We start from the raw sequence: 72,089 nt of genomic DNA, 5'->3' as shown, positions 1-72,089 counted from the left end.
GGTATCCAGATGGTCACAGTTCCCAAAGCCCTGTACCCTTACAGAGTCGTAACTGACAAACCCCACAGCACCATACAGAGCAAAAATATTGTTTCTGATCTTTCAAATGCCTGGTTATCACATTACATCTAATTGATGATCATAAATATTGATTTGGGGCACAAAGGACAGGCTTTGACTAGTGAACATTGATATACTGCTTCTGCTTTCTTAACCTCAGCAGTTAACATATTGCAGCAATTGTTGTATGAATGTTGAATAATTACAGGCCTTTTGGATCTGTGCCAATGCAGCACAGTAATCTACATGAACCAATTTTGTACCTCCTTCCATTATTTTATTTCATTTTAATTAGCACAGACCAAAAGATCTTCTCCAGTTTATTGCTAGGCACAGTGGGCACTGAGTGGGTGCAAGCCTACAAAGTCAAATCTGTCCCTGCTATCTTGTGGTGCGGACTGATTATGGAGGAAGGTACCCATCTGGCTATCTCTTGATCTGCTTCCCCCTTGTCGAAGTATCTTTATCCCATAGCAATATAAGTATATAACCTGGAGGCAACATCCAAGATCTTGGCATTGTGTTTATTGAGTTGTGTATTGAGAAATCACAAAGAGCACCTGGATGTTGTTTTGGCTGTTCACGTTGTTCAGTCTTTCCAACAAACTGCTACCCTTTCAGAAAAATGTATTATGGATCTGGCCGCCTGTAGTTGTTAAAAATAATGTGGCACCTTTACAGTAGTGTTTTAGCCTGCTGTCCTAGCTAAATCCCCAGTGAGATAATTACACTCTCCTACTTTGGATAGCTTTTCCACCCCTAAAGTTTCTTTATTTCTTCTCATAAACCGTTGTGGAGAACTGCAGTGATGGTAAGGAGCCTGGCAGATGTCGCACACAATGTATTACCCATAAAAATGCTGTCAGCCTCTTTGGTTTGAGGTAAATGATGTACTCCTAAATTTACAGCTTATGTGCTGAAATATTGAGTGTGTGCATAAAATGTGTCTCAACACAGACAAAAATATTACACTATCAAGAAGTTTCTCTAATATAAAAGGGGAAAAGCCCTAGAGAATCTCTCCCAGGCAAAGGAAAAAAAAACAAAATCCCCAGGATTACTTTGCTAGACAAAAATCAGTAAAAATATGGAAAATCTCAGGAAAACCTCTTCTTCTGCTCAGAAAAGCCTTTCCTAGACAAGTAAAATAAAAACCAACCAACCAACCAAACAAACAAAAATAGTTTATTTTGAACAAAGAAAAATACTTCTTGACAAAGTTATTGTTAATAAAGCCTTAGTTAGCTTCCAAGGTGAAATTTTTATGGCCATTAGAATTCATATAGCTAACAGGCAAAGAGGGAGTTCCTATTGCTCCATAGAGTTATGCTCATTAACATACAAAGTAGATCCAGATTGTTGTTAATTGTCAGGTAAATTTATTCTTTTATGCTTCCAGGAAAAGAAAAAGAAAAAAAGAAAAAAAAAAAAGGAAAATATTTGACAAGAAATGCTTTGCTAATGTATTTAAGAAATCTTTTCTTTTCCTCCTTCATATGTGAAAACTGCTGAACTCTATTCAGAAATTTCGTAAAAAGATTTCAAGGTGACTTCCTACTGCAGGATGATACAGTGCACTCTTGTGTGTAAAGCAAAAGAGGTAGGAATAAAAAGGCAGCTATAGCACAGAAATATTGCTGCTGGTTGCACATCTGAAGGGAAAAAAAACTTGTGGTGGAAAAACAACTTTTATGTAATAGGAAGTTACTGCAGCAAAGAGTGGCATGACAGTGTCAAACATGGCAAAGAAGTTAGGCTGCACAGTACAGGTGCTTTTAAGATGCTTTTAAGAGCTTAGATACTTCTTATCACCCACTGTTAACAATTCTCAGTGGAAATACATACTTTTTAGAACTAAGAGTAAAGCTTTTACTAGGAAAGTTTTCTCATTTTTATACTACCTGTTTGTTCTGGAAAAATAACATCTTTGAAGCTAGCTGCAGAATTCCTTAAAAAAAAAAAAAAAAAAAAAATTAAGAGCCTAGAAATATTTAGACACACACAAGTCTATGGGGTCAAATGGAATCCACCCAAGGGTACTGAGGGAGCTGGCAGGAATGCTCACGAGGCCACTTTCCATCATTTATCAGCGCTCTTGGTCCCAGCTGACTGGAAGTTAGCAAATGTGGTGCCCATATACAAGAAGGGCCAGAAGGAGTATCTGGGGAACTACAGGCCCATCAGTCTGACCTTGGTGCTGTGGAAGGTTAGGGAGCAGATCATCTTGAGTGCCATCACATGGCACATACAGGACAACCAGGCAATCAGGCCCAGTCAGTGTGAGTTTATGAAAAGGAGGTCATTCCTGACTAACTTGATCTCCTTCTATGACAAGGTGACCCACTTAGTGGATGAAGGAAAGGCTGTGTCTGTTGTGTAGTGGAATTTTGTAAAGCCTTTGACACTGTTTCCCATGGCATTCTGCTGGAGAAACTGGCTGCTCATGGCTTGGACAGGCATACTCTTCACTGGGTAAAAAACTGGCTGGATGGCCGGGCCTAAAGGGTTGTGACGAACAAAGTTAAATCCAGTTGGCGGCCGGTCACAAGTGGTGTTCCCCAGGCCTCAGTATTGGGGCCAGTTCTGTTTAACATCTTAATCAATGATCTGGATGAGGGGATCAAATGTACTGGCAGCAAGTTTGCAGATGACACCAAGTTGGGCAGTAGTGTTGATCTGCTTGAGGGTAGGAAGGCTCTACAGAGGGATCTGGACAGGGTGGGTCAATGCGTTGAGGCCAATTGTATGAGGTTCAACAAGGCCAAGTGCTGGGTCCTGCACTTCGGTCACAGCAACCCCATGCAGCGCTACAGGCTTGGGGAAGCATGGCTGGAAAGCTGCCTGGTGGAAAAGGACCTGGGGGTGTTGGTCAACAGCCGCCTGAATATGAGCCAGCACTGTGCCCAGGTGGCCAAGAAGGCCCATGGCATCCTGGCCTGTATCAGAAACAGTGTGGCCAGCAGGAGCAGGGAGGTGATCATCCCACTGTACTCAGCACTGGTGAGGCCGCACCTCGAATACTGCGTTCAGTTTTGGGCCCCTCACTACAAGAAAGACATTGAGGTGCTGGAGAATGTCCAGAGAAAGGCAATGAAGCTGCTGAAGGGTCTAGAGAACATGTCTTATGAAGGGTGGCTGAGGAAACTGGGGTTGTTTAGTCTGGAGAAGAGGAGGCTGAGGGGAGACCTTATCGCTTCCTACAACTACCCGAAAGGAGGTTGTTGCAAGGTGGGTGTTGGTCTTTTCTATCAAGTAACTAGTGATAGGATGGGAGGAAATGGCCTCAAGTTGAGGCAGGGGAGGTTTAGACTGAATATTAGAAAAAATTTCTTCACTGAAAGGGTTGTCAGGCATTGGAATAGGCTGCCCAGGGAAGTGGTTGAGTCACCAAACGTGGAGGTATTTACAAGACATGTAGATGCGGCACTTAGTGGAGGACTTGGCAGTATTAGGTTAGGGGTTGGACTGATGATCTTAAAGGTCTTTTTCCAACCTAAACAATTCAATCATTCTATTATTCTGTGCTTCTATGTATGTAAAGTGTATGTATGTAAAATTATGTATAAGGAAATATTTTACATGTAGTGGATGAAGAACACGACAACACACTTTAATGACTTAATTTGTCTTAATTGTACATGATACATATACTACCCTGCTGCATGTGGCATTAACATTGTTAAAAATTTTATATAGTATTTGGTGTTTTTTAATAAAAGATGATCTCTTGGATTGATGTTGCCCTTTGAAAACCTCAACATTATTAAAAAAGAACAAAACAGCCCTGTTAAGACTCTAGACATCGAAGCTTTCTAAAAAAAAATGTGAAAGTAGAAGGTTTCAAACAGTGGAAATACAAGAAAAAAATGCCCAATTATATTTTGTAGTCAAATGTCATGATTTCTGGACATACATGATTCATGATTTTATGAGTACTTAGCACTAGAAATAACCACTAGCATGAGAAATGGGAAGTTTTTTACTTTAGTGTCCAGAGAAATGTTCAACTAACATTAGCAGTAGCATATGTTAATATTTGCAAACAATTAAAAAAGGATATTTATTTTTTTAAATCGCACATCTTGCTGCTAACTTAAGTTTTATGGCAAAAGGTTCTGACTTGGCTGGTTTTCAAGGATGAAAGACATGGAACTTAAGGCTTCCTTGCCCTGCCTTCTATTTTTTCTGTTTTAACCTAAATTAGAACTGTAAGACGGGGCAGAAGCAGCTGATCATTGAAACCAGCTCCATGCCTGCATGGGCAACCATGTTGTAGGTCACGAAAAACCCCAGGGCCCCACTCTCAAAATGTCATCCCAGTACTCTGCAGTGTATAATATAACATGCATGCATAATAATTAAACATATAATTTCATATAATCATAGATTACATATTATTTTCACATATAATGAAAGTACAATATATAATAACTATACACATAATATAATGCATACTAATCTCATAATAAGCCATGAAAATGAGAAAATGTTGAAAACAACCTATGTTTGTGGTAAACAGACACTGAGAAATGTCAAGCCATATGGTTATTTTGCATGCTTTTAGAACAATTTTACTGTCAAATGTGCTCAATTTACTTTCAAGATAAAAGTTTCTCATAGGCGAGAATTCAAATGGTGCTTTGCAAACAGGGTGGAAAGCAAACGTTAAAGTTGGAGCTGATATCTACATATGGCACCCATTGCTCTGTTGTGCACCCAGCAGCTACACTACCTCACCAGAGGTAAAAAATGAGACATTTTGAGGGTCGTTGGATACAGAGATTCTTCACAAAGCCTGAGAACTTTGTTATTTAACAGATGGCGTGTCTCATAACTGGGGCATCAAGAGGCTCTTCTTTTTTTAAAAGGAACCACTGAAACATCTTATCTGGATGAATTAAACCTGGAAAACTGCTGAAAATCCCCCAAATGAGAGTCCCTCTGGTTCTCACTACAAGCTTATTTGCCAGTAAGGTGGAAAGCACAGCTGTAGGAAAGTAGTTCGCATTGTAAAGGACATGTTTAGATATATGTTTTTTGTTTTGCTCTAGCTCTTTACAGAGGTTTGGGCTTTTCTTTTATTACCTGGAGGGTCAGCTTGGAAGTCAGATATTGTATCTCTTCTTATTTAACTTATGTTTCTCTGTTTAGTTTTATTACTGGTTTTGCTATTTGTTAGGCAGGAATTTAACAATTCAACAACTACTGATCTCACTAAATTCTGGATATGATACTTCAGTAGCATACTTTGAAAAGTCTCTGTTATTCAGTTATAAACATAAAATTAGCAAAATAATTTTTAAAAATTACTCATTCAAATATCAAGCGTTCATGCATAGACCCATCAGATGGCAATTTTCTTTTATTCTCGATCTCTTCCTCAAAGTAAAGATTCAATGGCAATTAAACAATTTGTACTTTCAGTGTATTTTATGTCAGAATTGGCAATCGCAGCTCTAACTGAAAACCGATGAAATAATTTGGATTTCTTTGTCCATAGTAGCCTTCATACTTTTAAGGCTTTTCAGCTTAGTTTAACTGACCAGATTAGGAGTCGTATGACTCCACCTAATCCTGTGATGTATACCCTATGCACATGAGATTTCAGTCATAAGGGACATAGCCCTATACCTGAAAAGGAGCAGGAAAAGCAGAGTAGTTTGGTAATTGCTCGCTTCAGCACCTGGAAAAAAAAAAAAAAAGCTAATCTATCATATCAAGGACATGGACATGGACATGGACATATAGCTACGCCCAACTAGCAGATAAACTGGGATATGTATTTTTCCTAAAGTGTTGTTGTGGTTTAACCCCAGCCAGCAACTAAGCACCTTGCAGCCGCTCACTCACTCCTCCCCTGCCCCCCAGTGGGATGGGGAAGAAAATAGGGAAAAGAAGTAAAACTCCTGGGTTGAGATAAGAACGGTTTAATAGAACAGAGAAGAAGAAACTAATAATGATAATGAGAACACTAATAAAATGACAACAGCAGTAATAAAAGGATTGGAATGTACAAATGATGCGCAGGGCAATTGCTCACCACCCGCGAACCGACACCCAGCCAGTCCCCGAGAGGCGATTCCCCACCCCCACTTCCCAGTTCCTAGACTAGATGGGACGTCCCATGGTATGGAATACACCGTTGGCCAGTTTGGGTCAGGTGCCCTGGCTGTGTCCGGTGCCAACTTCTTGTGCCCTGGCTGGGCATGAGAAGCTGAAAAATCCTTGACTTTCGTCTAAACACTACTGAGCAACAACTGAAAACATCAGTGTGTTCTCAACATTCTTCACATACTGAACTCAAAACATAGCACTGTACCAGCTACTAGGAAGACAGTTAACTCTATCCCAGCTGAAACCAGGACAAGCATACAGAGATTTCCATGTAGCCTTTCTCAAGAGAAGGAAGGCTGCCTGCAACAGCAGGTTGACATCAAACAGACATATAGATCTTAACATTTGTTTTACAAAGTTACTAAAAATACCAAAATAATGAGGAAAAAAAGTTTAAAAAGCTATTTTTCAACAACAGATACTAGAGCAATGCAATACAGACTGCACTAAATAATGCAAAACTTTCACACTAATAAATCTGGACAGATTAACAGTAGTCAAGAAATATCCTTAGAGCTAAAGGGAACAGCAAGATAGGAATAAAGGGTGACTGATTTAAAACAGAAATAATATTTATAGGTTACAGTGATTTTTACAGAGATATTTCAGAAATTATGTACACTCAACTGATATTGAAAACATGCAACATTGATGAAATTCAGTTATATATTGGTAAGTTTGTGTGGACAGGTACATAATATCTTTTATATACAAAAAAGTTATAAAAGCTTTAAAGCTGAAGAGCTAAATATCCAAAAGTTTTTCCATAGAAATCTTAATTTTTCTTTTCTTTTTTTTTTTTTTTTCCCATTTGCATTCACTTCATTAGCTTCTAGTTCTTCAGCATTCTTGGATGATTATTTTCCCCATAAATTTAATATTTACTATTCACCTTAGTTCTTTTTATTAATTATCTGATAATGAAGCTCTTATATGAGTCATCTATGACAATTACCTATGTACACACACAGAATTTTTTTACCATAACAATATAATTTAATTCCCAGTATATGGAAGGTATGATCATACCACTTGAAAACATGAATGGCAAAGTAGGGCTTATCTGCTGGCAGCACACTCCCCTAAGAAAGGAACTGTAACCCAGTGCCCTGGGAGCAAGAAATCCATCCAGAATCTGTTAACAGTGCAGGAAGCTCTGAAGTGGAATGACTATAACTTCAGCTTTCCCTCACAGGGGCTGCTGACTTGGAGGAATGGGTAAACATTGACTGGCCATAACAATATTTTAGAGTACAAAGTCTAAAAAAAGCAAAAATTGTCAGTGTTTTACCAGAAGCCTTTGAACTTACTGTAGCCAATGCAGGTGCTTGTGACACCTGTGATTTAGAAATGCATTAATAATGGTGGACAGAATTAATATCACCTTGCCTTGAACCCACATATAAGCACGCTAAAATAGCGTAGCCGTAACGTAAGCAGTACAAAAATATTTCATAATAGCATTTTATGCAGGCTTGCGAGCATTGTGACTGCTAAAGGGACAAAGACGTGTGTAGTTGTGTGTGGGAGGCACCCAGGAAGACAAGAAGTTGTAAGATAGAGAGCAAGATAGATGCAAGGAACTGTAAGTCAGCAAAACCAAAGGGAAAAGCAGCACCAGGAACAGCAAAAATCCTTACTCTGGAACGGAGAAAATAGAATAAGAACACTAGGAGTATCATGGAAAACTGGAGATGAAGAGAGCCAGCTGGACCAACTTTCATAGCTAAACCGTCCAGGACCACTGCCATTACTGCTAACTACCAGAATTATACTCACAGATAGTTCAGGATATGATTGCTAAAGATTAACAGTTCTGTAGATGCAGTGATGATTAATAATGTGTCAAGAACTGACCATTAGCAGGAAAAGTATTGCTAATAATTTCCCGCTAATAAATTAATTTAGTGAATGCTTGTTTTAAAGTTTGAAGGTGGCCTGAATTATCAGTCTTCTAAACTCTCCTATCACAATAATCTTTAATTCTTTATCTGATATATTGTCATGGTTTAATCCCAACAAGCAACTAAACTGCACGCAGCCACTCAATGACTTCCCCCCCACCCGCCCAGTGGGATGGGGGAGAGAATTGGAAGGAGAAAGGTAAAACTCATGGGTTGAGATAAGAACGGTTTAATAGAACAGAGAAGAAGAAACTAATAATGATAATGAGAACACTAATAAAATGACAACAGCAATAACAAAAGGATTGGAATGTACAAATGATGGGCAGGGCAATTGCTCACCACCCGCCAACCGACACCCAGCCAGTCCCCGAGAGGCGATTCCCCACCCCCACTTCCCAGTTCCTATACTAGGTGGGACGTCCCGTGGTATGGAATACACCGTTGGCCAGTTTGGGTCAGCTGCCCTGGCTGTGTCCTGTGCCAACTTCTTGTGCCCCTCCAGCTTTCTCACTGGCTGGGCATGAGAAGCTGAAAAATCCTTGACTTTAGACTAAACACTACTGAGCAACACCTGAAAACATCAGTGTTATCAACATTCTTGGCATACTGAACTCAAAACATAGCACTGTACCAGCTACTAGGAAGACAATTAACTCTATCCCAGCTGAAACCAGGACATATACATTCTATATAGAGATGTATAAGTACACATACACACACATACTCACTTGCAATGAATGAGTATGCACCAGCTATGGAGCAAATGAGCCCCGGAAAGGTTTTCTGAATGGAAAAGGCAATTTCACCATGGGGAGAGAGTTTCAGAGAGCTACTTAGTGTACCTGCTAAGGATGGGACTCTCCACAATGATTATTTGCCTTCTAAATACAATTTGGTGATGAATCATATGCGGAGCATGACTACTGTTTTAGGCTAGGAATTTTTTTGATTACTTTCTTTCCTAAGACAATACAATCATTAAAGCTTGTTCATGAAAAAAAAACCCCAAAACTAAAGGAACATTTCAAATATATTAGGTGATGCTTGTAGCTTCAACCTAAAAATCACCACTTCTGCTACGTGTTCTCTGGATATCAGATCTATGCATACAACTGAGGGAAAACACAGGGCTGAAGCTTGACAATTTTGAGGGTATCCAGCCAGCAGACCCCTCAGCAGCACTGCCAGGGAAAAGATAAGAAAAGCTGAGAGTGGTGATCTGGTGTTATTTCCTCTTTTTCTTTCCTTCTTTATGAAGATTTTTCCAATAATAAATATACTCTAATGCAATAAATATATGAAATTATTTCATGAATATGTGAGCATGTGAAATTTTGAGCATATGGTTTATTAAAAAACTTTTTTTTTTTTGCATTAACTTAGGAGCATTCCACCAATTTATTTCTAATTTCTGTCCCCAAATACTCTTTCCAGTATTATCTTTTAGCATGCTTTATTCACATATTAAATAAGACAGAATAAACTACTAAAAATAAATTAAACAAACTTCTTAAATATCAATAGATAGAGTTTTAATTTAAAATCTGAAGCTACATAATGAAAAAAATATAAAGTTGGGGGGGGGTTAGTTTGGGAGGGCTTGGGGGTAGGGTGGATTTTTAGATAAGAACAAAATCTGGAGTGGTATATCCAAAACAGCCTTCAACTCTGGCATCCTAAGGTTTTTGTGGTATGAAGTCAGACTTAAATTTCACAGCTAGGTCTTCTCTATATAATTGGCCAATCCCAAGTCTGAATCCTAAGAAATGTCTTTGTTTCTGTTTTGAAAGACAGTAAAAGGAAGGAAAGAGTTGAAACCTGGAGCTGAATTTTATAGTTTAGACTTACGTGTAAATTAGACCTAGCTGGCTTTTTACTTGAGACTCACAAAAGATGATCATTTCCTCTAATTTAATCCATAAAGGGTGGAGTCCTATTCTATAGACACAATAGTTAGACAATTCACACACTAATTGGTGTAGGAAGAATAAAGGCCTGATTCACACTCACAAAACATGGGTTTTAATTGTTCAATTTACAAAACTTCCTCTAGGTAGTAACAGTATAGTTATCTCTCTTTTTTTTTTTTTTTTTTTTTTTTTTTTTTTTTTTTTTTTTTTTTTTTTTTTTTTTTTTTTTTTTTTTTTTTTTTTTTTTTTTTTTTTTCCCTAAAGGCCAGATAGTGAATATCACAGGTTCACTGATAAAAATCCTGCACAGTTAAAAGACAGTCTCCAGCCTCAGGCACCAAAATTTCATGGGAGTTCAGATCCGCTGCTTGGGAAGGACTCTGTAACAAATTTGTGTGCGGTGGTGCAGCTACAACACCAAGATGTGTTGCCTATGCATAAATAAATAGGGAGTTGAAAATAGTACTGCTTTTATTCAGCTGTCCCTAGTATTTAACTGTAGCAGGTTAGATTTTCATCACTGGCCTAACACAGCTGCAACTGAATTAATAATAAAACGTTCCTGCACATGGAAAATCTCCCTTTCTAGGTCAGTATTTCTGCATTTGTACCCATCCAGAGTCAAGGTGTTGTCCTTCTTTGTGCCTTTATATGCACCCTCATTATGTAATGCTTACCTAAGGAAAACTGATATCTGCAGAAATAATAATAAAAAAGGACAATTTTTACTCTTACCCATACATAGCTATCAAGGACCAGTCAGACCTTTCTCCCCAGTCCTGTCCCTAGGGTAATGCAGAAGTTATATTTCAGGCAGCAGTAACAGCATCCTCACTGTAGGCCAAGTAGTATGTAATGTACACCAGGGAGACATGCTATACAAATCTTTCAGGATTCCCACTGAAATGTTTCTTTGGCTTCTGCAGTTTTTGACAACATTAGGAAGATATTTTATCTAAAGGAAAATAAATTATTTGCAGATTATGTTTGTTTTGTTCTATATGGGTTTAAGGAGGCAAATATCAAGAGAGGACCTTTATTTTTGTGCATCAAAGTACTATGAAGAAAAAAACCAACAACTAGGATCTAGCATTTGAGAATATGCTACTGTAACCTACAGGTATCTTATTCACTGAAAGTTATAAATGAGGTAAATAGTAATTCAGGCAGGGGTGTGGAGAGTATGGGAGAGTAGTCTGAATGTAAAGCATACCTTTGTCTAAGTAATAAACAATATTTTTAAAATCCTTAAAATACTGAGCATTTCTTACACTGGATTTCACCCAGTGAAGTGTGATAACAGCTTTCGTCTTGGCAACAGAGAGGAAAACAGTGATATGCAGTTATTTTCTCAGGTCAGGAATATAGAGAGCAATTTCTGATTTTGATTACCTTTTTTCTCTTGAAAGACAAGATGATCAGTTTCAGGAGCCTATTTTTCTGTTTCTAATTCTTTTCCACATGATGAAACATCTGATTTTGTTGCCTCACTCTTCTGTTTCCAAGACAAAAATATTGTATATTGCATGTATATAATGTATATTATATGTATATTAATTAGTAGAGCAAAATGGAACTGTCATCAGATAGAGTCACAAGCCAGTCTTTGAGATAATAGTTTACATATTTGGAGCTTGATTCTGATCATGATTTGTGTCTCAAATAAAATCAAAGGTCTCTTCTATGCAAGTAGTGTGATGTCAATAAAAGGATAAAATATTGTCTTACAGGCTATTCTCTCAAACATACTATGATGGATTAAAATGTGGTCCTGTTCCTCTGACTCCTGTGGTTTTCTAGTTTCTTTGACTACAGGCCTGGATACCATGCTAAAATCTAAAGGAAGAAGAGCCAGAAGCAGAAGCACTCGTGCAATCTGCTTTGCTTCACCTGAGCATGGCAGGGGGGAATGAGTAACTCATTGCATGAGACCAGTCCACATCTACATTCTGAGACAGCCAAGTTAAAGGTTACCTGGTACCAAAGCAATTGATATTTTTTCCAGTTTCCATATTTTAGGGTCAAAAGAAGATTTTGAAATGCATTGAAAAGTGGAGATGCTTTGAAAACACTCAGAAAGACGCATGATGGACTCCGAGCATTGGGTCATGAAATTGTTATCAATTAATATGTATAACATGATTGAAATAACCAGGGAGCTGCTAAAGTCCTGTGTACAGCCCCCATCAGTGAATATTTAAAATAGGGAAACAATAACTAGACATGATTTATGGTTTAGGAACTAACTACTAGACAATGGGGTTTTATGTTTACGTCAGAAAAAGTAATGGATTGTAGTCTGGTCAATAAACCCTGAAGAATTGCTTGGAAGTGCCAAGATTAGGGAGGAAGTAGGCAAAAGGTAATTCCTACAGGGGGAGATTGTGACCACCAACTCATTGACCACTACTCAAATGATACCACCTACACAAAAGATGACAATGAAGGAAGAAGATAGAGTCTGCACGTTAATTACATGAGGAGTGAAGAAGAAAGAACCAATCAATAAGGAAACTAACAATGAATATGTTTTAGTTACATGTATAAATGTGAGAATTTTTGAGACAAGGATGTGCTGTCTTGGGACAGGCACCCGTTCATGTGCATCAATGAAATTAATTTGAAAATACCTAGACTTTGTGTATTATTGGCTTGCACACCAGGCAAACGGATCCCGTTTGTGGGACAACAAAACCACAACCTTAAGCATAACTTCCGGAGTTATTAATGGAGGGAGCTGAGAAATTTGTTTAAACTAATTTAAATTCATTTCCAAGAAAGCAATTTGCAAAGCTGGGTAAAAAATTCTACTAAATTTGCATCTTAAATCCATCTGCAGAATATGCTTCTATAAGTCCATCCTACAAACACGTTATTATAATACCATTTTAGAGCTCTGCTGAAGAACAGATTTGGACTTCAGAATTGGACCCACTCTAGACAAAGCACTTTTTTCAGTACTAAGCCCTAAAGACTTCTATTTCTATAGACAGCAACTGGTCACAATTTTGTGCTACAGATATTAATACACTTCTAAAGAGTAAATCTAATTTCCTTTTCAGTAAGAAAGGAAAAGCTCCATTGCAATAAAGTGGCCCCTTCACTATTTTTGACAAGGGTAATCCTTGATCCAGAGCTCTAATATGGCATTGGTATTGACCTTGGTACACGTGCAACTGTGGCCTCAGTAAGCTTCAAAATTCACATATAGGATTTGCTGAGTTATTGCAGGGAAAAGCAATGTTTGATCTTCTTCACTGTCTTTGAAGGAATTACAGTGATTATATCGTGCCTGGTGGTAATATACCAGAGAAAAGCAGAAGACTGAGAAGCTTAACTTGCTACCACCTGTAAAGTTAAAAGTCTTCAGGGCTTACAACTTTAAACTAATATTTCAAAAGGGTTAAAACCAAGCTGTGACAATTCAATCAAGACCAGGAAAGACTGTGAACATACCATTGGAGCAAGATTCTCTTTTCTTTTAAGATAAATATAAGAAACCATGAATGAACAACAAATCCACAATGTCTAATTGAATATAAGGGCAGCTATTAGCTTTAAAAAATCATAATTTACCTTTAATTACCAAATTAATTTACTCTGCAATTATGCTCAAGAAAGTATGGATTGTATTTGCTCCCCAGAAAAGTGAGTTTCTGGAAAATTAATATTTCTAATATTTGATAATGTACTAGAAATTCTTAACATAACAATGTTAACTTATTTTCTGTTAAGAATATTGTTTTGATTGCAGTTGTGTCCCTTTCTCAATCCTGTCTTCTCTCTCATCTTCCATATATAAACTCTTTTGCCTGTCATACATACTGTTGCAGAATCACATTCCTAATAAATATATATTCCTAAACATTCTACTTGGTTGCTGGAGACAGTAGGTTGAAGATAACCAGAGGAATAGTGCGGGAAGTGCTTAGTACCTCAGACATATTCAGGAACCAAAGATTGCCCTGCTTTAATTCTTCACTCTGCAGTAACAGCTTCCAGCGGAAATTTTGAGAAACTGTTTCAACAGAGATGAGGCATCTGCAGATTTTCCAATGTTTCTTCAGGAATTTTGCTATCCTCCTTGTTTTAGGGTGGTTTTGAGGATTCCCAAGAAGGCAAACACACACACACACTGACTATAAGGGGAAAAAACAAGCATTTATTAACTACAGATGTGCGCTATGCTAAGAGTATCTTGTAAAGCAAATTAACATACCAACTGGAGGACTGTGAGGAAGATGGACCATCCGTACATTCTTGAGCCTTCTTGCGCCGCAAGCTCAGCCCAGCAACCGGTAGGTGCCAGCTTTATGTGGGCATCCCCACAGAGGCAGTGGTGGCCTCGCCGTACACCATCCCGATGCTCTTTGGAAAAATCCCAGTATTTATACATTTGCAGAGGAACGGGTTTCAGCACACGTGGCCAGTGGGTGCCGAAACACGCCTTGATTGTAACATAGGGAGCCTATGACACATGCGCTCGCTGGCCAGGCGCGGTGCTCAAGTCATAGCCACCCTGTCTATTGGTTCATGGGCTTTGCACATGGGGCATATTGTCATCATCCAGCAGTCACGCGCCCATCATGCACACAGCTGTGCTCTGCAACAGCCTGCTGCCTGTCCTTCCCCAGTATTGCTCAGCTCTCTTATCTCCGTGGTCAGCATTCCAAGCAATGGGCAACAAACCATCCATTTTCTCTGCTGACTGCATTTTCCTCAGCTATCTACTTCTCCCAGTGTTCATCCACGGACCAAAATCCCACCTTGTAAACCGTCCGTATACACTCCTATACTAAATATTACAGATTACACTTACGTACTAGCTATTACAAACTCCCCAAGAGGGGAATAGTGATGCAAAATGAAGATTTGAACGCGGCGTAACAGTCAGCAGCATTCAGTCAGTGGCGAGGCCAGCAGAGGCAACAGTAAGTCGGCGGCTAAGCGCTAGACTGAGGCAGACAGGGAGGTTCCTGAGGCCCAGGACTGCCGGGGCAGAGCAGAGGGACCCAGCCAGAGTCGGCGGCTCTCACGAGAGAGGCTGACACGGCGTGGGCGTTGCCAGGGGCAATCATGGGAGATTTGAACGGCCCCGAGGGGCGCCAGTGACCAGGAGCACGGCGAACAGGGTGGGCAAACAGGGCGTGGCGCATCAGAAAGGGTGTGGCGTGGCAGTTTGCGCAGGCAGGGCGTGCAGGTAGGGTGCAGCCCCCCTCTTCCCAGCTCGAGAAGGTTACTCAAGCTGTGGGTGTCAGCCCAGAGGGAGCCCCAGGTAAGGTTGCCACTCGGGGGAAAGCCATTGTTAGGAAAAATGTGGCAACGCAGACAGAGCTCCCATGTAAACATACGGCTGTCCAGGTCTCTGGCTGCAGGGAGTGCCTGAGTCTATCACAAATGATGGAGGTCAGCAGGGACACCTCTTGTGTGAGGTGTGACCAGGTGAGTGATCTGCTCAGCCTGGTGGTAGAGCTGAAGGAGGAAGTGGAAAGGTTGAGGAGTATCAGAGAATGTGAGATGGAGATAGATTGGTGGACCCACACCTACCATCCCTGAGGCAGAGGCAGCAGGCGGAGGCTCTACAAGAAGCGGAGGTTCCCCTGCCCTCCCGCCACCAGGCAGGAGGGGACCTAAGAGATGGAGGGGAATGGATACAGGTCCCTGCTCGGGGAGGTAGGTGAATCTCCTTCCGGTCTCCCTCACCTTCCCAGTTGCCCCTACACAATAGGTATGGGGCTCTGGAACTTCAGTACCAGGTCAATGAAGATGAGAGTGTAGATGAAGCCCTATCTAGGGAGTTGCCTAGGCCCAGTCAGGCAGCCCCACGCATTCTCACAGCCTCTGAAAAAGAAAAAGGAGGGTAATTGTCATAGGCGACTCCCTTTTGAGGGGGACAGAGGGCCCAATATGCAGACCTGACCCATCCCACAGGGAAGTCTGCTGCCTCCCTGGGGCCCTGGTAAAAGACATCACCAGGAAACTCCCTGGTCTGGTTTGGACCTCTGATTATTACCCATTGCTGGTTGTGCAGGTTGGCAGTGATGAGACTGCAGAGAGGAATCCGAAGGCAATCAAAAGGGACTTCAGGGCACTGGGGCGATTAGTAGAAAGATCGGGAGCACAGCTAGTGTTTTCCTCAATCCCTTCAGTGGCAGGGAAATACACTGAAAGGAACAGGAAAACACATGTGATTAATACATAGCTCAGAGGCTGGTGCCATAGGTGGAATTTGGGTTTTTTTTAATCATGGGGAGATTTACACAGCACGGAGCTTGCTAGCAACAGATGGTGTCCATCTGTCTCAAAGGGGTAAGAGAATCCTTGCTCATAAGATGGCAGGGCTCATAGAAAGGGCTTTAAACTAGGTTCGAAGGGGGTACGGGATAAAACTAGGTGCACCAGAGATGAACCTGGGGGCAGCATGCCGATGTTAGGGGTGGATTCGATAACCCAGCTCAAATGCATCTATGCCAACACACGCAGCATGGGCAATAAACAGGAGGAGCTGGAAGCCATCGTGCAGCAGGATAGATATAACTTAGTTGCCATTACAGAAACATGGTGGGATGAGTCCCATGACTGGAGTGCTGCAATGGATGCAATGATGGCAAGCTCTTCAGAAGGGATAGGCAAGGTAGAAGAGGTGGTGGGGTGGCTCTCTATGTTAGGGACTGTTTTGACTGTACAGTGCTACACGATTCTGATGACAAGGTGGAGTGCTTATGGGTGAGGATGAGAGGGAAAGCCAATAAGGCAGATATTGTGCTGAGAGTCTGTTATAGACCACCTGACCAGGTTGAAGAGACAGCTGAATCATTCTACAAGCGGCTGGCAGTAGTCTCAGAATCATGTGCCCTTGTCCTTGTGGGGGACTTCAACTTGCCAGACATCTGCTGGAAATACAACACAGCAGTGAGTAAACAATCTAGGAGGTTCCTGGAGTGTGTGGAAGATAACTTCCTGACACAGCTGGTAGGTGAGCCAACCAGGGGAGGAGCCTTGCTAGATCTGTTTTTTACGAACAGGAAAGGACTGGTGGGAGGTGTGATGGTCAGAGGCCATCTTGGGCTTAGCGACCATGAAATGATAGAATTTTCAGTTCTTGGTGAGGCAAGGAAGGGGGTCAGCAAAACCACCACTATGGACTTCCGGAGGGCAAACTTTGGCCTCTTCAAGGCACTGGTTGAGAAAGTCCCTTGGGAGATGGTCCTGAAGAGCAAAGGGGTCCAGGAGGGATGGACATTCTTTAAGAAGGAAATCTTAATGGCTCAGGACCAGGCTATTCCCATGTGCCGCAAGTCGAACCTCCGAGGAAAATTATCGGCCTGGCTGAACGGGGAGCTTTTGCTAGGACTCAAGAAAAAAAGACTTTATCATCTCTGGAGGAAAGGGCGGGCAACTTGGGAGGAGTACAGGGATCTTGTTAGATCATACAGAGAGAAAATTAGAAAGGCAAAAGCTCATCTAGAACTAAATCTGACCACTATCATAAGGGACAACAAAAAATGTTTTTACAAATATGTTAACAGTAAAAAGAATCCCAAGGAGAATATCTTTCCTTTAATGGATACAGAAGGGAATGTAGCAACCAGTGATGAGGGAAAGGCCGAGGTACTTAATGCCTTCTTTGCCTCATTCTTTAATAGTGAGTCCAGTCATCCTCAGCGTACTGCACCCCTTGAGCTGTAAGGTAAGGATGAAGAGCATAACATACCCCCCTTAATCCAGGAGGAAATAGTTAGGGACCTACTACACTGTCTGGACATTGAGAAATCTACGGGACCTGATGGGATACATCCAAGAGTACTGAGGGAACTGGCAGAGGTCCTTGCCAAGCCACTCTCTATCATCTATCAGCGATCCTGGTCAACAGGGGAGGTCCCAGAGGACTGGAGGCTTGCCAATGTGACTCCCACTTATAAGAAGGGTTGGAGGGAGGATCTGGGGAACAACAGGCCTGTCAGCCTGACCTTGGTACCGGGGAAGATTATGGAACGGTTTGTCTTGAGAGCACTCACATGGCAAGTCCAGGATAAGAAGGGGATCAGGCCCAGTCAGCATGGGTTTACGAAAGGCAGGTGCTGCTTGACCAACCTGATCTCCTTCTATGACCAGGTGACCTGCCTACTGGATGAGGAAAGGCTGTGGATGGTATCTCCCTAGACTTCAGCAAGGCTGTTGACACTGTCTCTCATGGCATACTCCTTGAGAAACTGGCATCTCGTGGCCTGGATAAGCATACTCTTCACTGGGTGAAAAACTGGCTGGATGGCCAAGCCCAGAGGGTAGTGGTGAATGGGGTGAAATCCAGTTGGCGGTGGGTCACAAGTGGTGTTCCCCAGGGCTCGGTGTTGAGCGCTGTTCAGTTTAATATCTTTATCGATGATTTAGACAAGTGGATTGTGTGCACCCTCAACAAGTTTGCAGATGACACCAAGTTGGGAGGCAGGTTCGATCTGCTTGAGGGTAGGGGGGCTCTACAAAGAGATCTGGACAGGCTGGATCAATGGGCTGAGGCCAGTCGTATGAAGTTCAACAAGGCCAAGTGCCGGGTCCTGCACTTGGGTCACAGCAACCCCATGCAGTGCTACAGGCTTGGGGAAGAGTGGCTGGAAAGCTGCCCAACAGAGAAAGACCTGGGGGTTGACAGCCGGCTGAATATGAGCCAGCAGTGTGCCCAGGTGGCCAAGAAGGCCAACAGCATCCTGGCCTGTATCAGAAATAGTGTGGCCAGCAGGAGCAGGGGGGTGATTGTTCCCCTGTACTTGGCACTGGTGAGGCCGCACCTGAAGTCCTGTGTTCAGTTTTGGGCCCCTCACTACAGGAAAGACATTGAGGTGCTGGAGTGTGTCCAGAGAAGGGCAACCAAGTTGGTGAGGGGCCTGGAGCACAAGTCCTGTGAGGAACGGCTGAGGGAACTGGGGCTGTTTAGTCTAGAGAAGAGGAGGCTGAGGGGAGACATCGCTCTCTACAACTACCTGAAGGTGTGTTGTAGTGAGGTGGGTGTTGGTCTCTTCTGTCAGGTGGCTGGAGATAGGACAAGAGGAAATGGCATCAAGTTGAGGCAAGGGAGGTTTAGATTAGATATTAGGAAAACTCTTTTTACTGAGAGGGTTGTCAAACATTGGAATGGGCTGCCCAGGGAGGTGGTTGAGTCACCGTCCCTGGAGGTATTCAAAAAGCGAGTAGACGGGGTACTCCAGAACATGGTTTAGTGGGCATGGTTGATGGTTGGACTCGATGATCTTGAAGGTCTTTTTCGACCTAAATGATTCTATAATTCTATGATTAACTCTGCTCCAAATTTCACAGAGCACAGGCACTGAAGGAGCTGAATGTGCTTGACATCTCATAGTGAGAGATCTTATACACCAGTATTTTGGGGAACTTTTTTTTTTTAATACAGCTGGTAAGAATCTGGGTTAAGGGAGAAATCTAGAGCCTTAAAAAAAAAATCATGATATTATATTTGTTTGAAACTGAGGATATATTAAAGGGGAAACTGGCTACCTAAATGCATTGTGACAACCTTTTTGTACATTTCCAGTTATGTGTCCTAATATTTCAGTACATATAGCAATATCAGTAAAGAATGGTATTGTCATCTTACCCCCACAAAATTTAATTACAGACATTTGGGTTTTGACATACTGTTAATTAAATATTGATTTGTCGGAGGATGAACTAAGCCGTCAGTATTTTCCTTCCTAATTAGAATAATGACTGCGCCACATGCCAACAGTTATGATTCTAACTGAAATAACCGTACAAGTAGAAATATAAAAAAGCCTTAAATATTGCAGCATATTGCACCTCAATTATGATTAATAAATTAGGTGTAGTGTAGTAGCTGTACTATTTAAATAGACTGTCCACATTTTCCACTATTGGGAGTAAAGACCTAGTGTTTGATAGTCTGCATTTATCCTAGAGCTTTGTGTTCCAGTTTTTCATGAGTAAGTGGTCTTAACATTGGGAAAAAAGTCCAGTTTTACATTCCTCAGTGCCATCAATATTGTTCTTAGTGATTATACAGAGAAAGCAAATACTGAACTGATAAAGAAAGCCACTCTTTTGCTCTGAGTGAGAAGCTGCATACCTTTTATGGCATATTACATAGTTCAGTAGTTGACTTATTGTAATAATTAATTTTTGTGGTGTTTATGCTCCATGGATGAAGGGACTTCTATTTTCATTGCAATCTGTTTCTCACTTTTTAATCAACATTAATTTAATGTTAAAATCTGATTTTCTATATCATGCTGATGTGAGAGATATCATACTAACTTCTACTGACTGTTCTCTGATTAGTGAGTTTAATGTTCAACTATTCTCCCTCATCTCCCTCATCATGTTAAATTTCTACTCAGAAAATGTCTACTCTTTCTTCAGCTTTCATCTTAAATACCACAGGATCATTACCCACTAGCCAAAAAATATATCATATCTTCCTTATGTCTTTAAAAATATTTCTCTTTGTCTTTTTGTTAACATTTCCTCAGTGCACCAAAACAGAATCATAGAATCATAGCATCATTTAGGTTGGAAAAGCCCTTTAAGATCATCGAGTCCAACCATAAACCTAACACTGCCAAGTCCACCACTAAACCATGTCCCTAAGTGCCACATCTACACATCTTTTAAATACCTCCAGGTGTGGTGACTCAACCACTTCCCTGTGCAGCCTGTTCCAATGCCTGACAACCCTTTCAGTGAAGAAATTTTTCCTCATATCCAGTCTAAACTTCCCCTACTGCAACTTGAGGCTATTTCCTCTTGTCCTATCACTTGTTACTTAGGAGAATAGACCGACACTCACTTCACTACAACCTCCTTTCAAGTAGTTGTAGAGAGCGATTAGGTCTGCTTTCAGCCTCCTTTTCTCCAGCCTAAACAACCCCAGTTCCCTCAGCTGCTCCTCATAAGACTTGTGCTCTAGACCCTTCTCCAGCTTCTTTGCTCTTTTTGGATGTGCTCCAGCACCTCAATGTCTTTCTTGTAGTGAGGGGCCCAAAACTGAACACAGTGTACTTCTTTCATCTTTTGAGGACTAAATGAGTCAGTGCACCTTATACATGATTAATACCATGAAAGTGAGCAACAATATTTTTTACTATTTTATTAGAGAAAGAGATAGACTGAAATGGACTATAATATATATATACATCATGATGAATACAGGCAGAGAAACTTGGTAACTGCAGCCTATAAGATGATAAAGGACATGCATTTTCTAGTTCACAGAAGGATCGTCTACAGGGTGTTTTCAAGCCTTTATTTATCTCTTCATTTTCTCTTTATTAGTGTTTCACACAGATTTCCATATAGGAATGCATTCTTCATGGAGCCTCTTCAAAGTTTTTAAAGGGGAAACAAGTTGATCCAGTGTTCCAGTGTCACTGTTTAATCAGAGATTAATGGATGCAAAGAGTATTTGATATGCTTTTTCTTTGTAGATTCTCGATTTCTACTAAGTCAACTGAACTTCATATGCAGAGAAGTAGTATATTATTTGCATATCATTTATTGCAAGGGATTACTTTACATGAATTTCCAGGAAGGTGGAAGTGCAAACCACATTTCTGTATTTTTGTATTAATAAAGAGATGCTAATTACTCTGCTTTAAGGTGATTAGAATCAGTTTTTCCAAGTACTGTGAACATATTAATTTTAAGGACATAGATAATCTGGCAGAGATTATTAATAAGGCACACTTGTTTACAGTGAAATTATCATACATCTGTTCAGAGCAGCATGAATTTTGGGAAGTCTCATTTGCTTAGAGTTTTTCTGTCTACTTTGGGGGTGGGTTGGAGTGGGTGTTGTGGTTTTTAAATCCTTTTACAATTTTATAGCTGAATTTCTGAATAGCTCCATAAATTCATATGAAGAAGTGGAAACGAGCAGGAAGTTACATGTCACAAACCAATCCCTTGGGACAGACAATCAAAATTTAAAACTGTGTTCATGCTATTTGCTTATATTGCTACAGATTAAAGATTTATTGCCATCTGTAGATTTTTAAAAGCTCTCTTTTACATAGTGTTCTGAAATATGGTGTTATACATTTCAATTTAATATCTTACAATCTCCTCTATTGGAATGGGATTTAGTTTGGTTTTCTATCAATTTTTCTCATTTGATCTAGGGTTTTTTTATATAACATGAGTATTTCTTTTTCTTTTTCTTTTTTTTTTTTTCTTCTTTTTTTTTTCCCAATCAGTTACTAAAGGAACTTGGAAAAATTAAATGTTAGGTGCCTGTGGAGGCTTTGGGCTATCTAATTTTTTTGCTTCTCTGTGCTTCTTCCACCAGAAAGAGAAGTTCTGCTAGCTATAAATGTGAATCATAAAGGCAAATATAGAAGAATCACTTATCATAGGGCATGAATCTATGCAAATGAATAAACAATTGTATCTAATAAAAAGCAGGCTTTGAAAAAAGGCTCTAGGAGAAAGTGAATCTAGCTATGAAAGAGCTAATATGACAGATATAGGACATGACTTGCTCATCCTGTAGGGAAGTCACTTTCAAACCTTAAAGAAAAAAAATTACGGTTAGTTTGGATATACTGCAATGGACTCAAGAAACAATGTATCTCACTGGAAAGCAGTGGAACTATGCCAGTTTCACCAGATAATATTTTAAGGGGTTTTGGAGGGTTTTTTTGTACTAACAAGTCATTAGTTTTTTTCTTATCTGTATTTTACAGCAGGATGTGTCAAGGCCTGGTAAAATCAAGGAGTTAAAAATCTGCAAGGAACATTCAAGCCAATACAAGTCTGATATATGGTCAATGGATTCAGTGAGTTGACTGCTGTTAGTAAGAGTCTGGATTTAGAACAAATAGAGGTAGTTGCTTTCAGTATTTGCACTGACAACACTTAAATTCAAAACAAATGTTTACTTGTAGTTTGCTCATTTGATCATTTCAGTAATAGAAATAGAAATAAGTTACTATTTTATCAATTTCATTATAGACCAAAATTATTGCTCTTCAGAATATCTGTGAGCAAGTTTCTTCAAACACAGAGGCACCAAACTCATTACAGAAATACTGATTTTTCTCAGTTTTCTTGTATTAAATTTGCATGTCAATATCTTAAGTTTAGCTACAGAATATGACAAAAGAGACTTGCATTACTTTTCACTAGTGTAGGGCTTGGTGTGATTTTGGTGAAATAAATTTGAGCAGTACAATGCTGAACTAGGTTCAATCTGTAGTTTCTGTTAATACAGAAAGTTGCTTACCCCTTAACCTCTCTTTTCCAACTGTTTCCCTAAGTAAACTTCACTCTCCTACTGGTCAATACCTTCTTTGTTCTTAGAAAAAAATGGTAATATGAGTTTAGTTAACCTAAAATGATACAACAGAGTGGGACTGGTGAGATTAGTGCATACTAATAATGCCAAGTATGAAATGCCTTTGTAGATCTAAGTAAAACGGGGCCGTCACTCTCCTGACAATGAAGTGCAATAAACTTGTGAAACTCAATGTTTTATGGGAAGACACACATCTAGTTTTGTAGTAGATCACTTCATAATTTCAGCCAGGCTCTTGAGGAACCACACAACTATTTCACTTAATCTGTTTATTGTTCAACACCTTTTGGCCTGTTCCTTCTGAGGAAGGAAAAACAAATCTTCCAAGGTAATAGCAATACAGAAAAAGTCCTACTAATTTGCAGTTTGGAATAAATTCAAATACTTTCCACTTACAACCATTTACATAAAATAAGTTCACAGCAATCTTTCCAATGCACTTCCCATATTCTGTTTTAGGTATGTAGGGAAGATTCTCAAGTACTCTGTAAACCGTAATAAGAAAGTATTTATGATTTCTTACTGATTCTATAAGCGATTCATATCTACAAGAAAGATTTAACCTTGCTACTTGGCAGTGGATGTCCTCCTTACTTAATCTTTATGATCAACATCATTTTTACTATCTGACATCAGAAGTAGGTATTCTGATCAAAAAAGGTTTCTCCTGCAGTTCACTTCAGCACATAGATTTCTAACTAACAACAGTTGGGGGAGCATTTACAGATGACCCCTGTAATCCATGTCTTACTTCATTGAGTATATGCTGCTATGGAACGTTATGAAATGTTATCAATGCTATGAAAAACATGCAATTCATTGTGTTTCATGACATAATGCAATAGGTAAATGTTAGCTACTGAAAAGCAGACAAGTTCTTATACAAAAGTAAAGAGGAAAAAAAAGATATACTCTATCTAGACATCTTATTACCTGCTGTATAGCAAACAGGGCAAATGTTAGTATTTCACCCTGCTGCCTGTGTTGCATGCAACAAAAACATGGAATTTGTCTTTCTTAGGATGAATATTTCTGCAATACCACACTTCAAGTACATATAAAACAAGTTTAAATTATCAATAATGAAACAGGGAGAAATTTTAACCCTGCGTGTGACAAAGACATTGTTTTTTGTTGGGGGAGGGGGGGCGTTCAGTAGGTTATGGCCACAACGTGTTATTTCTTAGGATATACTTTGCAGAAAATGCAGTATGCTGCATGTCTATGCGGATCATGGCTAGGAGCACACATACTGTGAAGGCAATCACAAAGTTAGGAATAAAACAATGCTAATAATAATAATAAAAAAGACTAATAATATTTTAAAAGGTCACTGCTATTTATTATGGCATAAATAGATTCTTTATTTATAATTTCCCACAGTCAGAAATGGAAAACCAGTACGTGGCACTCCTGAACTGTATCTCACAGACAGGAGTACAGCAACATCTGTTTTTAAGTGGTGAATCAAGTTGCTTTGATCAGGCCATCTTCTAAACACAATTTCTGCCGTGCATCTAAACATTTCATATGAGGAATGAAGCCATTCTTTTGATGCTTTTAACATTATTGCATCAAATAATTTGATTGGAATTATCCTCAAGCAGTATCACAGGCTCAGAACTATGGCTGATAGATAAACTGCATTGATGTTTATCTTCTCACTATCATACCAACCTCACACTTATTATCTTTATCTTGCCGTTTTCCCCTTTCTGCTTTCAAAAACCCATAAAAACCTGCATAACTGGCACTGGAAGTCTCCAGAAAAGACTTCATCATGCTCTAAACAGGCCATCTTACAAGATGTACCCATCTGAAAGCTCAACACAAAAAAGCAAAAAATATAGCCGCATCTCCAGGCTATGCTGGATCCCACCAAGAAGCTAGCAGGAAGAGGAGGATATGTGAGGAAAATGAGTTAAATCTGGAAGAAGTACAAAATTTTCCAGTCTTCTGGCCCAGGTCCAGGGCCACCTAGAGCGTATTAAAGTGGGTTCCTTGCCGACCGAGGAGAAAGACAAGGATACTCAACACAGAATTGGACGTGGCACAGAGGAAAAAGCTTCCCAAGCTTTTATGTAGAGCAGAAGGCGGCCACAGACAGGCTGAGGCCGGCAGCAGGACGTCCCTGGGGCAGCTGACTGCCTTAGGCACCCTCCATCCATCGCGTGCCTCCCCGCGCCGTGCCCTCTGGGAACTGTGCATCCTCAGGGCCAGCAGCCATCTCTGGGGACCCGCTTGGTTCTGGCAGCTGGGCCCTGCTGCTCTCCCTGTCCCGTGAGGCAGCTCCAGGAGAAAGCCCAGCGCAGAGCCCGCCGGGCCGTCCTGATGACGGAGTGCCATCGCCGGCGAGGCGGGGGGTGCGGGAGGGCACAGGTGGCCGTGGGGGAAGGACAGTTGTAGGCGACGGGCTGGGCAGGCACCGGGCAAGCCCCTGCCAGCCCCCAAGCCACTGAGGGCTTTTGCTGGGGAGTGGTGGCCTGGGCACGGCTAGCCTCCGCGCATGCTGCGTCGGCCTCCTCCATGGGGTCTGCAGGCAAGGCAGAAGCCGACAGCCCCCAAGTCCTTCTCCACAGGGCTGCTCTCCATCCCTTCATCCCCCAGCCTGTATTGATACTGGGGGTTACCCCAACCCAGGTCCAGGACCTCGCACTCGGCATTGTTGAACCTCATGTGGTTCATATGGGCCCACTTACAAATATGTCAAGAAACTCAAGCAGCAGAAATCATGTATTTTGTTGGGAGAATAAAAGAAAGGAATATTGGTGTGGAGGGGAAATAAATCTTACCTATATAGGAAAAAAGAAAGCCTTAGAATTCCTTTTAAGGGATTTACTTCTTATACAAATTTCACAAACGGAAAAGTCTGCCTTTTTAAATGTTTCTCTTTTTCAGTTTTCAGCTAGGCTGATTTTAACAGAAATCCATAGCAGGAAATTGAAATAATTACCTTTCATTTGTATTGCAGTCACAAGATTAAGGCATTTCTTATATTCCAGACATTTCCTTGGAAGTAGTACAGACACAAATATTTCATTTTCTATCTGCACGCAGGATACTGAGCATGCCCCATTGCAGGACTGGAATTAACCCTGCTGAGGTGCCTAGCACTGAGCTGACAAAGAATAGGAGAGCTGGGGTGTAGGAGAAGGTGGCTGGAGTGTTCAGTTCCAATTTCAGAAAAAATAGAGATTTGGGCAAAAAAGGCTGGCCAGATGCTATGTGTGTCAGCATGCAACACAGGTGCCTCAGCCTCCAGCATGAGAGGAGCTCTACAGAGGCTAAGGAGGCTGAAGCAGCAAGACAAGAAAGACAGGAAGGCACAAAGGCAAGACTGTGAAGGACACAGTAGGGTAATCTCCAGTCTTTCTGCTTTTAAGGAGGAGGAAGGTCTCATGGAAAGAAGCTATCAACCTCCAGAAGGGTAAAATATGTTCCTGTATGCTTTTCATGCAATCAATAGGTGTGCATTTATGTTGGGATAGTAACTCAAGATGGCTTTGTCCTTAATGGGGAAAGGCGGGAGGTAATTATTTTCCAACTGGGGAATATTAGGCTGACCTCAAGTAGATGTAAAATGAAAATAATATGTAATAAGGTTTTATACCACCATAACCATCACATTACAAAACCTCATTCATCTTTTGCTCTGGAAACTCTCTGTATGTGAGAGATGCTTGCAGTTCAAACCATTATACCCAAAACGCACTGAGTCAGAGTAAACTTTCCCTTTGTTGTGGTATGCTGTATACAGAAATGGAAAAAATGTGACTTAGTTTTATTTCTTCTCTCTTTTTTCTCTTCTGAACAGGTAATTAGCTCATGTTGTCCAAGGATCACTGGTGCTACATTTCACAAAATTGTATTCCTTCTCTATTCTTACTATTCTGCTATAAAGCAGTTAATTTGGCTACTGACATGCAAATGATACTGGCCATATTGTTGTCAAAGCTATCAAGAAATCTCTCTCTTTCAGAGATAGAACAGGCTGAAGCTCAAACAGGCAAAATTAGTCAGGTCTATGTGGTGTGGAGACTGCTGAAAAGGTAGAAGTCTGCCACAGGTTTTGCAGACATATTCTTCACTGTAACTTTAACCTTATATAATTCAATTTATAAGCAAATCTCTTCCTCTGAGAATTTCAGGCGTGCCTCAAATGTTTTCATTTTGTCCTATTTGAACACCTGAAATACATTAATCATCACTGTCTCATCAAGGTAATTATTAATGGATGTCCAAAACAGAAGTGACCCACCTGAATTTTAGGAGGACATATTTTCTTCAAGATGTTGTTGTTGTCTTAACAAAGGGCAGCTCATTTTGAATTAAAAATGTAGTAAGAAAGTCTTCTTCCTTAAACAATGGCTGTATGGCAAGACATAATTACAATTTACTTTTCATTTTATCTTATTTTTTCTAGTTACTGCTCTGAAGCCATCTATAAAACCATGCATGGCTGAATATGGAATACAGTGTGGTTTTCTGTAAATAATGTCAAATATTAAGGCTATATTATTAAGTGCTCATAATTAGAACATTTCTTTGGAGCTTCATATTGCTGCTTACAAAATGAACATGATGTACAAACCAGCCTGGAAATAAAAGTTGTAATTCTCCTGTGCACTGGAATGGTCATGTAAAAGTCAGATGTCTGCACAACAACACGGCAAGACACAGTCTATTGATAGCATTGATATTAATTTTCCTTCATTTCATTTTTGCTAAAAAGTATTAGGTTTTTTAATGAGATTATTATCGTAGTGTACCTGAGTTGTTGTTGTTGTTGTTGTTATGCACTATATTTTAATCAAAATTGCAAGAATAACGTTTTTATTTCAGAGAAGGGTTGTCAGATGTGCAGTGTTGGACAGTCACTAAATCTTCCTCCATACCTACCTTGCAAATTATTGTGGAAAATTACACTGGATGAAAAGCCATGAATTGCTATCATGTGTGTGTGTGTGCACATATGCCTATTTTGCAAAGGTTGTAAAAATTATAAAAGGGAAGAAAAAATTAATGTGACACTGTATCAAGCACAACATCCAGATCTGAGAAAAGAACTGAAATAAACTATAAGCCAGAGGATAAAGTTGGAAATCTTCCCTGTACCTTAAATAAGAAACGAGCAGTAGAAAATGATAGAACATGAGGGCATGGCTAAATACAGAGTAAGGAAAGATTTGGTAACCCCCTGCAGTGATTGCCACAGGGAGGGCACACTGTGTGGTCTGAGACCTTCTGTCTCTCAGCAAAACTTCGGTCTCAGCAAAGCCACATCAGTGAGCATTGGGCTCTGCAATGAGCCTGATGAAGAGAGATTCCCAGAACAAGCACCCTTACAAGCTAGCTTGAGATATTATGCATATGCATCAAGAGTTTTATAGCTGGGTAAAGAACGTGTTTGATTATTTGTCTACATGCAGGTATGAGAAGTCTAGGTCAATGACACCCACTCTTCTGCCAAGGTGAGGTGAGTGACCGCTCACTGAAGAATTTGAGGGTCTCACACTGCATCCCCTTCCTGTCTCTAGCCTAGGTTCATAGATTCACAGCCAGTTTCCATCATATGCTTGTTAATCCCATAAACAGTATGCATGCTGAGTACACATAGGGACATCTGCATCATAACTATAGCATGAACACATGTATATTTTTATGTCCCAGGGAGAAATTGTGATACTCCCAGGAAAGAGATTCATAGGTACAAAGCAGATTACATTTTCTAAACATGGTATGTAGACCCTGAACAGTTTTTTAAAACTTATCTCTACACTAAAAAACAACCAACCAAACCAAACAAACCCCTCTAGATATGGCTGCTATTACTGAAACATGGTCAGATGAGTCACAGTGATACATGTAACATCATTTCATACTAGTACAAAAGTCAGTATGATGAATATGACTTCTAATAAAACTATCAGGTAGTGAGGTGACCAGTGTGGTTGTAACTTGCAGGAATGTCCCTTTTCACGTGGTCGTGTGCTGAAAACTGAAATTACCCTGCTGACAAATGACAGATACAAAAACGTGAATCTTAACTGCTGCTGCAGTGGAAGCTTTGGTAAAGCACATTATAATGAACAAGAAAGTAATGCTTAGAAGTGTTGTCACCTGTGGAGGAGAAATGAGTCCTGTTTAACCCCTAGTATGCAAATGCAGTGAATGTTCCCAAAATACACACACTGCAGCCATAAACCCTAACCAACCTACAACACTAAGGAAGCTGAATCACCATGGCCCTGTGCTTAAGTAAATGTATTAATGTGAAAATAAGTTCAAGTTCAATACTAATGAGCTGAAGTAATGCATCTATTTGTGGCAATAAATCTTACGACACAGCATAGGTGGCACTCAGCAGAAGGTTTAAATGGAGTGAGGAAAAGCTGAAGCGGTCTGATTAATTGGGATAAAGTTCTCTGTGGTCGGAGGAAGACCACACTGATAGACCTGATTGCAGGAGGTAAGGATGAACTGATTAGGTTTATTAGAACACTAGCTCATTGACTTGATGAATACAATTAAATTACATTATTATTCTACTAGATTTTTATTTGAACTGCATTAGAATGCAGAAATCCCCAAATAAGGTCTCTGTCTCACTAACAGGACAGTTGCTGCTCCAAAGAGTGAGTAAAAGATTAGTGTTTAACAATTCATGTAAAAAATTATGTGAATCAATTGAAAGGTATGAACAAAGCTTCTTACTGTTTTAATTTTGGCTTAATGTAAGTAGCGTTTGTAGTAGTTGAGTTACTAAAGACTGAATGTGAAGTCATTCACCATTCATAGGTGGTTCAAGTATGAAATCTTTGGCTTCAGCCTTGGCACTCTGTAGGATGAAATTTGAACATGTTGAAATTTGGGCCTTGAGTAGTATAATTCTGATGTATCAATAAGTAGTTTTTTCCCAAAGAAAAACTAGGAAGACCTACAAAATCTCTAAATAAATATGTGTTTTCAACAACTAAAATTATTCTAAAGAAATGGCATTCTATTTTGATAAAACTAAAATATTCAATACCTGGGTTGGTTTTGTTTATTTAACAGGAAATTGATTATATAAACAATGTTATAATTTTGAAATTAAAATTTCACATAATTTTGTTTAATAAGAATAAAACAAGAATGCTGTGTATTTTTATCAAAATTACTACCTGTATTTGCAAAATGTATTCTGTCAAAACTGTCATATTTCCTCAAGAGGTTCTGCTGTTTAGAGAATAGTATCTCACATCAGGGAAAAATTACTTGCTTTAATACTTAATCTACTATTATATACAGTGCATATTTAAAATTAATGTTTCCTTCTGTCTGATTTTTGTGTTTAGTTTCACATCTCATAATTTTGAAGCAATAATGTTTTATAGTGTAAGTATTTTTAAATTACAGTTATAGTCATTATAGGAATGCTAATTATTCTCTATTTTTTTGTTACCGTGGAATTTATGGTTGATAAAATGTACTATCTTGACATCAGTGAAAACTATAAGACTGTTTATTTTCAGATTTTCAAGCATTTCTGTTTCATCCTATTAATGTACTTAATTTCTAACCTGGACAAATTACTTTTCCAGTGCCAGTGTTTTAAACTTTGTGGTCAAATCAGTTTTGGATATTTGTTTTGAGGAAACTATGAAGTGTCTGAAATCAAGTGGGGTAGAATGCAGCATTCATCCCTGAGGAACGAGTCTTGTAAGAGCACTGCTTTGCTTTTTTTCCAGATCAGCAGCAAGGAAAATTGTGCTTGTTGACTCCCTTCCTAGTGGGTGAATGCCAGACTACAAGTAGCAAGAGGCTTTCCTTGATTCTGATCTGAGAAAGATGCAGAACAATGGTCTGACATTTAAAGACTTAATTTATGATTAGCAGTGGCATAAATGATTAAGTCCTCTACAACAGGAAGAACTTAAAAATTCAGGGTTTTTTCCCCCACAAAATTATACTTTACTGTTCCTTTCCATGCATGACCAATCTTAATCCATGTAACTTCAAAAACTAAAGCTGAAGCTCAACAGCAAGCAGATGCTTGGCATTTCCAACAGTGTGTAACCTCCAGAAGTTCAATACAATTTCAGAAATTGTTATGCTGCAAAACATGCCTGTCAGCTCAGCTGACCTTTAAGCTTCACTTCATGTTCACTTTAGGATTAATTATTCCATTTTTTGTGTTTGTGAACCATGTTCTATCCTGAGGATGTATAAGAGATGGTACCTGTTTTACTTTCCATGTCCTGTGAAATTACCTACATTGGTCTGGAGAATTGAAAACATAGCACTTCCTTATGCTTGTTGCAGTCAGAAATATAAAACTATAGGCTTTTATTAAATGTCACTAGTGAAGCACAGTTAACAGCTTACTTATTAATTTTCATGGAGAATTATTACATTATTCCCTAAAAATGTCTCTGTAGTAATACCTGTACTCAAATGCAAAACAAATTACACACAAAGACATTGCAATGTCAATGGTATCGCAGAATTTGACACTTCTCATAAAACTTTAGAAAATCAGGATCTGTTAAAAGAAATTATTTACTCAAGCAGTTTTCAAACTTCAAACAATAATGGTAAAATGAATCAATAAAGAAAAAAGTTATTGTAGCATGTATGCTACCATTTCTTAATTATTAAATTATTTGTGAATAATAACTATACCTCATGGGTTCAATACATTTGGGTTAATATCCCAAATATCAGAGAAGTAGTTTCTGTCCAAAACCAGAGTGGCATGGTAAAACAGGAATAAAAGATTGTATATTCCTCTAAGGCTAGCAATGTTGTATTATCTGTTGTGCTTGAAACAGAGAGTTTATGCCTGCATGCAGATTTTCTCAGAAAAAAAAGCCTGTTTTAAGTTTTGGTGCAGGGCAAAAGGTAGACTGATGCCTGATCTAAGACTGATGTTTCCCTATGTGGATCTGCCAGAGTAATGCTTTGTCTGTTCAGCAGGAGCAGTTGAGCTTGGCAAGTGACAATTTTCTTAGCCCTCTTCCCCACTTCAAACAGTATAGATTCTGCTTTGAATTTTCCAAATTTCAAGAGCCTCACATCCATATTTTAATCTTTTACAGCAAGCTGTCTCAGTTGAAGAGTCCAGAGTGTGCCCTCAAGTTGGCTGATGTTCAGCAATCAATACGGTGAGTGTCATCAGGAATCTAATTAGTGCAGGTTTTTCACTTTTCTTTTTCTTGAGATAAAGAAATAATCTGGTCTTTTCTCCTGATATTAATTTACTTCAAGTGAATGGATAATGATTAAAACAGTTATTAGACATGTAAGTATTTGGCTTTCCTTTAAATGATGGAAAGATGTTTCAGCAACGAATGACCTCACGTAACATCAAATGCAATAGTGAAAGTAAAGAAGTGCAACTTGCTCAAAGAAAAGCTCTGACTGCTCTTTCCTTATGTAGGATTAAATGGAGAAAGTGTTTTCAATTTTTGCTTTTGCTATATTGTTCTTCACTGGCAACAGAGTATTTTGTTCCAATCTTGCAATTGTTCATTTCTATTATTAGAAAAACAAGGCACATGGTAGACATATTTATGTAATATTTCCCATTATTCTGTGACTCAGTAATTTAGCATGGCTGAATAATTTTAGGAAGGATGAAAGAAAAAAAACCCAACAATCTATTGATGAGTATAATCTGTCTTTTTATTTTGTCTTCATTATTTTTCTCCAAGTTACCTGTTCAGTCTTTCTGTTGTGTTGCTACTTCGATAAATAAAACCAACTAAACAAGAAAAAGTGTATGCAAATAGTAGAATGACTTAGAACTTTATAAAGAGGGGACCATAAACCTGTATATTTTTAAAGCTAGAAATATCTTTACCTGAACTTGGAAAAAATATATTATCTGCTGACCTTAAAGTTCCTAGAATAAGAATAGAGGGGAAACTACGAATGAAACACACAGATTTTGGCAAATGGGGCACATGCTGTCTGCTGACATTCTCACAAAGTCAGTTTTGCCATCAGGTTGAAAGACTTGAACAGCTGAACTGGTGCTGTGGACAAAGTATTGAGTGTCCTACAGGTAAGCCCCTAATGACAAATTTCCCTTTTGAGATGCTGCATCTGTTTTAAATATAAAATTTATTTTTTAAAATAAAACTTTATAGATATAGGTATGATATCCTATAGAATGCTAATTGAGAAGAAACAATGGAAGTTTTTGGGCAGCACACCTGTCCCCCTACATATCACCAAGCCACAGTTAAAAAGTGAACATAACATTAAGATTTTATTTGTTAGGCTACTTGTTTAGTTCAAAACTTTAAAAAATTGTTTTAACAGTATGTTAAAACACTGTGTTTTCCTTGTTTGCAATTTTGTAACCTAAAAGTGACTTCAGACATTGTAAATACAACAAAAATAATCATAGTTTTGCTAGGCCCTGAGTTACATTTATAAAATTGATTAAAATTCTATAAAACAAATGGTAGTGTTTGATACCAGGAGAGCTAAAAGAACATGCACAGAAGAGCTGCTTGGTACAATTTTTTTTTTGCATTCTAACAACACAAACCTTGTTAGGCAGAATGGGACTGTTGGTAAAAATCAGAAAAAAAACAGTGTCCATAAACACATGGATTTGGTGGGTTTCATTCCAAAAATTTGAAAATGTTGCTGTAGAGGAGAAAGATGAAGCAAACAAAAGTAAACAGCTGAAGTCTATTTACTATTAAACAAAAACTGGAAAAAAATATTTTTAAATTAGAGCTCTCTTTTAGCCCCCAAGGAGGTTTTACTTTGAATAAGTATGGAACACTTACTTCTGCCTAGGGCTAAGTTACTTTAATTCATTCAGCAAAATAAGTCTATACATCAGGCCCTTCCCTCCCACACACTGCTATTTTATACAAAATTCACTGAATTTTAGTGAAAAATAAAGAGGAGAAAGAGAGACTGCACTCAGGAAATATACCAGAAAATAATTAATCCCTGCCAGTTTCTACAGGTAAGAGGAGTAGGATTTTCCCAGAGTGTAGGAGACCTGTGTTTTAATCTTTCATCTGCCTAAAGAAATTCAGAGAAAGACCTTCATCTTCTAAGGAAATATTCTGTGTATTCTGAACAGACATTCCAGTACTTTTGTTTTAAAATGTTCTACTTTATAGAAAGTATATTTATGTATTTTAGGTGTGCAGATTATTACCAACTACAAGATATTTTTTATTTTCTGTTTATTTGTCTGATTTTTATTAATGTTATGAAAAACATATGCATCAGGCAGATTTGATTTGTACTCAGAAGGCTTCTAATACAATAGCTACATGATTCTACAGTGAACAGATTGAAATCCAAGTATAATTTACAAAACTCAATAGATGTGTTGTAGACAAAAACTATAAAGTGCTGATTTCAGTTATGTCTGCAAAGATTGGAGTAACATATCCTACATGCTGGTGATATTGTGATATGTTTATTGTGTACTTTGAAAGATTTATATTCCTCCTTGAGCACTGGGGAAGTATCGTTTCCTGGATTGGCTGACATAGGTCAGCAACAGTGGTGAACTCAAGGGTTTTCATTACAGAATGAGTTACAGAGGTTTTTTCACTCCCTTTCTTCTTGCTTTTTAATGTCCTTGATAAATTGAGGGAGAAGAAACCTGACATAGGCTCACTATGTTTATAATTATGTGTATATTTTAAAAAATAAATATATACACTATGTAATACAAGAGGCACTATAGGTAACATTAGTAAAACAAAGTGTTTTTCTACTAGACAATTTTTAAAATATTGCCTATGCTCACCTAAATGGTGAAGATTTTAACCCAACCTTCCCATTCTGTTGTTCATATAGATCAGTGAAAACACAGTAAACAGAACTGTCTGCAAGACCTCACAGAACTGTTTCTAGAATGCAGTTAAAAATACTTTCAAAAGAAGGTTAAATATTTTCATTTCAGAACAAAACTGAAGAACAAAAGACTCTGTGAAAGTCATGGTGTGCTGTGAAATAATGTGTGTAGATACATGAGTGTTGGTGCACTGGAGGAAGATGGGTGGATGAGGACAGGGAAATAATTTATAGTAGTATTTTCTAACCTTTATAAATCAGAGCTTGTATTTTCACACCTTGTGAACATGCCATGTGAACTTGGTAGAGCGGACTGTTTTCAGTTTCTAGGTGATGAAGACAATTAGTTCTCCAGCTGAAGTGGTTTCCCGAGTTGTCATCCACTTAAGCTTTTCATTCCTTTTCCTGCAGTTAGTCTACAGAGCTCTTCCAGTTATTTACAGCACTTCAGCTATAGCATCTGTCAGGCATGAGGGTACATTTCACACTTACAAAAAGTCCCGGCATGACATCCACTGAAAAAATGTTATTATCAAGAACTGTGTAGTCTAGAAATAAAGAGGATAGAGGGTGCTGGATCTGCTGATCTTTCTTATTTAGAAAGGGTATTGTATAGCAAGCAGAGTGACTTTAGTTTCTTGTACCTTCTGATTTATAAACCATTACTTAAATTTATCAAGAGAAAAGTAAAATATTATGAGTTAGTGTAATGCAGTGGTGCAAGTGTTTGGTATGGATCCCAGTAAGAAAGGCACTCAGACTCCGTAAAGTATTGATTAAAATTCCATTTATTGGAAACAACGTAAGAATGAAATAGGGGATAGAGAAATGTTAGATGGTGGGAACCTTGATCTGTGCAGCATTGACAAACCTCTAGGCACAGCACAATGCACAGGTTCCAATTGCCGAGAGGATCACCAGCAACATGGGGTTTAGAGCTCTTAGGGAATGTTCTTAGAAATAAACCACTCTATTCATAATTTCTACTGTTGAGGAAAAGGATGTTTATATGAAAACATAATGCTTCACTTCAAGATAAGACAGAGTCATGCAGGTGCCAAGTGTGAGCCGCCTACAGGCTCCCCCATTACAATTAGCTAGCTAATTTTATCCTGTAGCCAAGGGATATGTTCCCAGCACAGGCCTGCACATGTTCGGGTCAACACATTGAGTGGATCACTACACCCTCAATATACAATAGTTTTCATGACAGAGCCACTACACATAGCACTCAGACCTGTCCTACTAGTCCACACATAGTATTCACATGTACAATATAGATTCCTTTGTAGCTGGTATTAGGCATCCAATTTATCCAGCTTGATCCAACCCTTTCTCCACTTCTGGCTCTTCCCCTAAGTATCCCAATGCATATTCCCCCAACTCCCTAAAAAAGTCCCATAAATTTTACACAGTTGCTCTTTCCTCTGCATACCATACCCCATCAGGCAAAACCCCATTGTGTATTGTTCTGTGGAGAGAGAGTTTCCTCCCTTGACTCTTCTCTGGGTTTGCATCCCAGGAGGTAGAATGGGTGAATCCCTCTCATTGATAGCCTTAGGAGTAACCAATTTTCACTGATTAGGTCACTAAGGTTCCTCCAATCGTCACTGGTCTTCTGTTCCTCAACAAGCCTTTGTGTTGAATGTGATCAACCTTTAGTCAGGCAACAAAGATGGCTGTAGAACCATCATACTCAACTGTGCTGCTCTGCATGAGAAAACTAGCAGGTTAAATCTGAGACGCTTGCTGTCAACTGCATTCTCCAGAGACTAAGTTTCAAATTTTCCATTTTAGGGAGAAGATGTGATTTATAATAGCCACAATAGGTCCCTCTTCTTTGAAGGAAATAAATTCTTTGTTAATGTCAGAGAAAATTGCTCAACCTGAGAACTTCATAAGTTTTTATAGAAGATGGTAGACTTACAAAGAGGTAGATAAGGTTCTAAAGACTTAACAACAAAAGTAGTGAAGCAACTACCTTCTCAATCTATTATTGACATTTCTTTCCTGTCTCATTTCCATTCCCTCACCTCTACAGTTTACATTTGCCTGTGGGAAGGTATTTTAGACATCTTCCACATCTTCTTTCAAACAATTTGGTTTTTTACACATTGCGATAGCTTTGGCTTCAAACCGTTGACCCTTGGACATCTAGCGAGATGTCCTTTTATAATTTTGGTTTATTATTTTGTTATGCTTCTAATGTCAAATCTATATTCTCAGGCTGTTATGCTGAATATAACTTGAAGCTTTGGCAAATTGGTTCTTTTAATGTTCCAAATAAGCACAGACTTTGTTGCTCTATGATCTGTATGCATGAACTACATTTAAGCAGTTTACCAGCACTAACATATAAGCAATTAGCATTTAAAGGTCAGTACTTAATGTTTCTTTATCTGTCAGGGGAAGTTTTAATAGCCTACATGTGACATATTAATTTCATTATTAATAAAGCTACCATCTACAGAAATTTTCATTGGTGAATGACATGTTCTAGAAGTTCTGTTTAGACTGAAGTTGGCTATACCATAGGTTTTTCCTCTTCAGCATTCTCTGGAAAGATGCCGAAGGAGCATTTCACCTTATCCTTTAGTGTGAAAATGCTGTTTTACTTCCTTACCAGAATAAAACCATTTGGTCGAATTGATGCCTGCTATAGCTCCAAGTAAAATATGATCATCACAGTACATCTACTAAATCATCATGGTGGGTCAAATTTTGCTGTTGTTTACACCCACTTATTTTCATTGTGAAGTGAGTGGACCTCAGAGGGACTAAAGAAGGATCAAATCAGGCATTTTAATATTCAGACATTAGACTGTGTTAATTAACTGGTGGATTCTCAAAGTCTCAACACAGTGATTCAAAAATTTGCTGCCAGTAGTTGGAATTAATCTGGTTTTCTTCATTTTCTTTTGGACAAATTTATTTACTTGTTTCTATCTCACTTTCTGATAGTGAAAGATTATTTCAGTCCCTGGCAAAATCTCAAGAAAAACAATTTTGTAGAAACTTCTGTCCTACCGACTACCTGTTCAAAGCACTTTATGCATTCTGCCTAATTTTCCTGGGATATGACTTCCTACAGACAAATGTCTAGATACTGTATTGGCTTATTCTCTTCAAGGTGTTTGTTGTAATTTTATCTATGAGGATGCAATATCACATAGCAATTTTATGACATATCTATACTATGACAAATACTAGTGGGCACAGGTTTCTATTTAGTTTTCCTTTACCAAGAGGCTAGGATGTTCAGTTGAGTATCCTACACAACAGATGCATTATGTACCAAATCTAGCTAACATTGTAGCTCTGTATTTCTACCACACTGGTATAATGTTCAGTGGCTGAAATGGAATAATAATCAGAAGGAAGCTAAGCTTCTGATATTAGATCACTTCAGTTCTATAGGACAGATACATCTCATCGATGCCTTTGTTGACCTAGCCACGCGTTTCTGCTGTAGATAAAGACTACTCGGAGACCACCACATACAGCAAAAACCATGGCTTTTCTGTTCCACTGTGTTCTGTTTCTTTCTGTGTCTGGTATACTTGGGCCCATGATTGTGCAGAGCCCTCAGCAATGGCTCCAAAATGTGCAAGAAGGACTTTCTGTTGACAGTGTAATGCATCACTGTAATGCCACATTGCTCCCTAAGCTGCTCTCTGTGTTTTCTGAATTTACTTTTAAGTAAGCTTCTGCTGTTCACAATTTCTATTAGCAACAAAAGCTGACTGAATGATCCCAGTGCCACATTTCAACCCAGAGTGCCTGCCTTTCTTATCAAACTCATAGTTCCAAGTATTTAAAAAGTGTTGTCAAACATGTTATTGTTATATTAGCAAGAGTTGAGTAAGGACCACTAAGATCTTGACAGAAATGGACATTTGCTACTATTTGCATGAAAAACTTACTTCTCCTTTCACATTCACTTCAGCTTCTCAGTGAACTCCCACTTTAATATTTCTGCATCCTGTCTTCAAATATGTGGAGATTTCTGGGGTTCCTTTCAATATTCCTCATCATTGCTAGGCTTGCACAGCCATAAGAGGACAGATAGTTCTTGGCTTTCCATCTAACTTGAGAAACATGGCTTGGCAAGCTGTGTTGTAATATGGGCAAACTTTCAAATAAAAATAGAAACTCACCCAGATCTCAAAATAGATAGTTTATACCAAAAAAGAACATTTCCTCCTGAATGAAACTTGTCAAGCTCTGAAAAAAAAATGCTGCCTGTAAATGAACTTGAATGTCAGAATTATGAAGTTTCTTGTAACATTCCTCCTACATAGCCAGAAAATATACTTTATCTGAGGACTTTCTTGATTGTATTAATGCTAGCTACTATGTAGACCAGTTATTATACATTAGCTGGTATTGAAGTCAATGAAGCTTTACAGTGACTGAAGGTCTGCTCTTTTTATTAAATAAATAAATAAATAAACAAGAACAAGTCTCCAAAATTAGATGTCATCATTAGAATGTATTTTTTCCTTGCACAGGGATTCTTTGGTCTCGTCTCTTTAGAGTCATTACACTTTATTATTGTTATTTCTCATTTTAATTACCTTCCCTGTTTCCATTTCTGTTTAATTGCAAATTGTTTTCAAAGAGCTTTCCTCTGAGGACTCTACTATTGGTTTTGGCTGTATTGAAAAGAAAGGATTAAACTTTAATTCATTCCCAATTACAGTAACATGAAGAATATGAACCAATAGTGACATATAAACTTCTCTAGAGGTGTATAAGAAATTGGAAGGCTATATCATTACTTATGCTGCTTGATAAAAACAAAATAAAAATAAGTAAAAATTCAATGCAATAATACCACTTCTCAGTATACAACTAGAATAGGAAAAAATAGTTCACTTTCACTGTTTTAAATAGAAATACTAAATAATATTTAACATTCATGTTCCCACAGTAACCTAAAATCTCTAGCTGTGTATTGACACAGGTATGGATTTATCCATCTGTCCTCTGCATACATAGCTCATCTATCATTTATCTTTCACAACTTGTATGTCTTATGTCTCTCCTTGCACATATACCTTCTCTCTGCCTTGCTAAAGTCATATATATGTTATATATATATCTTATATCTGTCCTTTTTAAAATAGAAGAAAGACATGGTGACAGATGCAGGGTTGTTCTTTGATTAGGTGGTGATTCCATTCCCCACCAGACTACTTCTGTTATTTAGAATTGTAAAGAGTAAAAAATCAATACCTACTGCAAATGGAATGATTAATCAGACAAATTTACAATGCTGACACTCTTGTTTGATTCCTAGTGTATGCTAAACATGGGAAAGGAAATTCCAATGGACCCCCAGATTTTTCAATGTTTTAATGACTCAGTTCTAGTATGTGCAGATTGATAAACTTTCAACAGACTCCATTCTGCAAGAGTTATAAAAACTCACTCCTTGACCTTCACAGGTTGTGCAACCTACCAGGATCATTATCAACAGAAAATCTGTCACCCCTCTCATTTACAAAGATAATTGGACAAACGACAATACCAGAGAGCAGCCAATTTGGATACCAGGAAATTTATTTTCATCCTCCAACCCCAAGTCAGATATTTTTCAGGAAAGCACATTATTATAGACTCAATAAGAGTTCTGTCATGTTATCATATGCTCAACAAGAACTTTGTAGCACAGTTTTTTACTCCAGATCTTTTGGAAAGATGGATTTGAATTTCTATCTCCCTGTAGCCTAAAAAAATCATCCTAATTACTTGCTAGGAAATTAAAATATTAAACAGGTGTACTAGATAAGTCATTTAGCTCTTTCTATGACCTGCAAAGGTCAGTAGCATATTCTAAAGTAGACTAAAATAGCAGAGAAGTATCCAGTGCTACTTCCCTCATATTCACTGTTGTGTTCTACCAGTCTGCAGCTTTAACAGAGGTGGTGTCTTAGTAGACTTTTGCCATGAATTTGTCAGATTAGCTTTTGAAAACATGTAAATACCTATTACTCAAAATGTACTACGCCAATTAATTTAACAGCTTAAGTGTGCAGTGCATGAAAAAAAAAAATGTTCTTTTTAATTTCATTTTACATTAATTTCAGTTGCATCACCTCTGTGAGGAAGATTCTTCTGAGTCTTTTTTGTATCCCTGTAAACTGGAACAAAATTTCGTATTATAAAACGTTTCTCAACTATTTTAGAATTTACTTTCTGATTTTTTTTCAATGAGAAAAAGAACCTGAGAGCGGAATATTTTCTGAGTAATAACATTGAAGAAATATATGTTTTAGCTTTACTTTTTTACACTCAAAACCCCCTGAAATATTACTTATTTCAGTTTTCTTTGCAGTTAGTGTAGTAGAAATACAGAAAAGCATTCTTCACACTAAATATTTAAGTCCACAAAATGCCTTCATTTTATAGAAAAAAACACGTTGGCTAATGTAAACATTTTCAACATTAAGAACAATATTAGTTCTTTATTGAATCTTTTTTAACAATTTCAAATTAATTATTATCAAAATGGCTTAATTTATTCCAAATACGTTTCATTCAAACTATGTTATTATTTCCCTAGTTGTCCATTTTAGGCTTCCTTCTTAGTAGCATGTACCCCAGGCCTAATGTATATTTCCACTTAACTCTCTTCTATAACGTATACCACTATATTATCTGTCTTTAAATGTCATGTATTAAAAATTACAGCATTCAAGTGGGTATGCTTGGAGGCAGCCAAGAGAGAAGGGTGTTTGTGATTCTTTGGTTTTGTTTCACAAATTAATTTATTTAGCTTAAAAATAAGGGGAAATGGATAAACATGCAACACCAAGGGATAATGATTTTTTATTATTATTATATTAGGGATAGTCCTTCATTCTGCCCAGAAGCATGGCAGATATTAAGTACAAAATTCCTAATACACTTTGAATTCAACTCACAGCCAAGTGACCTCAAAGGATAAACGCTTTCAGATTTCAGTGATTTTGAAGATTTTTAGACTCTCAGGGGAAGCAGAATGGCCATGGCCCAGTTGTCTACTTGGCCTTCACTTGAGCCTTGGCAGGTGCTGTTGAGTGGTGAGCCAAGATTTACAGATGACACAGAGAAAAAAGGAAAGAAACTTCCCTGCAGAATCAGTTGGTGCTGCTTCTAACACTGCTCCTTCCTCACTAAACTTCATCCCACCTCTAAATTGTTCCACTGCCCCTCCTCCTCATGCTTGTCCACAACTTTTGTCCACAAGAGATTTGTGTCCTGTGCTGAGAAGCCTGAACAAGTTCTCAGCCACGTTCTTAACAGTGGGTTGAAAGCTCCATGCTTTAATTACTTTGGGATTCAGTTTGAGCAAAATAATGTAGTAATAGCAAAATGTTACTGTAATTACAGCACTCCACAAAGAAAATTATTATTCTGCATGGTTATCTCCCCTCTCTTTGTACTTCAATAAACAAATTTTAAAGAGCTTTTCTCTAGTGACTTTCAATGACTATACCATTTGCAACACTTTTAAATCTTCCTTTTAGCAATCACAGATTTAGGCTGCAGCACAGAGTATGGTCCAGTGAAACATAGGGTAAGCTAGAGTAAAAACTGTTAGTTATCTGCTGCTTCTTGTAGTTGTCTATGTTCATGTATTTAGCCCACTGGAAATACAATAGCCTTAATATCCATATCAATACTCTTAATGCTCTCCTTTTGTCTAAAGAGTGCCCATATTATTTAATACTTATAGGTTACATTTGTTTGCATTTTGGCCCTTTACCCTTTAACATGACTTCCATCATCTGATTATCCATTTCAATGACAGACATTCACTTGGTTAAATGTTACAGAAGAAAAAAATGTGGGATTTAGCATCAAGAAAGAGACAATAGTAGGTGTTACATTTGTTGAATTAAAATCTAAAAACCCAATGATGAAGAAAATTTATAATTAAAATGAAGTAATTCTTCCAACATCTTTCAGTCGATCTGTGAAATTCTCTGTAGCTGGAGGTGAAGGAGTCAAATGATATAGCTGAATTTCTAAAATGGCTGGATAATTTTATGATTTGATGCATAACTTTGGTAGTTAATACCATTGGTTTTATAGTATTAACTGAATCAGGAAGGAATTTTTATCTCCGCTTTGGTACTGTATTATGAAGTTTATAGCTGAAGACAGCCATCATGTCCCCTTAGCCAATCTTTTTAAGATCGAACAAACCAAGTTCTCTTGGCCTTTTCTTGTATCTCATGTGGTCCATTCTCCTGAGCATTTTGGCCCTCCACTGGGCTCTCTCCAGTATTTCCGTGGTTTTCTTGTACTGGGGAGCCCCAAACTGGATGGAGCACTCCAGATGTGGTCTCACATGTGATGAACAGAGGGGGATAATCCTCTCAACCTTCTGGCTACACTCTTGCAAATACAGCTAGGTATATGGTTGGCACATGGCTCAACACATTCTCCACCAGGACACCTAGTTCCTGCCTCTCAAAGCTGCCGTCCAGCTATTCGGCACCTGGTCTGCATGACAGCATAGCTTTGCATTTGCTGTTGTTGAAACTTGTGGTGTTGTGGTCAGCCCATTTATCCTGTTCAGGTCTCTTGTACCCTGTTAAGCAATCCTGCCCCAGCACTGACCAGTCACTCACCCCTATGTGCAAACTTTTGGTTGGTAAATTTCATTCCATCATCCTGGTCATTAATAAAGGCATTTAGCAACACATGTACAGTCTGAGCCTTGGCTTTACCAAATCCACTCCAGCACAGGGTCTTCCCAAGCAGATGACTGAACAAATGAAGATCCTAAAAGGCAGCCAAAAATCATAAACAAGAGCAATAATTTCAAGTATTGACAAAAAAGTATTACATGTGGGATGTAGGAAAGATCTATACATGTACATCTGAGGAGGTAGAAGGAGTAAATATCTAATCAGGGATCTCACAGTCATGGTTTTTGACATGTTATAGTGTACATCATGTCCCTCAGTGTATGTCAGAGTCTTTTTAATGGGACTTCTGGGGCAGAATCCCTTCTCAAATGCATACCTTTGCAAACAACTCCTTTTTGAAGGTAAGGAAAGAATGCTGTAAAACAATAACAGAATGCATAAAATATAAAACAACTATTCTTGCTGGAAAGTCAATTTTCAATAACATAATGCAAAAATTAGTGGGTCTGAATTTGATATTTTCCTTATGCGGTAATAAATTCATTGACAGTGATAGTTGAGTAGTCATTAGACAGCAGAATAATAATCAGCCAAATATTACAATTATTACAAAAGCATATATTTTTCTGTGCGTAAAAAGCAGTGCTTCTTTTTGAGACAGTGAGCCAAAGTTGCAAAAGGTACATAGTGAATGCTGTGCTTCTGTGAGATCTTCCCACCACCAGTGAAGGTCCAGGAATCTCAGCTGCAGGTTAGCACACAAAACCTATCTTTTTTTTTTTTTTTTTTTTTACTTTTATTGACCTAAGAACAATGGAATTGCTCTAATGTGCTACAGGAAAGGTTTGCTTAGTTCGGTATTTCTTAGCTGACAATGAGTAAAGTAAGGAGAAACCTACAGTGACACCAAAGCCTTTATATTCCCAGATATAATTCTTGATTTATTCCCAGATATAATACTGAATTTTTAAGCTATATGTGCTTGTAAACTGTATTCTTTTTATTGCTATAAATTCCATATGTTCTCAAGAATATTTACATAGTAAAAGAAGTTACCAATTAGTTGCAAGTAACTTGTTTTAATTATTTGGAATTTATCGCTCTATAATGCTTTTGTTACTGAATTACTTTAGTCTCTTTAATTTACCTTTTCTTCTCCTCCTCAGGTTACATAACTGCAAAACCCAGTACCGTAACACTCCGTATTAAGGCAGTGTGTTGCTTTTTTGAAGAAGCCCATTGATGACAGCAGGATTCCTCTTATTAAATTGCCTGTTAGAGTTGCTGTGGAAGTAATTACACCTGAAGCATCTTTAGTTCCTCTTATAAGCCTTTCCAAGGCTGTTATTATTTCCTATCTTTGGACTTTCTCTATAGCATCCTGCTTTAATTGCGGTATCTGAACTAAATGTATTAGTCAAGAAAATCCGTATTCTGGTTTCAGTTTATCTAAGCACTGGGTCTGTATTTTTTTGCTCATTATTGGAAACCGAGTAGATGTTTCTCAGGGCAAGTAACTTTTCCTACTAATCAGGTGTGTGAGTGAAAAGAGAAGGAGAAAAGGAAAAAGCAGTATTAAGGAAAACTGGTTGACCAAAGCAAGGTATATTGCATGTTGATGAAGGTCAGCGCAGTTCTTGGTGGAATGACATAAACATCACAGAATTACTGCTGTATTCCTGTCATGGTTTAACCCCAGCCAGCAACTAAGCACCATGCAGCCGCTCACTCACTCCCCCCTACCCAGTGGGATGGGGGAGGAAATCGGGAAAAGAAGTAAAACTCCTGGGTTGAGATAAGAACGGTTTAATAGAACAGAAAAGAAGAACTAATAATGATAATGATAACACTAATAAAATGACAACAGTAGTAATAAAAGGATCAGAATGTACAAATGATGCACAGGGCAATTGCTCACCACCCACCGACCAATACCCAGCTAGTCCCCGAGCGGCGATTCCCTGCCTCCCCACTTCCCAGTTCCTAAAACTAGATGGGATGTCCCATGGTATGGAATACACCGTTGGCCAGTTTGGGTCAGGTGCCCTGGCTGTGTCCTGTGCCAACTTCTTGTGCCCTGGCTGGGCATGAGAAGCTGAGAAATCCTTGACTTTAGTCTAAACACTACTGAGCAACAACTGAAAACATCAGTGTTATCAACATTCTTCACATGCTGAACTCAACACATAGCACTGTACCAGCTACTAGGAAGACAGTTAACTCTATCCCAGCTGAAACCAGGACAATTCCCTATATTTTTCATAAACTTTTTAGTTCATTGGAGAAACTAACAGAATAATCTCATTACCGAAAATTACTTCTTCAGGCCGTAAGTCTGAGTGGCACTGAGACAGTAACTAAAAAAAAAAACAGTTGCATGTTTGTAGCTGTTGCTTCTAAATCCTTCAGTTCTAGACTGCCCCCACAATTCAGAGGATTACAGTCTGAGTAGTAATGGACTCAGACTTCATACATGCTGGAAGATTTTCATTTAAACATCAAGCTTTCCTATCTCTGTTTCAGATTGTAGAGCAAATATGTGCCATGAATTCAAAGATAAAACACTTTTTCCTAGTAATGGTTTTGGATTTATTTTTTTTTTTTTTTTACTTCAGGAAGATTAATAAGATACTTTTTGAACTTTTTTTCTGACTGAGATTTAGTGGAATGACTTTTGTATCTCTGTCAGAGACACATGGGTTTAAAAAGTGCCATGAACATTTAGCCATTGCTATTCTTGTTGCTGAAGTTTCTTTTTTCCTTTGTTTTACAGACAAATTAGCGCTGTCAATTACTTGATTTTGTTTGTAAAAGCATTACTGTTTAAAAGAAAAAATGGATAATTTTCTTTATGAAGGCTCTGCTTCATTTTACCATAACCTTAGGGCTACGAAAAGAAGCTGCACTGCTTTGCTGAGTCAAGACCCAAATGAGCTGTACGTAGTGAAAGAAATGTACACACATACTTTTAAAGATCTGCTTGTGGGATTTTACTCACCAAGTTACTAGAGTAAAGTTAATTCACATTATTAGGTGATAAATACAATGATTACAATTGTTTCTTGTAAGGTGATATGGACAAGAATAGTTTCCTTTCTAAAATAAAACAATCTGAAGTGATGTTGATCCTTTGAGTCAAAGCTGAGGCAATCTATCACATAGGTTAGTTTACATCTCTGCAGGACAAAGTGCATTTATTACTTAAACATGAAGGCATAATGATAGCGATTTGTTACAGCTACACAGCAGTGATGCATTATTACATTTTATATGTTAACTTCTTCATGGAAAGCTCAGTGTTAATAGTTAATTTGTAATTCATAAGAAATAAATTGCTGACTGAAAATGTCCCACTAACCATCAATGCAAAAAAGGACAGTCTCACAAACTGTCACTTTTTTCCCCTAGTAGAAGAGCCAAAGGTTATTATCATTTGTTATTGAAAAAAATTGATAATTATTTGGAAAGGTCAAATAGCAATGCTGGGTTATGGAGTAGAATTTGGAATAATGGTGGAAAGCAATATTATTCTATTTTAAGTGATTTACATTAAACTATAAAAATGTATGTCTACAATCTCTGGATATTTAGATTATGTTGCAAGGAAAAACAACCACATTGAAAGCCAATATCCATTAGATAAATAAAAAGTTTCAATTATTTGTTTTCTTTATATTATTGAGTGTACTGCACTGACCTGATGGAGGAAAAAAACCACTCAGCACAACTTACCTTTCCATAAATCTGTTTACTTGTTACTTCAGCTTCAAGGAAATTCTGCTTGCCTTTTTTTTTTTTTCTATAAACAGAACAGAAAATTATTTCAAGCACCTAATTTGCGTTTGCTCAGAATGAGTTTTTTTCAAAGAAGCCTGTTAACAGTCTGAGTCCTGAATTTTCTTGAAATCAAAACCTTTAGTGGCTCAGTTTGAGCAGCTAAGTGAAGGTACCCCAAACCATTTTAAATGGGTTGCCTTAGGTTTTGTCTGTTTGTTTGCTGCTGCTTGTTTCTTTGCTTTTAATATTAGTGTAATATTCCTTGCTTTCTGTGAGCAACTTTTTTCTTCAATCATCTCAGCTAAACCAGAGAACTGTTTGGAAAGAAGTCCATAGATGTCTGGCACACTAAGGTGTTGGTAAAACAGCCATAATCTCCTGGCATATATCACCCAGTCTGAAGAAAGATGTAGAAGTCATTTGGTCCAGGGGCTGCTGTTGTAGTAAAATAAAATTATTTTCTTTGCAGTAAATTTAAAACATCATCTTGGTATGTTAATTGGAATATTCATCTGCCTAGTGTCTAACCCTTTAGTTTTAGAGTACAAGAAAAACAGCAATTTAGGCACTGGGTAGACACACATTTGAAAATATTAGGGAGTTTTAGCTTTTCAGTTATTCTCTAGAACACACTATTCTTGAATGTCCATGAACAAATTAACTTATACAAAGCTAGAAGGTCTTTCTAAATCATAATTGTTCACTTTATAGTAGAAGGAAATTGGAAGAAAAACAACAAACAGAGAATCCAGCAACCTTCCCAACAAATCTGCATCCAAAAAGTCATCTTCCCTGTTCCCTGAGTGTTGCTATACATTATTCTGTAGAAAACCAAAAGACTTTGTTCTCTACCAATCCTTACTTCCTGCCGCCCCCCCCCCCCCCCCGAGAAATCACAGATAGAATACTAAAGAACATGTTTTTTAAGTACACAGGTACCCTTTTGACTTCCCTCTGACATTTCTCTCAGTTCATCTTTCATCAATGTCTCTGAGAAGGATTTAAGAATAGGTGTCCTATATGGAACAGATTACATAGAATATATTTAATACACAGAATACTATGAAAATACATGGAAACTATAACACACATAGAAGTAATAGGTTACCTTATAGGACATTTCCGGCCAATAACTTCAACCACTGAACCAGCAATTTTTTTCTTTCTTTATCAACGTTTTTCTCTAGGATTTTTTGTATTAAAGGCAAATCCTTCTCTGACTAAAGCAAAAACTTTTTTTTTTTTTTTTTTTTTCCAATCGCTGGATCAAAAGAGCAAGCTGCCTTTTACTGGAGGTAACTGACCTGCCTTTTCCAATGCCATTCCAGAATGAATGTTTGTGAAGTAAAAACTTGAGAAACTGGAATCGTGCACCAAACACATCCCTGTGCATGTCTTGGAACACTGGTCTGGAGTGAAGTTTTCTACCAGAGGATGTATTAAGACACTGAGCCTTGAAAAGAGAGGGAAATGGAGGAGTAGGTTATAGTCTGTAGGAGAATAAAATGTTTACTGTAAGGAAGAAAATACAGGAGACAAAACCAGGAGGAAATGACCTAAAATGCAAAGACACAAATTCTGTGAGCAGTATGATTCATGTAATCTGTACCACTGCAGGTTTTTTTCTAAATATTCTCCCATGACTGGTTGCAAACTCTGACTGTGTCTTACTCAATAACGTGGGAATTTCTAAGAGCTCGTATGTGTTTCTAACCAAGACTGTGCTTCTCCTTTTCAATTAGCCAGGGCATTGGTAAAAATTCTTGCCTTCACTCTTCCCAAATGCTTATTTTTATGTAACTTGTAGGAACTTAATATTGTTAAAATGTTTCTTCCCCCCCCCCTTCTTTCTTTTCCTTTCTTTCTTTCTTTTTTTTTTCTTTTTTTTTTTTTTTAAATTTTCCTTTCTCCTGAAGACAGTTTAAAGTAGTCTGATATACGAAAGCAGGAGTGGGAGGGGATAGAGGGCACTTTTATAAATCTCATTTTCTTTGGGATGTACACAACACACACACTCTGTTTACTAGGCCCAGATCCTCCTTCCTGGAAGAAAGCATGTGAGACATATTTCTCCTCACTCCTCACTCCTGCAGCTCTGATCAGAGGTAAAAAACCCCTGATTTGCTTGCAAAATCAAGCCTTCTGAATTAAATGTCCAAACACATAGTTCTGTTAATTTATTTGGGAACTGCAGACAGCTGGTTCATGTTTAAACTTCAGATTCACTAAGCTAAGGCTTCTGTAAGGCTTGGGCGAGCCCACAGAGATACAGGAGGGCTTTGCAACCAGCTTGCAGTACCAGCTAGTGCTGGCAGGGAACAGAGGCCCACTCTACGGCCTACTGACCTTCCAAGAAAATCTGCTGATCTGTAGCTATCCATTACCATTACCAGCAAAGGGTATAGACAGAGCTTTTAAATACATACAGAATAAGAATTATAACATTCTAAGGTTTTATACCACTGTTTAAACTTCTAAACATGAATAGTACATCAGTTCTATTTATCAGTTAAAAATATTGATGACCAGTGGATTTCTTAGGGATTATAGAGCTGGTATTTCACTACAGTGGCATATTCAACTTATATTTAAGTTCCCCCTCAAGACCAGACTTGGCACTAAAGAGGTGGTTTCTGTGTACTCTGGCCCTCTTGTTCCTTAATTTGAAGCTGAAAGTCTTTATGAGCCTTTTGCAAAAATGCAACTTTTTTGTTCTGCTATGTTATAAAATTATTGTTGTGACTTTTCAAGGCAAAATGTTACAATAATCTAGTGTATTTCCATGAAGAAATTCTCATTTAGGATGGTGTAATTAGTTCAAGTGTCAGTGTGATCACTTTTTTTCACTCTGGCAACCTAATAAGCTCCTATTGCTGATTTTTTTTCTACTAAGTCAATAAATACTCTTATCAAATGTTTCTTACCTAGATAGATACTTTTATTAAGTGGTTATTGAGAAAAAAAAAACCCACAAATCCCTCAAAATTTCTGCACTGCTTTAGTTATTCTGTGCTTTTCAGACCTCTTTATTTTTCATTATAATTTGTACCACTGCTGACAAAATGGGAAATACAGACAACAAAATGTAAATCCATGCACCTCAAATCACCAAAACCCCTTCAGATCTTCCAAGCTCATATGTACGTCCCAACTAGATACTGAACTTAAATACATGGCCTAGGTATTCATTAAACCTTAACAATATAAGAGTAAACTCCCCAAGACATCTGAAAGCACACAACCACGACATCTAATACTTTGCTTCGTTCCAGTTAGGTACAAAGTATTAGACTTCTAGGAGACAAAGTAGCACTGGCTGACTGTTTCCTCTTGAGTTATGATAGCTCTGAGACACAGGCTTCCCAAATTTTACAGCATTGAGGTCACTGAACTGACTTTTTTTTTTACCTTTCTTTCAATACAAGCTGTTGCTTGGTGGTTACTATGCAGTTGACTGGCTGTTCTGAAAAAGATAGCATCTGTTCCCATTTGCACTGTCATATACTTAAATAAAACTTGTTTCCCTGCATATTTTGATAACTCTAAACGAAGACACCCATTTTTATTTAATTGCTTTAACAACTCTTTCTTTGAATAAGTTGGCATATTATTGATATTTTTCTGCTTTATTTATATTGCAAACTAGATAATACATGACATAAAAAACAAATGTGTAATGTTCTTCCTGAAGCTAAAAACTCAGTAAGTACAATTGTGATTACTTTCTTCCATCATTCTTCTGTTGTCTGCAAACAGCATAAAAATTAGGAAATCATGCTTCCCACTCACTCAAAAAATTCTGTCTCACAAAACTCATGAAAATCTGTAGACACTATGCTGTCCTGAACCTGTGCCGTGGATTCAAATATTTCCAAACCTATTGTTGACGCATGAAAAACTATTATGTCTTATGAGAGTATTTCCTTTTATTTATTTTTTTTTTAGAAAATTACACATGCCCAATTTGCACTGAATGGAAATATGACAATTATTATAAAAGGTGCAAGAGTTAATGCTGCTTTTATCAAAGGCCAACTCACTCAACTGTGGAGACACCAGAAATCTGCCAATTACCTGTAGTGACTGGAGAAGAGGCAGGTAGACAGCAGGGGAAAAACAAACAAATTTGGGGTCATTACTTTCACTCTGGGGAACATGGAGCAGAACACTGAAAAAGCTATTTGGCATTGCCTAGAGGAACTCTAACATGCCAAAATAAATGGAAGGACAGCGAAATAGTCATTTGGTAAGAATTCAAAACTGTCCTGTGTTCAACAGGCCTAGCTGACTAAAAAACTGTCTCACCAGCATTTTTTTTGCTCCTGCAGAAAACAAAATCTTTCTCGTGTTTGCCATGCTTTATGTAACTGCATCTAGAGAAATGACAGATAGTGTCATTAGTATTCCAGGAGGAAAACCTTGCAAAATGTATTGAATGGAATGGTACAACTTCTGTTTATAGATCTGTTAGTATGTGTTATTTTAGAAAAAAAAAAAAAACCAAACCCAAACACTAAAAACAAACACCACTCAAAGTCTGATGAAACTATCTAGAAATAAATGCAAAGACACGTTATTTCCTAAAAGAAAAATGTAGATGACTACATGATTTTTAAGGATGATGCAACCCTCAAAAATTTGTCCTTAAAACAGTTGAAACTGACCATACAAGCCTGTTTTTTGTTGGTTTTTTGTTGTTGTTGTTGTTGTTTTTCCCCTGAAGATCACATTTTCTAATTCTAATCATATCCCCATTAAACCAGTAAAATTGCAGACTCACTCAGCTCTAAAGCACAGGCCTGCATGTTTACCTTGAACACAGTATGCATAGGTCAGTCTTTCCCACTGTATGATATGCCCTTTGAGCAGGCTTAGTTCCACTTGAGCAGCCCTGTTCAATTACATTGCTCAAAACAGACTCAATTTGTCATGCAAGATTTCACTTTTCTTGAAAGTACAGAGGACTTTCTCTCAATTTTGATAAATTTCTTTGCCCTTTTGTGAGTAACCCCTGAGGCTTCTATATGCACAGCTTCTTTTTGACTGCTGTTATCTCATGGGGTAAAGAAGCATGTCCAGGCATTAGGGACAGCACTTTAACATTTTCATACAAGTCAAACTGACTTCCAAGTGAGTTGTGCTCTACTGATATTGTGCAAATGGTCAACTAGAAATCATAGGCGTTACATTAGCCTTCCTTTCTTGAAGGAGAACAGTGAAGATCTCTAATGGGATCGACTGTTTTTTTTTTTAATAGGTCTAGCAATATCCACACACAAATGTTGTTGCTCCCCCTTTATTTCTCCCTGATAGTCACTTTCTATAAGAAGTACCTTAAGTCATCTAGGTTTTTTATCTAGCCATATTGACAAAATTTTTCTGACTAAAACATCTTAACCTTATATGGGAACTCATGATAGATACTTGAAACCTTTATTTTCAATAATAAAATGTACCTTATGTTTATATAGTGTTGGAAGTGCCTAAAAGCACTTTATAAGCCTAAATAGATGCATAGGTATTAAGTGAAAGCATTTTAACAGTCACTGAACTCTCATCTGAGGTTAAATGGACAGCTTGCTTCTTAACCTGCTAGAGTCATTCCAAAGGTTCTCTGTGGTGTTGATTTCAAAACAGGAAAAATAAAATAGGTTGTTATCAGCAAGGAGGAAGTTCAGTAAAAATGTAGCACACAATGTAAAATTCACATAGCTGAATTTGCCGTAATATCTCTCACAGGTAAGTATGTCGTTCACCCACTTTTTGCTTTAGTGCTGGTATTCCCTCTCACTTACTTAGGATACCCCTCTTGTATGGCCTCTTCTTCAGCAGACACTTTCAGGGAATTTCCAACTGGTTCAGTGGTACTTTTACACTGATTATTTCTTGTACTCTGTTTCATAAATCAGAGGTTGAACCTCTTTTGAAAGATCATCTACTTTATGACAGAGCAGCATGATCGCCTTCACTCTGAAACCACCCTAGGTAGAAATTCATGTCCATGTCCTAAATTTTGATTTTGCAAAATGTAATAAAAATCTTTAAGTTCTGACAATTCAGGTATTGTAGAGGCTTGAAAGTGTTATATAAATGTAAAAAGGTACAAAGCTGGATGTGCTTATGTCAGATGCAAATGTTTCTTATGCCATTTTCTTTCTGTTCTGATTTCCCAGTATATATGTAGGACACAACGCATTAAATTAGGCAAAACATATATTCATTTAATACATGAAATCAGTGCACATTCCATGTATTTTAAAATCACTTACCTTAGATACTATTTTTATTGGAATTATCAAAATGTACACGTAAGAATGCACACACAGACCCTTGCTTTGGACTGAATCTCTCATCATAAAACTAGAATTCCCTATGGAAGATTGTACCTTTTGTTTATAAAAACCGGACTAATACTTTCTTTTCTGGTCAGTTCTGAAGATATTTCCCGCCAGGATTCAAGATTTCTGTGAACCCCAGAAAGACATCTAGAACAGGACTGTCACCACTGCTTACATTTGCTTTCTGCCCTGATATGCAGACTGGCATCAACTCTGCATAGCAAACCCCTTTCCACGCTGCATGCCTCCCTTTCAGAGGTCTGCTCCTTGTCACTTAGCATGGCTAACCATAAAAGCAAAGTCTGCTAACTTTTCTTCTTGACAATTTGTCAAAAGGCACATTAAAAAATAATTGGAGAGAAAACACACAGATTTTTAAAATGTATTGAGTCATTTTTCTTCAATGCTTGACTGGCCAAGTTACAAGACACCTTTGTCTCTGTTCTCAACAAGACAGAACTGTTGCTTTAACAAAAGAAATATTACTGTCTCCCACATACTAAACTCTGGGGATTTACTGTTATTGGCCTTTGATTTAACAGCTAAGTCAACAGGTAAAATATAGCTAGCATTTTCAGGTCAGTCTTTGTATTTTGTTTGCCTTTTTTAAAAATAAGGCTTTTCACACTGTTTGGCTATGCCAAAGATGACCAAAATAATAAAGAAAAAAAATCTTTAAAAGTAGTTGCTATTTGAAAATATTTGTAAAATGTAATATTATAAAATTATTTGGGTTTGGAGCAAAATATACATTCAAATACACTAGTCAAATGTCCCATTGAGGGGGGATGAATTGTAGGAAGAAAGACACCTTAATTCATTGTATAGAACATTCTTTAACCAAAAGTACTAGGACAAAGCAAAACCAACCAGCCAACCAAAAAAAAAAACCCTTATAGTAAAAGAACTAGAATGATTTATACCTACTAAGAATTTGGCCTTATATTGCTATTAGAAATGTGAGGATGTATTAGCTCTAGTAATCATGACAACAACATAAAACATTTAGTGTGGGCCTTCTCTCACAAAGGTTTATAAGGACTTTCACCTGATTTCTTTATTTCTCATTATCATTAATAATCAGAATCATGCTCTACATTTTGTCATCAGGACACAACAATCAGAAGTTTTTTTCTAGCATGCATTTAAATACTTGGCAAAGTAAAGGAGGGTGGTACAAAGTACAACAAATGTGTAGGTTCAAATCATCATTGTCTTTGACACAAAAGATATTAGGTTTTTTTTGGATTCTCTACAAAACAAATTTTGGGGTGGACATTTAAAGATTTCTGTCCTAGTTAATGGACTACAAATCAGGATATTATATACAATGCCATTTTGTTTCTTCCTCTTGAGATTAAACTTTACATTAGTGTTGTTGCATTCAATTCACTTAAAACGTATCTTTAGGTAAACTCATTTGTTTACCTGAAGAATTACTACTGGTCATGAGAAGGAAGAAACCCAAACTTCAGTTTCTAATTATGGAATATATTACAAGTTCAAAGAAAATGTAAGGTACGTAATTCTACAGCAACTCATGAATTTTCTTCCTTTACTTGGGAATTCTACATTACATTTAATTAATCATCTCTTGATGGCTGACGTATCTATTTTTATATTAACTTACTGAAAACAATAGCGACAACACTGCTGTGTCTGGAATCTTTTGGGGACAAAATTCACTTTAGCATGCATGTAATTTAAATTATGAGATCAAATCCAAAACACCTGTCTAACCCATTTTATGGACTGATGACTTTGTATCCAAGTTGCTACCTCAAGTACTGTAGGTTCATGTTGTCCCCTGAAATGAATGAAAGGAGCAAGATTACCTGTAACAAACAGGGTCCAATAGTTTTCAGACAGTTATTGGTAGACCCAGATACACACACAAGCTAAACTTTGGGAACCACCTTTCTGCCTACCAGAAAGGTGAAAATTGCTTCCAAGTTCAATTCATTGGCTGCCAGTTGCATCAGAGCAACACAGTATTTTGGTCTTATTTCAAATGTGTTCAGTGTTCTCCATATGTTACTTGATCACTCTCTTTTGATTAATTGAATTGATATTCCAGGGTAGAAGTCTACATTCAGCTCCTGGAGACTAAGGAATAAAAATGGCTCCTTGATTTCTTCTTATGAGCTTAGAATTTTTACAAATTCAGTAATCAGGGACTTTCTGTAGTACAGAGTCTTTCCTGCTGGAAACCTTCCTTCCTGAAGGAAACCTTTCTTCCTGCACGATAAAGGAAGAGAAGGAAGATAGATACAGTAGGAAAACTGGCAGTGTAGACTAGATACTTACTGCCTCAAATCAAAACCAAATTCAATTTGGATAAACAGCTTGTGATTCTCTTGTAAGTCTTGCAGACAAAGATAAATGTAATTAGAAGATCCACGGTAGCCAAAGCCTTGATTTGTGTTGCTGAGTTTGGCACACCTACAGCCTCACTAATATACAAGGCTCATTCTGAATAGCTGTATTTGTTCACTCCAGAACAGGGCAGAAGAATGTACTCTTTGCCTACACAAATTCAAAAAACTATCATAATTCAAAAAAGTTGGTGGTACTGTTCTTATTATTTATTAATTATCTTGGCTTTTGGTACAGATCATCCAGTGTCTTGAATTTTGAAAGGTATTGTGTTTATTTATTAATGAATTTATTTATAATAGTGCTTAAGTGATTAATCTGGCCTGTATCCATATGTAATTGACAGGGGAATTAATTATTAAACAGGTTCAATTAAGTTTTTTTTCAGAAATAAGTATTACAGGAAAGCAGGGAGAAAATTAAGCCAGACAGTTCTCAATGGTGCACAATGATAGGATTAGAGGTAAAAGAGACTAGTAGGAACACAATAAAAAAGTAACTTCATTATTTAAATAATATAAGTAAGTAAGTATAAGGATTCCCCCCCCCCCCCCGTTTTTTTGTTGTTGTTGTTTTGGGGGTTTTGTTTTGGTTTGGTTTTGGTTTTTGTTGGGGATTTTTTATTATTTTTTTTATTTTGAAGATGGTCAAATATTGGAACAAATTACCTAGAAATGTTGTGGAATCTCCATCCCCAAAGATTTTCAAAACTTGATTAGTCAAGTCTCAGAGCAACCTGATTTAGTTTGACCTGCTTTGAATAGGAGGCTAGGCTATATGACATTAAGAGCTTTTTTCCAACCTAGATTATCCGATGATTTAATGACACACATATGACTCATGATAAGTTATATTTTTTAGTATATATTCTATAATGCATTTTAAAATATTACATTTCCCTACCAGTTGCTTTAAAGGCAAATACACATCATGGATGACATTACAATAGTCAAACATATTATTAGATGGGAAATGAAGATAAAAGCTTTCTGAAAGAATAAGTTCTGCCTTTTCTCATATCTATGCACAGAATAACTTTTTCAAGGTCTTGAACAATTGAAAGAGTTGATACAAGTCACAAGAGCTCACTGGGAGGGCTTCAGCTACTTGTTGGGTATGTCCATAAACTCTGCCTAACTTGTAGCTGACTTCTTTACTGCTTTTTTCTGTCTTAGATCTTACAACACGTCTAAAGTGATATCCAAAATTGTGAAACTTACTTTAAAAAAAAAAAGGCAAATATCTTGAAATTAAGCTATATTTTACTGCATAATAGAATTAGAAAAGTTTTGTTGCCCCTTATTTTTAAAAGTATTTACCTTTTTTAAAATAATGACATCAGGATGTGTTTTAGTACTTTATGAAGGATCAAATAATACAATAAAAATCTTTCAGATTAACTACCTGAGAAACTAGAATGGACAGATTAACCAGAATCTAAAATTTTCAGTTGTATATCTTAATTTTTATTCAGAGATCTGAAATTATTCAGTATCTGGGACTGAAGAGGGTTCCAGAATTTGAAGGACTCTAGCTGCAGATAGATTTATATTGTGAAAGCTGGAAAGGGTACTTAAAACACTGGAAACTGGAACAACAACACTGCATTGTGCTATGATTTGGCTTTGGGGAATTTAGAGCCCAACCTTTCCTAAAGTGCTTAGAGAGGAACTGCGCAGCCTTTATGGGTGTCAGGGGAAGGCCTTCTATTACCTCCTCTAAACTGGAGTGTTTATTTTGCCTACACAAGAATAATAAATTCCAAAGGGAATAATTACAAATAACCTGAAATACAGTAACTGCAGATGTTTACTTTCAACTCTTTTACAGCTATTGTAGCCCAAGTTTGAAGTGCATTCTCTGTGTGAACATTTTAATTAATAGATTCCTGTATGTGCACTCATGGCCAGGAGCTGCCTCCTAAATTTAGCAAAACTATATTGTAAAAGAATAGTAAATATTGAATAAGATATTGTTTTGAATCTCCTGCAGGATGATGGTGGCCTAAAATCTTTCAATATTTCAGAGGTGTTTGATAGCTTTTTTGCATTGAGCAGGTGGCCTCAGTTTCCTGTGAACAGCTATTTTCCACCTACCCAGTCAGACATTTAAAACCCAAGTTAAAACCTAAACAATCAATTTTTCATTTTATTTTAGTCATGGAAACAGAACTTATTTCCTTTTTCCACCAGGTGCTGGTGCTGTCATGACTATGAGTTTTTTGTTATTGGGTCTAAGGGTACAACAGGTCTTAGTTTTCCAAAGCTGCTGTTTGAAAGAAATCCAATATTTTTTGCAAAAAATAATCCACCTGCAAGATTTTAAGTTTCTTCCTGATGTATGCATGCTCTCTAGTTCTGAAGGTACAACGATGACAGAAAGGCTGAATTCACTGCAAAAGTTCCCCCTACTTATTGAAGAGAGGTATTTTTAGCCTCAGATACTTAAAAAAGTCATTTATTCCGGGAAATCGGTAGGAGTCCTAAGTATTGGCTTCTATCCACTTCAAAGTGAAAAGTGTTAAGACAACAATATGCACTTATGGGCAATAATTTTTCCAAGAAATATCAAAGTGGGTCCTGAATTGAGAAAACAATCTGAACTGCAGATGAATTGGCACTTTCTCAACTTCCAGAAGTCTAAAAACTAAATGCAGTTTAGTTTTTCTAAGTATGTGTTTTATTCAGTGATTCCATGCAAGATTTTCTTGAGCAGTAAAGGAAAGATGAAATCAGATTGAAAATGCCTAGTTTTGTTTTTTGTAATGGACATATGGCTAGAGATGCCCTCACCTTTTGGCTACTACATGGTTGACCTACACCGTATCAACTGAAAGTCCATTTTTTCTCATGGTTAGCAAGCCTGTCTGGAGTGTAGAATACAGAAGCAAAAGTCAGTTTCTGTATCTGTCTTCACAGGGTAGGAGGCACGACAAAATCGTATGAAATAGTTCATGGCAGCTTCAGAACTGTCCAAAAAAATCAGGGACGTATGACATATGAACAGAAGGAATGGTCCAATAGGGGTTGCATAACAAAATGTGTATGTATATAAATGGAGTAACACATATACCTTGCTAAATTGAATATATATCTCTGTGTGTATATAGATTACATGTGTTTTAAATTGAATGTTATATACACATATCTTTATATGTACTTAACATTACAAATCATTATATGGTTTTGTAGTCTTTATATTATTTCAAGAATTACTCACAGAAAGCAAAAGTATTGTCATAATATTAAATTTCATAAAAAGATGCAAAGAACTGTATCTTGTAGGTAATTCACAGTATTCTCACAGTTCCCAATTAAGACTGTGGGTGGTGTGTTTTTCTGTTAATATTAAGACTGCCATATTAAAAACAAATGTTTGGAAGAAAGAATAAATTAGGATCAAGATTGCAGCAAGTACCAAAGAGTGCTGTTTGGCCTTTCAGGTGTAAAATCACTGCAAGATTAATTATGACATGCCAAACCTGCAGGCTCCATTTTTTATCGCTGTGAACAGTGTGCTTCCATTATTGTAATAATTGTGAGATCAGCTACATTTACTATCTTTCATGTTATTAGAAAGATGAGTTAACAGGGACAGAAGGTTGAATAAGAAAAACTGCTGAAGACCTCAGAATTGCCAAATGGTATAAGCAATGTTTTCAGTATAGATGGGTGTTGTTTTTCCCCCAGATTGCTCTTTTTATGATTTCCATTTTAAAATTTAATTAGTCTGACTGAATTTTTGCAATATTCAATATGTTCATTAGACATTCAGTGTGAATTATGAAAAAGTAATAATAAGAACACTTAAAGTGTAGTAAAGACAAGGACTAAACATTTTGTTTAGGTCACACTTGCAATACAAACTCTTAAAATGATACAAATATAAAATTAAAAAAATCCCACAGATGGTGGTTTTTTTTGTACAAATGTACAGAATGTTCTATAATAATCTGAAAATTCTAAATCACTTTGAATAAGGTTTTTGTTAGCTTTGTATTAAGAAACAGAGAAGATACAGGAAAAGTTAGCAAGGAAAATCACAGTTATGAAAAGTCTCCTATACAAGGATTAACTGACTAAACTTGTGCTTCTCAGAAGACAAGGATAAGAAAGGCTAAAGGTTATGAGTAGGGAATAGCCGTTCACAGTAATTTTTGACACAAAAAATGTTAATTGAAATGAGTATACAAAAATTAAAAAATAAATAAAAGAAAGTGGTTTGCCATTAACAATGTAAAGAAGTTATGGAACACCCTGCTGTAGGATATTGATAAAACCTTGCATGACTTTAAAAGAAATTTAGAAGAGAAGTTTGGGATTTGTTACACATTTAAAATCAGTGCAGATTTAGGAAGCTTCTGACAAGAAATTAGTGCATGCTGGGAGGCTATTCAGGGTGAGTGACACTACATGCCTGCAATCAGTGTTCTTATAGACAGGAACCTAGTGTAACTGGACAGGAAAGCCAGTCTTCATATTTCAGACATGATGTTTGCATAATTTTTTAATGAAATAGGACTATTCTAGTGTATCTGCAAAAATTTAAAACAGTTTAAATTCAGATAGTCTTATGACTTTCTGTTTCAATGCAGACATGAAATAGGATATTTGATACTGTCTTCATCTCCTAAATTATACTAAAGTATAAACTTTACATGTTTCAATACAAAAATGGAAGCCTATGATGACACTTTATAAAATCCTGTTCTTTTATGTTACGTTCACCTAGTTAGCTTTCACATGCACTTAAATGAAACACAGTGTGTTATTGAGAAAATTCAGTGGATGCAGTTCCTTGAGGCTTCCTAAGAAAGCAAACATTAAGTATATATTTAGAATTAAATCCTGGCCCATTTGAATTAGTGTGGATCTTGCATTTATTTCAGAATTTATTGATGATATCATCTGCAGCTGTCTAAGCCATCTGCAGGACACAGCATTGTATAAGCCAATGAGATTCATAACCCTAACTATTCTGATTCACAGAATACATAGATTATATTGTATTGCACTGCAGTATGTGTTGTAGATTCAGAAAAAATTACTATCTATTAATTTATGAGCAGTGTACATTCCCACACCAGTCTCACTTTTCATATGCACTTGGGTTACATGTATAAATGGTTTATAGCAGGGTCTAACATCCTTTATCTCTCTGATCATGGGTTTGCAGTAATTGGTCTACTGGGACTCATCCCTGTGCAGATACAAAATGAAATTAATTTGGCCCCTTACTCCTAGACTCCTAAGAACAATTCTTAAAGCTATGAAATGCAGCTATTCCTAACGGTGTCTAAGTTCAATTGAAAGGATTATGAAACTAAGATCTTCCAAAGAGTTTGGAAATTTAAAAATTAAAGGACACTAAAACTCTGTTAATGTATGAGTCAAGAGCAAAACGTTAGCCTAGTTGATCTTAACAGTGTTGTAATCAGTGCAAGAAGTGCTTCCAATTATAAAAGATTTGTATTGCAAATACAAGGCTATGGCCAAAAATATTACATTTATAAGGTGGAGTCTTCCTACATTGAGCAATATCCCCATGTGCTTTTGTACTCTCACACTATCCAGAGCAAGAAAAGGATTAAACCTTAATCCAGGAACCATACTATTGTAGTTGACCTAGCCTCGTATGGTATCATTACCCAAACTGCAAGTGTATAAATTTTTTCAGCATCTGTTCTAGTCAGGTCAATGCAAAGGCGGGGGGAAGCAAGTTATCCAAGCACTGGAACATGTTCATTTCTTTCTAATCATGGAAGCAAAAGTCCTATTTATACAGCCTATGGACAATGAGTCAAGTCATAGGTCAAACTGTGTATCACAGAAAAGTCAAAAACTTATTTAAGTAGGATCTTTTGCTTGTCTCGTAATTATATGCTTACACTACACTAAAGTGGAGTTAGACACCTTACATATTACTGGTTTTCAGTGGGATCTAGACTCCTATCTTCTCTCAGTGTTTCTGAAGAATGGACATATGGGAATTACCAACACAGGGCAGGATTCTGTAGTGAACCACTTAGGAGTAAATTCTGTATAGAGGAGTGCGGGCATGACTAAAGCTTGATATTTTCAGTTATATTTCTAACATGGATGGAATACTATTTTCAGGCTAAATGCAGCCCATACAGTTTTCCATTCCAATAAAATCAGGTTACTGTTATTAGAATAGAATTAAGGTTATTATTTAATCAAAATTATAAGGTTTAAATAATTAAAACCAAAACCAAACAAACCTACATTATTTCCTCAGATTGCCACCACTTTATAGAAAACTATTTCATTCATACCCTGGAAAAGTGATTTCATTTTTTAAACAAAGAAACAAAAAAAACCCACCAGATACTTCTGATCTTTCTTGTAAATTATTCCAAGGTTTATAAATATGGACACAGAATAATATAATATGTTTCTTTTTCATGGTTCTGAGATATCTATAACAAAACTCTTTCATTTTAAGTGTTGAAATCCTTTCTGTTTCAGTGAAAGGCATCTTCTTAATGTCCAAAAACTGGGAGAAAATCTTTGCTAGAATTTCTTTGCCAGGATCCTGTGACAGTGATCTGTCTGGAAAAGTAGACAAAACTCTTTAGTTCTGGCTTGCCAGTTAACACTGGAAGCAAAAGAAAGACATCAACTCTGTGAAGTCAGCAATCATTTTCCAGTTGTTTTATTACTGCTGGAGTGCTAACAGCTAGAAATCCCACTGGTTATGGCATAGAAGGTATTTTTTAGGAAAATGGGTCAAACCTGAGTCTAATATAAGTGCAAGAGGAGCCTTTGGGGTTCAAAGATGCTTCTGATTCTTGTTTCAAAAAGTCTCTGCCTTATCACAGACCTCAACCTCATAAATAACTTGCTTTGCAGTCCAGGCAAAGGGCTGCAGTTCTGCAAAAGGAAGAGGTTCAGTTAAACGACATCATACTTCAAGAAATCATTGCAAAGGCTGGGTGGCTGAGATGGTTAGAACAAGAACAGAGCTGTGTAGGAAAGTTAAAGACATCTGTCTGAACTGTGCTTGCCTCCTACTCCTCAAGTCCCTTCAAAAGGCATTTAATGAGTCTTTAGAAAAGTTGCATATATGATCTGTACATTAATGAAGCTATTCTCTTAATTCCACATTCTTTTCAAATACATTTTAATAGACTTAAAGAAAACCAAAAGCTGTCCCTTTCTACAGTTGACCTATACACATTTTAGTTTATACATGAAACAGAATTAAAGAGGGCAGATGACAGGTGGGGCTTCAAAAAACTACTTTCAAAACCAACACTTTAACATATGCTATTTGTAAACTGCTAATGCACCTGTCCTGAACCCTCACTTTTAATTTTGATTATTTTTCTGTTCTATCCCAGAATTTCAAAGAGTCTACCAAGGGGAAGAAGAGAAATCAATTTACTGTGACTGTGAAAATGAATTATTATAGGTAATAGTTAACCATGATTCTAAAATCAACTTGCCAAGTCTTTGATTCACAAGCCAATACCTTGAGAGAATTAAGTAACACTGACATCAGCCTGCAAGATAGTTAAGGAGACACGTAGGGTAGAGAGTTTCAAAGGCTGCAGTGAGAAAGAGAAACAGCACTGAAGAGCCATGGGCAGAACCAAGTTCTCTGTGAAGGAACATTGTGCTGTGAGAACTTAATGAAGATAACTGAGACTGCTTTGAAAACCAAATCACTGAATACTGTAGATCTTTATAGTTCCCTGACAAAGAAAATTAACTCTGCCTGAGCCTGGATCTGTTATCTTTTTAAAATTTAAATTCAGTCTTTTTAACACAAATAGAATCTGTGAAGAAAATTTTCAAAGGAAGTATTTTAGTATGGTTTTGGAAATCTAAGTGCCTATTCAGAAAATCAAACTTGTTTACTATGAGGAAAAAATGTCCCACTTACTTACTTACTATTTCTACTGAAAGGTTGTAACACTAAACTAAAATCACAAGGCTGAGATTCAGTACAATATTCAAGCATAATCTTTATTCTAAGAATAAATAGACATTAGCTCTTTCACTTGCACAGATTGAAAAACAATTAACAAATAGGGGTGGTGCATATATTCATTTGTAAAAAGAGAACAAATGACATCAAGGTGAAATTACCTAAATATTTTTTCATTGGTAACAAACTTCTTTAAGACTGCCTAGTATCGTTCACACAGTTTTTAGATGCATTTTGTTCATCCCACTCTTCTTTCATACCAGGACAAGTCTTATTCTTTAATAACAGAAAAAACAAATTTTGGCCTTTTATCTCTACTTGTATGCAAGCTGATCATCATTCAGGGAAAGAAAAGAAGGATCTGTCTTTAATGCATATTTCAAATCTACTTAGGGGAAAAAAGCAAAAAAACCTCCACCCTCACCCCTGCCCCAAAAAAACCACTAAGATAAAACTAATTTACTTGGCAAAACACTATTTGAAGTGAAGATGTTCATTGGGCTAAATTTCATTTAGTGTTTATGTTCAGCCACCTCTCAAGAAAAAGCAAAACAAACAATGATACAACAGATCCTTGAGCCTTAAATGTTTCAAACTCTGGGAGGGTTATTCAGGAGGAGATTTCTCAGAAGGCCCCACAGTCCCTTAGCCTCCATCTCCATCTTCCTACCCCGTTAGCATTACCTGCAACACTACATCCTCACCAATATCTGAGGTACTGTTGACTATGCAGCTTCCCAGTCTTCCTCCTGCAGTTATATTAAGACTGCATCTATCTGCAGCCATGAGAGTACTTAATTTTCCTTGTCCTTGGCAAGTTAACAGCTTTTCTTTTTTCATTTGGCAGGGGGAAAAATATCCAGTGCTGTTGTACCACCTTGCACAACAGCAAAAAAGACCCTGGACCAATGCTAGAGCTGTAAGCAAATGACCACGCTGCTGGCTAGGCCCTGGATGTGACACAACAAATTACTGGACATGGTAACAGTTTGAGAAGCAGGCAAATTACAAATAGTGCCACAGGAGATGGTTGGGTCACACAGATGGTTAAGGGAGCGGTACATGAGAGGCAGTGCTGTTCGAGGATACTGTCAGGCAGTCTTCTGCATGATCACTGCAGCTGGAGCAGAACCAAACCTGCTTTTCTGACTATACCGTAAAGGCTTTTGAAGTCAGGAGGACAGGGGTGGGGGTGGGATGGGAAGATTTCCTGGTTGGCAGGGGAGAACCCAGATGGACAGATTGAACATCCATGTGAGCGTGGCAGTACCCCTTCCAGGTTTGACAGCATCAGCAGTCTCCCACCACTTTGTTCCATAGAAGTGTTTATAGAAGTCACCTGCTCAGCTGAGGTTGGACACACCCAAGGAGAATGACCATTCATATCCAGTTTAAAGTAACTCTTTACTAACGGCCATTTTACAATACCATTAGAGCAAGAAGATGCCTTTTGCTGTATGATAGAGCCAGCTGAGAAACAGCTTCAACTTAAAAATGCAGTGGACTCATTCTTTTTATAGGGCTTGCCCTATCAGCTTATCTCTAATGTCAAATCACAGTGTACTCTCCCTCAAAGAAAAAAAGAAAATCATTACTGATTAATTTTGTCAACTTTTGCAGGAAATAAGCAATTAGAACTTGCACACAGGGCAAAAAAAAAAAAAAAAAAAAAAAAAATCGATGGTACCAGTCAACTTTCTACAACAATTAATATTTGGAAGACAAGAGCACCGACAGCTAAGACTAAACTGGAGCTGCAAACCTGAAATACTTAATGAAGCAGTGAGGTAGAGGGCTTCTTACTGTGAAAGCCTGTAAAATAACAGCTACAACAAAAGATGTATAGCCAGACAAGGTAAAGCAAATAATGAAAAATCCCTTGGGAGCTCACAGTGTAGAATTTTCTAATAAGGAGTTATACACTTCAGAATGAATGTAATATCATGTGCTGGTTTCTCCTGTGCCAGCATTAGAGTACAGGAAAAGAGAGAGGAGGCCTAAATGATAAAATAGCTACATTGGTAATTTGTATTCTTTTTTCATCACCTTCATTGTATTAAACATTCTTTTGTTTGTGCTTGTGTTTCATAAAAGTCAAGTCACAAGCTTACCTATACACTGAAGGTTGCTCATGCATATTGCCCTTGCTGTGGCAAAGCATGTATTGCTGGTTCTTTTTCTTTTAAACTGGTTTACTCCCCTTTTTCTAACATGGATTCTAACTGTGTAGCAGCCTTCCTTCACCTTTTTTTCATTTTCTTATCCCTATCTTTGCACTTCTAGTACATTATTCCAACTTCCTGTGTGTCTTCTAGTTCATTTAGTCTCACATGTTCTTCAGTTCTGTGTTTTTCAACCAAATTATCTCATTTGCTCATAAGGCTCAAGTGGCAGCTTTAACATCACAGTAATATTACCTTGTATTTTTTCTTTCCTGAAGTCCTACTTTGACAGCTTTTAAGTTTCTTGAAGAAACATTTAAACTGACCTTTTTTTCTTGAAAACTTCTAGAACAAAGCCTTTGTCTTAATTTTGTTTTGGATAACTTTAAGAAAATTAACATTGACAATTGAGAAATAAGTGGTAATTCATCATCATAAACAGACCTACATGAAACATGAGAATTACTCTGAATGTGAAGTCCTTCTAAAAACAAATAGTGTATTTGGACTTCTATGTCCCTTCTCATAGGTCTAGACTCGTTACCCTGAGGACGAGACATGAAAATAAGTTATGCAAGACTGTTTTGAGATTCATATTCTGGGACTTGGTGGAACATGAACTGGAATTGTTTAGAGAGGGCCTGTATGTATTATGTAATTGACATGTTTAAATAGCTCATAGGTAAAGCACAGCTGTGATGAAGATGCCTTACAGACCACCTTTCTCAGCAATTCACTTGACAACAAAAGTGGTAAAGACAGAATAAAAATATATGCATGAGTTTGACAAAATAACATTCAAAATCTATACAGCTTTGACACAAGGGGCTTATTTTTTTCTTTCTTTCTATTTACATCCAATTATGAAGACAAAATGTAAGTTTTCTGAATTCTAATTGCAGTGCATTCAAGTATATAAGGGTATCTGGCTAAAAAGTAGTCAAATACATATACAATAACCCAAGTTAACAATGACAAGGTGAGGAACTGCAACAGCCTAGCTCATCTACATCAGCTACTCCAAAGACTATTGATGGTAAGTGATTAAGCCTTTGTCACTGGTGTTAAACACACCAACATCATTAAACAGAAAAAAATATCTCTCAGGAGTGCTATACTAAGGAGGACTATTGCATAATGGGATATAAGGCTTACTATACAATGCCTCAGGTGGAATTTGGAAAGAAAATTTGGTGCCTGCACAAAATTGATAATGGGATGCTTGGAGGAGTGGCTAATGGTGGGAAAGCGATCAAATGAGGTGATTTCAGAAGCAAATGGAAAGAAGGAGTGACAGAAGGGTCCAGTTGCAAGTAGAATGCTGCTCAATAAGCTTGTCTAGCCTGGACTTGATCATTGCAGTGTGTCCTGGTTTATTATTAAACTCTTATTTCTAATGATCTTCTCTGTGAGAGTGTTCTGTAGCCTGTCTTTGTTTGTATAGGTATGTGTGTGCAATTTAATAGTGAACCTCAAGACAGACTAACTGGTGAGTAGAAGGAGTGTAGGGGGCCAGATAGGGGAGAGACTCACATTATCAAAGACAACTGTAAAAGGAGGTGTACTTGAGCATCAACCTGTAAAAACAAGATTGGGCTATTTTTTCTGGCTGTGTTTATGTGAATGCCTGTAAAGACATTGTCATTTTGTCTGTTTATCTGTTCGTGAGTTCACCTCCATTCACCAGGAAGGAAGGAGAGATTCCTTAGTGTCCTACAGCCCACTGGATGTGATTGCAATATGGTTTTGTCATTTTCTTCTGGGAGGTACTGCACCATGAAACCACAAACCTCCAAAAGAAAAACAGATTAAACTACTAACTAATTTCTTCACAAGACACAGAGATGCAGTTTACAGTAATAGCAGCCACTGTGTTCAGCACAATGTGATCTTGATCTAGTCCAAAAGGTCAGCACACTGTCATTTTGTACCCAAGAAAAATGGATGTATTTCTTGGGGGGAAGGGGGAGGGGGAGGGACAATGAAAAAAATTAGGCTTAGACTGCTCAGGGGAAGATGACATATCTTTTCAAAGAAAGCTTTCAGAGAAAGTTACTGCCAAAACACGTTAAAAAACCAACCAACCAAACAAAAAACAAACCACAAACTAAAAACTAACAGAAGGATGGACTAACATTGACAAAAACTGAACTTTTGATTCATCACCCAAAAAAAGAGCTATTGGGAAGAAATGTACAAAATTGGTTTAGTGATGTCACCTACTGGACCTGGAACTAGGAGCGCTCACTGAATCTGGGAAAGAATCACTCTGATGAACGTAGAAGAACATCTATATTTCACGTATCCTTGCACTAAGCAGATATCCTCAACCATATATCCTGACATTCTAGGTGTTCACACATCCATTCCTGAAGTAATGAAAATTTAGAATTTTTTGCCATAGGAGGTGGTAGAAACAGACAATACCATTACTGGTATTGGTATTGGCAGATAATATTAATACCAGTAAGTTGAAAAAAACATTTAAAGACGTCCAGTTAACAGATGCACAAAAGGATAGTAGGAGAAATAGCCACAAATATGCCTTCTAACCCTGATAAAATGTTTATAAGTGCTATGAAAGTAACACTCTGAAAGGGAATGAACTGTGTACAACTTTCCCTTGTCTCTATAAATCTTTTCTTCTTGAGCCCCACAGACTTTCCTACACTCAGTATCCTACTTTACACTGAGTCCTGAAATTCACATCTTAGATTTAGCACATTAAAGAGATAGAATAGTTTTACAAAGTTTTAGAATTTTAGAGAAGCCAGTGCAATATATATGTATTAGATTTCCCTTCTGCTAACTTAACACAGTGACTTGTGTTACAGAAAAAACAATGATGCTTACCTGTGTATCCTTACAAAGAATGACAAATCGAAAGTTCTCTCTTGTGCAGATTCCACTGTAATAAAAATTATACCAGAGAAGGCTGTGGTTTTGAATATCCATTATGGAGAACTTCTGACAGGTATCCATTATGGAAAATAGGAAAGAATCAGACTGAAAGTTAAAGTATAGAAACTATTTTCAACAGTTCACATAATTTAATCTATTTTTCTCTTTCAAGTGAAGTGACATCCCACACATTTCAAAAAAGATTATCAAAACTATGTGGGACATACAGCAGATATCAGGTACTGCTGAGAAAAACTTAAAGCAACTTGCAACCCATTGATGAAAAGAGAAGCCTTACCTATTTTTATCTTCTATTCATCGTCACCACCACGACCATTGTCTGACAGCACAGCTAGCTGCTCAAAAGTACAGTACCGGAGAGTATTCTGACATTGGGTTTTTACAAATGCTATTTTTTATGAAGCCATCTCTGAAGTGGCTCACACTGACTTAACATTAACTCCAAGTAAAAAACTTCCAAACACATATTCGGAGCTACACTAATGGTACCTGCTGGAGTTTTCTCAACACACACCCTTAGGAAAGAAAATCATCAAAGCCAAGTTCCATCTGGATTAGTGCATATAACAAGACAGTCATTAAAACATCTTGAAATAAGAAAAAGATTATACCATCATAGAAAACTGTTATAACTCACAGTTCTGGAAATGTCATAATTAGTAGCTAACTGAGCATAGAATAGCACACAATTTTATTCCTATCATTGCCAAAAAGTTTAAATGCAAAATTTATCCAAATGTACAAACTCTTCTTTCCAATGTGTCTAACCTTGCTATTTGATTTCCTCTTCAATATTAGTAAGGCTGCCTGTTTAACTCTAGGCCCAAAGTCATTCACATGGGCACAGTTTTGTATTTTTTTTTATTTTAATACTATCAACAGCAATGACAATTTAATCTCAGCTTTTCATTTTTCATGAATGACATTTTCTTTGTATCAGGAATGATATTTCTTCTGGCCAGAGGTGTTCTTCTTTTGAATTCAAGAAATCTAATCCATTCATGCATATTGACACACATTAATGCTTAAACATATGTACATATGCTTATACACATCCATATATACATGTATATATACACACACTAAAAGAAAAAATTATATAGACAATACTTCATTTGAAAAAGGTATCCATTTTTGTATACAGAATTTTTCTTTTCACATTCTGATCAATAATTTATTAGATTGGTGTTTACACTTTGGATTTATTATCTGGCTGAGTGGAAGGTGGAGGGAAGAAAGTTTCTCAGATCTCACCCTGGTTCAATCTGTATATTTTAAACTTATTCCAAGGTGAAGAAAAGGCTACTGAGAACAGCTGGCACATACAGCTAAAGACATTCACATTAAAAGCACAGCTCTTTTATTATACTGGTGAAGAAGATATGAAAGTTTGGTCTTTAAACCAGTAGATTAATGTCCCTGAAGAATATGAAGTATTTTGATTAATCTAGATTTCTAAAGTGACCCCATTAGCAATCCCCATTCAGGATAATTTCACTGGATATCATATTTTCTCTTTCACCTTGTGAAAGAGTGATTTTATAAAGCAGTGTCCCTAGGACAAAGTTTTTAAAATCAATTAAAGAGGCATAGATTTTAAAGGCAGTCAACTGTGCAAGGGTAAAGGACAAGGGGCAAGACATAAGGTGAAATGTGTCATGCCAATGAAAATTTCAGGGAGTTTCAGTTCATAAGAACAGTAAAAAATCTATGCCAAACTGAAATAGGGCTTTTCATCCCATTCTGGACATACGCCAACAATGAAGGAGACGGTGACCTGAATTTGGTTTTATTTGTACAATAAATTTTCTTTCTCCTGTTCCCAACTGATTTTGTCAAATGAAAAAAGTGTTCAATTAAAAAACAGACTTCTAGTTCTGGAATAAGTCAATAAATGGAAACATGTACAGCCTATATTAATATAACCCTTCATTGACCGTAGTCTAGTATCCTATCTTTAATAAATTACTAGGCCAGAATAATAGCAATAAACATTACAGAAATAAACTCATGGAGTCTTGCACTGGCTCAATACTTAACATTAACACTGGGTTAAGAAGGACTTCAAATTATAAAAGCCATTTATAAGATTTTCCCTTTTGTATTGCTTAACAGAAAATTTATAAACCTGGATATTTTGTAGAGCCTCCTTACATGACTGAAAATTTTTATGAGTAGTCTCACTGAAATATGTAAAACCAATCTCAATTCTTTCACTGAAGAGAAAAAAAAATGGCAAACTTGCAAAAATTTCACTTCTATCAAAAGGAAGGAAATATCTCCTGTTAGAATAAGAAATATTTTGTACAGATATATGCAGCAGTGAACTCTTCCTGAAAAAAATGGAAATCTCTTCAATTGATTTATTATTGTCTCCTCTATGATTTATTCTAACACTCAAAATTATATTTTTTCTCAAAATTAAAGTTGATTTTCCTGTTTAAGCATTCCCTCCAATACGTATATATTTTTCTATACACTCTGCAGTTATATGTAACAGAAATGCGATCACTTACTGCTCTGCTCTCACTGAAGTCAACTATTCTTTCCCTCTGTGAAAAACCAGAAAGTCTGGAAGACTCTTTAGCACACTTTTGCTCTTTCAACACTTTCCCTTGTCAAATCATCATGTTGAAAACCCCACCCAACAAGTTGGCAAGTCCCTTATCGAATAAAACCATACAATGCCCCAAACATGAATTCCCAGTTTCTTCTCAAAAAACCAAAGTAGTATCTCAGGGGTTTTTAAGTTGCTGTCCATTGACATAATGATTTTTGCTG

The sequence above is a fragment of the Accipiter gentilis genome, chromosome 8 (assembly GCF_929443795.1).
Source record: "Accipiter gentilis chromosome 8, bAccGen1.1, whole genome shotgun sequence".
Lineage (NCBI taxonomy): Eukaryota > Metazoa > Chordata > Aves > Accipitriformes > Accipitridae > Astur > Astur gentilis.
This window is presented reverse-complemented; position numbering follows the sequence as displayed.